Below are 72089 nucleotides of genomic sequence, written 5' to 3' on the forward strand. Positions count from 1 at the left end.
CGGCAGCTACACCAGGGTCCTCCTCTCCCGTCTCAGCACGCCAAACCTGGTAAGTCTGCCGTCCAGTGTAACCGGTCAAGGCACGGGAAAGTTTAGTTGAGAAAGATCTTTTTGGCGATGTAAGCTTTCTTCAAATCTCCTGCTCCTTCACTAGTAAGACAGAGCTTATCTGCTGTTCTTAGTGTAATAGCAGGGGGACCTTTTGCAGTTGAGGTGATGTTTGCTGCTTAATACACCTGTGCGATATAGGTGTGTATTGTATGTATCAGGCTCGGCATACAGGTTCTGCGTTATTGTCCCTTAATACTTTTTCCAAGGCAATCAGAGTTAGAATATCAACAAACTGGTAATAATTTATTCTTTCAAGCGCCCACCGCCTTTAAACAAGTGCTTTGTTGTGGCACTTATGGAAGTTCCAGCAGCGGTAGAAGTATGCTTTTCAAGCCTCCCTTGGTCCGGGGGTTTAGGCGCGAGTAGCTCGCCAACGGCTTGAAGGCAGGTAACACAGAGCAGGTGAGACACGTGACCATACACCTGAACTCCTCCTCCGGAACTCCCAGCTGTAGACTTTTAATGTCTTCAATAAAATGATTTCCAAAAAAAAAACATGTTGGAAACATGATAGATATATTTCACATACCATCAGACTCCAAGGCAGCCTCTTCCTCCTCCGTCCCACATGTGACAGCAATCTCTGTAAAACATAACATGTTGTGTACACGTTAAGATCAGATATTATAACATATGTTACTGTTGCTCAAATACGCACATCAATGTTGCATTAAAGATATACACACACAAAGTTATGATTTACATCATTTTGATGGAGCATACAAATGACAATAGATTTGTTATTGTCAATGAATATTAATTTTAATGTATTGTTTGTATTAATGTTAAATTCATAAAAGCATAGTACATAGAACATTTAAGATTTCTCATGTGTGTATCACTTGATGACTGTTGTCAAAAAATCTAATGGAAACAAACATATGTTATACATCTTATGAATAACAAATGTGTAGACTAATAAAGTAGAAATTATTAATCGTTCAATATGAAAAATAAATTAATATATAATCAGAAGATAAATATTTTGAATTTTTATAATGTTATGCTTCATCAGAATCATGATCATAATATTGATTAGCAATACACCTTCAATTACATATAAATGAGTCAATGGACTTACCAGGAGACCGCAAAGGCGTCTCTATGTCACTGCTGGATTCCTGTGGGCTCACCACACCAACTCTCTCTATGAATGATATAGATATATATTATTAAACACATTTGGGATATCACTAAATCACATCTGTCTAGAATTTTAACATTAATCAACTTTAAAATGTGAAGAATAGAGCAGTCATTACACCAGAAAATGCTTGATTGAATCAAGGGGATTCTGTAAAAATATCTGTATTGAACATATGTTTAATGTCAGACTACATTAGACATCAAATTCATCTCAGATGCTGCTATTGCATATCTAAATATACCCAATGATCAATGTTCTTAACCCTTTAAGGACACGCCTTTCACTTTGCTCAATTGTTTTATGACGGAATAATTCCGTCATATGTCCTTAAGAAGTTACAAGAATACACACAAACCACATATTGAGTAGCATCTGTTGACAAATCTAAACAAACACATGTGTCACATCGAGCCATTTTTGCAATGTACAGTAATCTTGTTTAGGACACAACACATATTTATCACAATACAAAACAAAATTGATTATTACAAATATGTAATCATGGTGCTGTTAGAGTATGCAGATATCTATAAAGTAACTCCAACAGAGAATGTGATTTATATATCAATAGTTTTTAATAAAAATAATGTAAAGATGAATGAATCTATTTTGTCTTAAAGGGACACTGACATGATTAATTTAAATAATTGATTTCTATGTTCAAACTGTAAAAAATGATTTAACATTGACTCCTATTATAATTAGAATGTTGCTCGATATTAATCTTAAAGGCAGATAAGGAATATTGGATTCACTAAATATTGTTTGTTGAAGGTATCCACCAATCATCAATAAAAACCCAGGTTGGTCAACCAAAATTTAGATGCACATAAACGTACTTTCTTTATTTTACAATACATTTAGCAATAGAATATGTCACATATGATGATAGTATTATATTTTTATGTTTATTAATATTGCATACTGTATCTGAATGACAATATTAATAATTGTAGCTCAGTATCCCTTTAATGTAAAATTAAATTGATTCCACAATGTTGTTGTTAATGAATTATCTACTCCATATGTTGATGTCATGAATGGTATTGAGCATGCAATTAAAATGTAATATGTTATTTAAGGATATCCGAATAATTATTTAATTTTCATCTATTAAATAGACATTACATCTAAATATTGAACAATGTGTATTTATTATGTAATGTTCAGTCCATGTTTCTAAGACAAATGTCAATTAAAAAGAGACATACCATACTGTGACAAGCCCTGGCTTGAGGATCCAGCAGCCACATCCATATCTGTAATATATTAAATGAGGATTGCATATCATTAATACTAATCATGCCATGTTTAAAAAATTTACATTAATAACAAATCAATTGAAAAATATTAATCCTTTGGTAGTCCCATGAGTTAATAGTTTCCTCAATTAAATTAATTAAAAATATATCCTGGACTCTTATTTTCAATCAGTTGTGTTGTTTACTGTATCTTTAAGAATATCTGCTTGTTATTACATAATCATCAATTGATGGCCATATGTTATAATTGTTTTGTATTATTGGTTTTTTATTAGCTATAATATTGAAAATAAGAATGCTGTATTCTTCACTAATCTAAGAATTCCCATTTAATTTTTAACAACATGTATAAAGCAATGCCACTTTCCGCAAACCCATGTTAACGTGGATGAGAAATGCCATTTTCGCGATCATTGCGCAATGATTCCAAGCGGAATTACGCATCCGTCATTTCACCAATATGTATAAAGCAATGCCACTTTCCGCAAACCCATGTTAACGTGGATGAGAAATGCCATTTTCGCGATCATTGCGCAATGATTCCAAGCGGAATTACGCATCCGTCATTTCCCCAATATGTATAAAGCAATGCCACTTTCCGCAAACCCATGTTAACGTGGATGAGAAATTACATTTCCGCTCTGTGACGCATATTCTGTAGAGCGCAAGAAACATCATTCCTATTTCATGTGTCAATAATCTAAAATCAGATATCTAAACATCATATGTAGTGTATGTTGTGAGATCTGTATAGGTTTAGTATCTGACTATATACACATTTTTTGATTATAAAATAAAAAAATATATATATTATATGAAGTTGGATAATTACCTGGTTCAGATTCTCTATCATCTCCTCCCAGGCCACCGGACGGAGAAGCATCTGCCCTGTCCCCCGCGTCAGGACTTTCAGATCCCGCAGCTGGGAGGGAAGAAGAGGAGGCCGAGGATGGCGAGGATCTAAATCTTTTGGGGACCCGGAGATTGAGGAGCTCGCATAAAGTCACCTCATAAGGGAGTAGGTACAGTTTCCGCGGGGCCTCTCTTTTGCCACCTCTTTTACGGGCTTGTACCCAGTCCCTTATGAGGTTTACTTTTTTCGATAAACGCAACCTCATATCTCCGAATCTCCTCATGATCTGATCCTGGGTCCTCTGGACGTCACACACCAATCTAACCGCATTGGTGATAGACTCCCAGAGGGCCTTCTTAACGTGCGCATCTGTCAACCTCCTCTTGTTCCCAAACAGCTGGGGATAAAAGTCCTTGACGGCGTGGACCAGTGCAGCGCTCTCCTCCTTGGTGAACCTGGGAACTGACATGCCTGCCGAGTTGCGTATATATAATATATATTTAATATATAAAAACAAATACACCAGCAGGCATTAGAGAACTGACAAAGATGGCAACGTGTAATGGACTTTTATATGGTGAAGTAAACATGAGATGCACCATGGGACAATTTATCTGTACATCTGATTGGATAAAAGTTTGAAATATTGTTAGAATGTGTGTGAGACCATCCTGACTCAAGTTGTGTTTGTGTGATGAACTCTGATTGGCCGTTCCTTAATGTTTCATATCTTAGTAACTTCCTTACACATACCTCATGGTGGTGCTGTAACTTCATTTTTCATGTATACTTATTTGTAACTCATGGGCCTGTCATGCGGATATGTGTGACGCAGATTTAATATCCGTGATCCGTTAAATATTAATGATTAAATACTCTTTAAAATCTAATACTGTCACATTATTAATGTTGTCGACATTTCTCGGTTTAATAACGGTCTGTTTCTTTAATACAAATACACATTTCATATTGTATGTCTTTATTGTTCTTTAAATACATTTATTGTGAAGTATTGACATTGCTCTATTAAATGTCTTTATAATGCACATTGATTGTGTGCTATTGCGTGACATTAGACTCTAATGTTTAAAGATGCTAATCTGGTGTTTCAAGATGCGTTTCCCACGCAATATTTATTAATGTTAAAATTCAGGTTAGAATGTCAGTAACTTGGATAATCTGTTTATAAATATTAAACTACAGCTTTGTTATTCGCAAATAAACCTCGAGCTTGTATTTGTCTGAAGTGCTCATATATGTTATTGTGCAATGGCGTCTTTAGTTTTAAAGAGACATTACAAACAATTGTATCAAATGATCTGTAGAGATAGAAGATTGTTTAGACTTTAAAATGTGAATCATTTTCCATTAGTATTTAGATATCCTCAACATAAGAAATTTAAATGCACATGGTTGAGACAATCACATAAGGCATCTCTGTGCATCCACCAATCTTCATCTACTGAGCCGATCTCGATATGCTTTTCAAGCAAAGTATGTCAAGATAAGAAGAGAAGTAAATACACTCTTTAAATCTCTTAAAGGGACACTGTCCAAACAAATTTAGCATTGGTGATTGAGCATGAAATGTTAATCAACTTTATTCAGATTATCAAATTTTAACAGTTATCTTGTTATGTTTCTTTGCAAATCAATAATGATATTTTATATTACGGACAATTGTTTTATAAAAACATGGGTTGTCCTTGACGATTGTTGCATCAATTATTCCAAACAATCAAGTTCTGTCCAGAGTACTGAAGCAAATAAATTAGCTATTTACTGCCTTATTTTTAAAGTAATGATAGCAACATCACAATGAGCATTCATAATATGAGACAAGTTTTAAAGTTGATTCCAATAGAATACTCATTCAGAATGTATAAATCATTAATTTTTTAACTGTCTACCTTTAAGTATATTTTGAGTTCATGTCCCTTTAAATAAACATTTCACAATAATGCTTAAAATATCATAAACCTAGGCACCTTCCTTTTGCTAAATGAGTCTAACATATGAGTAAAGCAAATTAAGATTAAATTCTAGATTGTTTTACACACTGACTGAAATATATTTATTAAATGATGTCTTTTTTAGCCTTCAGCGTAGAGGGACATTAAGCTATATGTTATGTATACATTTTGTATAATATTCTTATATTTGAACAACTTAATATGTTTTGTTATTCAATCATTATATTGTAATTATATATATTCTTGGATTAAATACATCTCTACATAGGCTATTTTGATGCTGATTGTTGTTTGCATATAGATGCCTTATATCATTGACTAAGATATGTGCATTTTTTTTTTAAAAACAAGTATATTTAAAGACTGAATGTAATTCTATAGTACTTTCTAAATATGTTTAAATTCTTGTATGATATTTTTAAAAATCTATACAAAATATACTTTGTGATTGTCCCTTTAAGGACCCAAACATTTGGTATTTTTAGTTAACATTGACAAAATAAACAAAAGGGGAATTTACATTCTATATAGATATTTGATGTCTAACCCAAGAGGTAAGATTGTAATAAATACATAATATTACTAAGTATAGTTAAATGACTCCACTAGAAAATTACATAGATTAACCTGGCATCCAATAACTAATTTTGAAAAATTATCAAGTTAAATGACCTACCATTTATAAATGTAATAATTTAAATAATTTCTATTAATTTTTTTAGATACCTAAGGAAGATACATGATCTTATACAATTATTTTTACATTCAACAACACTGTCACTTTCATGTAATTGAACCACTTCACCTTATTATATGTTAAAAAAATAAAAATTTTACTACATATCCTAAATAATTGTAATATATACATTTTCAATATAAAAGCATTGAAGAATCTGACTCCCCAATTAATGTTATAAAATATATATTTATATTCTCGGAAGCATTTTATTTTCTAATATTAAAGCATTATTTTATCTTATGCATGTGCTTGTCAAATAGCCAACTACCAGTCATGGGAGTCCAAGTTTGATTTATTTACAGATTATATTGATATTTAGTAGAATCTGTTCAAAATAATGTATTTAATAATAAAATGTTTAGTATTAACATGTCAAAATATAATTAATAGAAAAAAATTAAATATTCCTGGAAGTCATCAGATGCCAATCTGAAAAGAAAAATAATAAAAATGGAACAAAGTTAATACACACGTTGTCAAATATTCATAAAATACATTTAAAATCATATGGTGTCTATGCTCTAACTTTGATCAACATTTTTTAAAGATAATCATTAAATTGATTTAAAATTAATGAAATACATACACCATTATATTGTTGATTAAAAATTCTATTTAAATATCGAAAATTCAAATTATACATAATAATGTATATCACATTTCAACAATATATGTATGCTGAACATAAATCTAATATTTCATGTCCATTCAAATACCTCTATATCAACTATAATATGTATTCCTTTTTCTGATTGTGATCCCTAAATATCTAATGATGAAATAAGTATGACTAATGTATGTAAGCTAACAATAATCAACATTCTTCATGTGATTCTTAACTAGCATGCACCAACCTGGATAATGCATGGTCTTTGAAAGTCAATTCAGGGGTAAACAGTTGATCTTCAATAGGTGTCTTATTCATCAGTTCATTAAATAGAGGACTGGGAAATACCATCTACAAAATAGAAAATCATCTAAGTGTCTCCAATAGGATGTCTCCACAGCCTTATTCTATCAAATAGTTTGCACTTACCATGTGAACATGTCTTTGTATGGTTTTCAAGGTCAGCAGAATTGAAAGATAATGCCAGACATGATCCCATTGGTATACTTCAATTTCAATCTTGGCTTTTTCCCCACTGTCAGTCTGGGCAATCTTGACTGTCAGGCTTCAAATTGTTCCCTTTCAGTCTTTAGATTAAGTCATCTCCCTAATGTAATAAATTTAATTAAAAAAAATCATACAAGTGTGTGAATCAGTTCTGTACCCCTCTCCCACCCCCCATTTCATAATAAATATCTGTCACTAGCTTACTAAGCCTGTGTATGAACCTGTGTTATTTTCTAGCAAGTGTGAAGATGAGTTATATTGAGCATAAAAAACCTCTGTGTGACATTGAACCATAGTCATTCTAGAGTATCCCTTTCTGATTATGTACATTTTAAGTAATGTGTAAACAAAAATCTATTTCTTAAAATGTATGCCATATGATGTATTTGTGTACAAATCATGCCAGCAACAGTCCATACATTTCTACTTACCATCTGATGTCCTCTTTAAAAACCAGGTGGCAAAGACTCGCTATAGGACCCAATGCCCAGAGCATCACCTATATTATGAAAATTAAAAATTATTCTAACATTTGATCAATACTAACATGTTTGCACAATTCTCTACTTGTCATTTCCCTAGAGTTCACATCTATTGAAAATACTACACAGTCTAACTTCTATTCTTTACCGTCTAAAGTGGCGGTTGATGACGTCTGCTCTGACATCAAGTCCCTCGTCCTGGAATTCCCCCTCTAGAACAGGATCATCCTCCTCATCTCTGAGGAGGTCTCTGTCCACCGGGACGGCCTGCAGCATCCCAGCCCGCTGTGCAATATTATGCAGGACGCTACAGGCTACAACGATCTTCGCCACCTTCTTTGGGTTGTACTGGAGTGCTCCTCCAGAACGGTCCAGGCACCTGAATCTCATCTTCAGGAGCCCGAACATCCTTTCAACCACCGCCCTGGTTCTCTTATGAGCCCTATTGTAGCGCTCCTCAGACACATCAGTCGGGCTACGCAAGGGGGTAATGAGCCAAGGCCGGCTCATGTACCCAGAATCACCTATAAATTTTGAACAGAACATAATTCAAACAGAATACTTTAACTAGTATATTGTTGTATAATTTTTTTTTATTTAAAAACCATAATCCATATTAAAACTTGTCAGAAACATACCAATAAAAAAATTTCTATATTATTCTGTATCTTCCCATTTCAGCTAAGACATGCTACATATGCGTATTGTTCTGAAAACAAACCTTGTGTAAAATGCTAAATACATGGTTACATTGAATTCTCTATCTGAACACTTAAGGTAAGACATGCTACATATCTGCATTTAAAGAAAAATAGACATTAGCAGAAAGAGACAATGACAGGGTTAAATTGCATGAGATAATAGCTTCCCATTTCAGCTAAGACATGCTCCATATGCGTATTGTTCTGAAAACAAACCTTGTGTAAAATGCTAAATACATGGTTACATTGCATTCTCTATCTGAACACTTAAGGTAAGACATGCTACATATCTGCATTTAAATAAAAATAGACATTAGCAGAAAGAGACAATGACAGGGTTAAATTGCATGAGATAATAGCTTCCCATTTCAGCTAAGACATGCTCCATATGCGTATTGTTCAGAAAACAAACCTTGTGTAAAATGCTAAATACATGGTTACATTGCATTCTCTATCTGAACACTTAAGGTAAGACATGCTACATATCTGCATTTAAATAAAAATAGACATTAGCAGAAAGAGACAATGACAGGGTTAAATTGCATGAGATAATAGCTTCCCATTTCAGCTAAGACATGCTCCATATGCGTATTGTTCTGAAAACAAACCTTGTGTAAAATGCTAAATACATGGTTACATTGCATTCTCTATCTGAACACTTAAGGTAAGACATGCTACATATCTGCATTTAAATAAAACTAGACATTAGCAGAAAGAGACAATGACAGGGTTAAATTGCATGAGATAATAGCTTCCCATTTCAGCTAAGACATGCTCCATATGCGTATTGTTCTGAAAACAAACCTTGTGTAAAATGCTAAATACATGGTTACATTGCATTCTCTATCTGAACACTTAAGGTAAGACATGCTACATATCTGCATTTAAATAAAAATAGACATTAGCGTCGGTAAATAACAAATGGTTAAATTTAATCCTATAGCTGAACATGACGCTAACAGTTAAAAAATACAGGGCCAATTGTCAACATTATTAACCATGTTGAGCACAAATACTCACCAACGAGATAACCAGGGGGCATTTGTCTTTCCTCAAACTGGCTCCACAGGGACGACAGAGAGAGGATGCGGGCATCATGACAAGCCCCTCCAAAATTCGCATACACATGCATAATCCTCATCCGTGCGTCACAAACATACTGCACGTTGAGGCTATGAAAATGTTTGCGATTTCTGAAGGGCAAGTCATCAATTGGAGCACGCAGCGCAATGTGGGTACAATCTATGGCTCCCAAGACATTGGGCAATTGAGCAATATCAAAGAATTCCCGCTTCAGGCGCCTCCAATCACCATCATTCTGTGGGAATCCTATGTATTGCTTACTGATACGTACCATGGCGTCCAGAAAGTTATCAAACACCACAGAGAATGTACCTTGAGCCAGGCCATGCATGTACAGTTCTCCGGATTGAAAACTCCCGGAGGCCAGGACGTATAGACAGCTTAGCATCTTACTCATGGGGGGAACAGCAGTCCTTATTTGTATACGTGGCTCCAAATGAGGTTTAAGAAGCTCGTAAAGGCCAATGAGCTGTTCGCGATCGAGCCGATACTTATCAAAAACCTCAAAGTCACTCATGTTTTCCAAGGTGGGTCTCACCCTGTAGACACGAGGACCTCGAACCAGACGACCCCTTCGTCTCGGTCTGAGCCGCCGAGGCTGCCTGATTCGACCAACAGCTAGTTCGCCAATAGCAGCACCAGCAGTGTCTACCATGTCATCGTCATCCATCTTTCAAAACAGCGTAACAAGGTAAGCACTTGATCTGATGTGGATCACAAGTGATGCATTGGCCATGTTGTTTGGGGGATTTATAGTACAATTAGTCCAATGGTAGTGAGTTTGTAATGATTGCTGATTGTATTCACCTGTTTGTATGTGAGCGGCGCGAATGCTTTCACAGTGGGCGTTTATTTGTTGTTTGCTGAAATGTTAGTTTCAAACAATGATTCTCAATGTGAAAGTGTCAAATATCACACATACAGTGCATGTTTGTAATGTTTGATCATATGCGTAATCAATATTTCTTAAACGCGATCTTATAGTAACAAGCACACGTCCAGGCTAACATGAATGAAAGTGCATAGTTGTGTATAATGTGCATCGAATGTGATCGATCAATGTTGCTGCAACATTGTTTGTAAACGATAAAGTAACATCTGTAGTATTGTATATATAAGTGATTGCCGAGCTGTCAATATTGTATGCGTCCCTTTAAAATCGCAATAATAATTCAGAACTTCCCGTCTGCCATCTGTAGTATTGTATATATAAGTGATTTCCGAGCTGTCAATATTGTATGCGTCCCTTTCAAATCGCAATAATAATTCCGAACTTCCCGTCTGCCATCTGTAGTATTGTATATATAAGTGATTGCCGAGATGTCAATATTGTATGCGTCCCTTTCAAATCGCACTAATACTGAATAACTTCCCGTCTGCCATCTGTAGTATTGTATATATAAGTGATTGCCGAGCTGTCAATATTGTATGCGTCCCATTCAAATCGCCATAAAAAATCAGAACTTCCGGCTGTCATCTGTAGTATTGTATATATAAGTGATTTCCGAGCTGTCAATATTGTATGCGTCCCTTTCAAATCGCACTAATACTGAATAACTTCCGGCTGTCATCTGTAGTATTGTATATATAAGTGATTTCCGAGCTGTCAATATTGTATGCGTCCCTTTCAAATCGCACTAATACTGAATAACTTCCCGTCTGCCATCTGTAGTATTGTATATATAAGTGATTGCCGAGCTGTCAATATTGTATGCGTCCCTTTCAAATCGCACTAATACTGAATAACTTCCGGCTGTCATCTGTAGTATTGTATATATAAGTGATTTCCGAGCTGTCAATATTGTATGCGTCCCTTTCAAATCGCACTAATACTGAATAACTTCCCGTCTGCCATCTGTAGTATTGTATATATAAGTGATTGCCGAGCTGTCAATATTGTATGCGTCCCATTCAAATCGCACTAATACTGAATAACTTCCGGCTGTCATCTGTAGTATTGTATATATAAGTGATTGCCGAGCTGTCAATATTGTATGCGTCCCTTTCAAATCGCACTAATACTGAATAACTTCCCGTCTGCCATCTGTAGTATTGTATATATAAGTGATTGCCGAGCTGTCAATATTGTATGCGTCCCATTCAAATCGCAATAATAATTCAGAACTTCCGGCTGTCATCTGTAGTATTATATATATAAGTGATTTGCGATCTGACAATATTTATTAATTGTCCCATTGAAATCTCCATAATAATGCTGTTCCAAACTGTTGTTTACGTATATGTAGTATTGTAGTATTGAGTGTTAAAGTTCAGAAAGGGGCGGTACAGTCGTGAATCTGTAATGTGTATGGTTGAATCTTCTAATGACGTCATGATATTATTAACCTGCCTATGTAGTTGTGAAATCCTCATTGTGTTGTTGTATTGTGCTACATTGTTATTGTGTGCTGAATAAAATCTAAATGTGTGCTTTGTGGTTGCGTGATGGGTGATGCGTGTTATGTACATATACGTATATATTGTGATTGTGTCCCACATATGCTGACTTCTATATAGCGGTCTGGCATTGTTGTTCCTTCCCATAAAGTGACATCTGTAATCTGGTGTAATGATGTTCTTGTTGTACGTAATTCCTAATGGTTTCTGGTGATGGAATCATGATGTTAAAAGTACTGTAAAATCCATATGTTGTGTTTTGTGATTCCTAGAGAGAATGTAATGTGTTTTTCCCCCATCATTTGAATGCACATGTATGAGTGAATGTTAAAAGTAATGTATGTGCATCCATGAGTGATTATGTGTTAAGCCTATGTAAATATGCAGTTGCTGCAAGCATATGAGTTGAATAACTGAAATGCAATAATAAAGGTAAATGAGAGGTGTTTCCCATTGTGTAGTGTTTGTGAATCCAGAAATGTGTATTGAATTTTATTTTAATTTTAAATGTAATTTTATTTAAATAATAATGTGTTACTAGTGATGTGGATTTGTAGTTGATGTAATCTAAAAGTGTGAAACAAATTTATGGTGTTGTGAATATTTAATAATTAAAAACCATAAGTCCACCATAGGGAAATAGTCATTTCTTGATCTATTTATCATCGCTAGGTCTAACGCATAAAATCATGTTTTTTCTAGCGCTGGTATTTGGAGTTTTTCAGTCTACGCTATTTGCGTGCGTTAGGGAAATGAGGGTTTCGCGTGCACGAGCACGTCTTCCCAATAGAAGTCAATGGAGGCTCTAAAGATTTCTAATTTTTTTTTCTAAGACTGGTTTTCCTCGTAAAGTGAGTGACGTCATGAGCTTGTGTGAAAAAGTAACTAAATCGTGTTCTTTTTGTAATAAATAAAAATTTTGTGTATGTCATGTGGTGTATATTGTTTGTATGCATCGATGAGTGTATGTTTGTGATAATGTTATTAGTTAGATGTAGGTATATGAGGGTCTTTTCCCGTATGTCCATGTAAGTCAATGGGAAAATGGATTTTTGTGGATTTATTTCAAACACCCGAGATCTCGCAACTTTAATCCTTTGTATTTTAACGAAAACAAAATAAATATGAAAAATAAAGATAGTGTAGTGTTTGTATGAGTGTAAGTGTACTTTGTCTAATATTTGTTTTGTGATTCGTGGATGTTTTTTTTGTCGGTATATGTTTACTACTGGGTCTGAGGTGGTGGTAGAAAGTTGAGCGTTAGGTGTATTTTGAGTCGCGGTAAATAAACTCTAAATACCGGAGTGCGTAAGAAACCAGCGTTAGGAGCCTCTAACGTTGGTTTTCACGGCTAACGCCGAACTCTAAATCTAGGCCTATGACATTTAGAAGAAATTCCAGATCCTTTTGAGTCCAATAAAGATTCTTCTCTTGACATAATGGGCTAGATTACATATGATGTGTAGGCTTCAGAGTAACTGCTGAAACCCGCGTCGCCCATCGGAGAATCACATATACAGCGCCGGAAGTTCATAAAGTGCCGTAAGTCAGATAAACTAGCGATGTCCAGAAATGTACGTAAATACAAATTTCTGGAGTCGCCAGAGACTTACGGCACGTTACAAACTGCCGGCGCCTACGGAAAAAAAAGAAGTTAAATCTCCCGTAAAAGTCTAACACTCATCCCAAAAATAAACCTGACACGTCAAAACCCCTATATTCGCCATCACCCCCTTATCGGAGCTAATAATAAATGTATTAATCCCTAAACCGACAACCCCACACAATGCAATATACCTAATTAAACTATTAACCCCTAATCCGCCATTCACCCACATCACGATCTACCTAAAAAATGTATTAACCCCTAATCCACCATTCACCCACATCGCAATCTACCTAATAAAAGTATTAACCCCTAATCTGCCAACCCCTCACAATGCAAAGTACCTATTAAAACTATTAACCCCTAATCCGCCATTAACCCACATCACAACAAACCTAATGAATCTATTAACCCCTAATTAGCCAAACCCCTACAACGCAAACTAATTAAATTACTAAAAACCCTAACCTAACACCCCCTAAATTAACCGCATTACCTAAATAAAAAATACTAAATTACAATTAAAATAAAAAAGCTAACATTACTTAAAAATAAAAAAACTAAAATTAAATGAATCTAAGATTACAAAAAAATAGAAAAGTCTAACATTACATAAAATAATAAACCAAATTATTCAAAATAAAAAAATTCAACCTAATCCATATGAAAATAAAAACACCACCTAATCTAATACTAAACTACCAATAGCCCTTAAAAATCCTATTGGCTGATTTAAACCGCCAATAGGATTTCAGTAGCTCTCATCCTATTGGCTGATATGAATTTGAAGAATCAAATCAGCCAATAGGAATTCAAGGTACCCCATATTTAAACGCGTACCTTGAATTCAATCCTCAGTGTGCGGCGGTGATCGTACAAAGTGGATCTCTACGCTCGATGGCTCCACGGTCGCCGGTCCTCTGTTTCGTGCTCATCTCCGCTCCGCGTCGGCTTGGTCCTGGATGAAGTCGTCGCTGCGATGGAAGAAGACTTCACCGCTTGGAAGAGGACTGTCTCCGCCGGACTTCAGGAAAGGGGAGTACCTATTTGGGGGTTAGAGTTAGGATTTATTTAGAATATGGATTTTGGGCAGTGTAAAAAAACTGAATGCCCGTACAAATGCCCCTTTAGGAGCAATGGGTAGTTTAGGATTTTTTAGTGTTAGGTTTTTTATTTTGGGGGGTTTGGTGGGTGGGGGGTTTACTGTTAGAGGGGGGACTTAGTATTTTTTAAGGTTAAAGAGCTGGCTAATTTAGGGCAATGCCCTATAAAAGGCCCTTTTAAGGGCTATTGTTAGTTTAGTATTAGATTAGTGGGTGTTTTTATTTTGGGGGTCTTTTTTATTTTCATAGGGATTAGGTTTAATTTTTTTATTTTTGATAATTTGTTTTATTATTTTATGTAATGTTAGACTTTTTTATTTTTTGTAATCTTAGATTAATTTCATTTTAGGTTTTTTATTTTTAAGTAATGTTAGCTTTTTTATTTCAATTGTAACTTAGTATTTTTTAATTTAGGTAAATGAGGTTAATTTAGGTGGTGTTAGGTTAGGGGTTTAGTAATTTAATTAGTTATTTGCGTTGTGGTTTGGCGGATTAGAGGTTAATAGATTTATTAGGATTATTGCGTTGTGTGGGTTTGGCGGATTAGGGATTAATAGTTTTATTAGGTTTATTGCATTGTGGGTTTATAGCGGATTAGGGGTTAATACATTTTTTTTGGTTTATTGCAATGTGGGTTAATGGCGGATTAGGGGTTAATACATATATTAGGTTTATTGCGATGTGGGTTAATGGCAGATTAGGGGTTAAAATATTTTATTAGTTATTGTGGTGGGGGCTGGCGGTTGACAGGTAGATAGATATTGCGCATACGTTAGGTGTTAATATTTTCAGACAGTTACGGGAGTTACGGTGCTCACATATTCAGCGCAAGGCTTGCTGCATCTGCCTATCTGTGGCGAGGTGAAAATGGAGTAAAATTTCTCAATTTTTGGTGCATAAGTGCTTGCGCTGAATATGTGATATCAATTTGCGACACGTTTCTATTTTAGCTTATGGGAGTAAAAATTGCGGGCAATAGGTGAAATATGCGCGCCGCATTTATATGTGGCACCGTATATGTGATATCAAAACCACGTAAAAACCGGCAACGCCGGCTTTTACGGGCGACGCCCAATGTTGCCAAAACAGCCCAAAACTGATTTGAAGCCTTAGTTGTGAAAGGTTTACAGGGCGGCAGCAGGTTAATTGATTCAGTTACCATAAGGTTAAAAAAAATTGCAAATATTTTGATAATGAAACAACCTAGAGACAGAATAAATGGAGAAGTAACTTCTAATTAGGTCACACCAAAAGAATCAGATATGAAAACCAATCCCCTCTTTGCCAGACAAAAAAAATCTGGAGCTTTTAAAATACTTAAGAAAGCAGAACTTTTGGAGGAAAGTCATACAGAAATGTGCATTTGCAGTGATTTACCATCGCATCTGTTGTAAATGTCTGCAGAAGGTACAATATTTCACAATTTTTTAGTCATATCTTAAATCTGAGATCTGTTTATGGGAAAGAAAAGTACCTAGACATAGTGCCTTGCATGAGCATTCACCACTTTGGATGTTTCCACATGTTGTAGTGTTACAATCTGGACAATAACATATGGATTCCTAACCGATGGGGCCCAATGTTTAAAAGATTGTTGGGTCCACTGGGAAAAGCTCATTAGAGTTTCACCAATCTCGCAATGCTCTGCAAGGTGCAGAAAAAACGGGCTGTACAGATATGTGGCGATGTACCTGCTATAGGAAAGTATAGGGCTTTGAACACTCTACCAGTGAATATTAATATCCGCAGTGTAGAGGAGGCAAACTTTATAAACATGTTGACACAACATTTAGTGGCAAATTACCAGTGGAGCGGTATTTAACACTCACACGCTAACTCTGCTGATTGACGGCGAATGTGCAGGGGGTGGCATTCCACAAGCATTTCACGAGAAATGCTTGTGCAATGAAAAATGCAGACAGCGTATGCTTAATGATAAATGCAATGATAAATGCCGACAGCGTATTTATCGATGTACTGCAGACATGATCCGCTACAACGGATCATGTCCGCCCACACATTGATAAATCGGTCCCAATGGTTCAATTACATTTTTCAGTCTGCCCTGTGAATGATTACTCAATGTCTTCAATAAAAATGTAAAAAGTACAACTGTTTAGGTGCTATTAGTTTAGTCAGAAATCCAGGTGTTCCAGGTAATTCCAATGATGTTGCTGAAAACTCATCTCTGGAAAAAAATACAAACAAAAAATTGTTATTAAATATACAGATGACAGAAGCTCTGTTTATTCCAAGAAAAATGTTTGTGACAAGAGGTCACAATTTAAGGCTGCAACGTAAATGTTTTTCACTGTAAGAGCAATCAAATTGTGGAACTCATTACCTAAGGAGGTAGTAAATGCCAATACGTTAGATACATTTAAAAATTGCCTAGATACATTTCTGGCTAGAAACAGAATTCAGGGATATGGCTGCTTGTGTTAAATGGGTCACCTTTTTTAACTGGATTAATGTAAGATCAACTGGAGCTTTTTTGTAAATATATTAAGATCTGTATAGGCTTAACTCGATGGACTGTCTTTTTTCAACCTACTATGTATATATAAAAAATATTTTTTCATCTAGTTTTACATAAGTATAGCATTATATATGTTGTGACCGAATTAGACTGTGTATTGTTTATGTTTTCCCTTAAAAGAAAAATGTTTTATTTTCCAAAGGACCTAAATTATATAAACTGTATTTCTTTAAAGGAACATGAAAGCCAGATTTTTTTTATTTTATGGTTCAAATAAATCATGCAATTTTAAACAACTTAATTTACTTCCATTACCTAATTTGCTTCATGCTCTTGGTATTTTTTATAAAGGAATAGCAATGTGCTTCTGGGAGCTAGCTGAACGCATCAAGGAGTAGATTACGAGTGTTGCACTTGTGGTTCTAAATTAGTTGCAGCTGGGGTTGTTGGAGGTTCCAAGCATTTAAAGAAGTTATTTACAAATGGTATTGTGCTTGTCTGCTCCTTTCAGCTTTGTTTACTCTTTTTGGAGACATAATGCACATGGATTGTTGCTGACGTTGTGTTAAATGTGAGAAGAAGTACAAATATCCCTTCTACAATTTTTAGAAGGAAATAATAGGAAATATGGAAACAAATGCATTTTATAATCATAATTTTTTTACTGAACACAACTGAATATTTTGTGGGAGGTTACATTTTGAACTTAATGTCAAAAAAGTCATCTTGCCAAGTATCAAGGGACGTATTGATTGCTAGATGTATGGTAAGTCCAGTGAAACATTTAAAGACAATACAGTTCTATCATAAAGTTATGATACAATGAAAAGTCACGCTAGATTTTCAATTTATATTGGTCAGGACCTCTATAGACAGATCATCGTAGCTCCACTACAGTCTGTATAACAGTGATAAATGGAATTCGTGATGAGTTTTGGCTGTATATGTCTCTTGGAAATATACTTAAATTGACTTTTCATCCTAAACAAACATTTGATTCAAAATTCCCTCACTAGCCGAAATAATAATTGTATATTTTTTAAACCCATACAACAAAATAATTTTCTCTAGTGCAATTTATTTAGACAATACATTGGAGCAGATTTATTAAAGTGCAGACGTACATGATACGGTGTAGCGTATCAGGTCCGCCGCACATCGATAAATGCCGACAGCATACGCTTTTGGCATTTATCCTTGCACAAGCAGTCCAATCGGCTGCTAGCAGGGAGTGTCAATCAGCCCGATTGTACAGGATCGGGCGGATTGATGTCCGCAGCCTCAGAGCAGGCAGACAAGTTATGGAGCAGCGGTCTTTAGACCGCTGCTTCATAACTGCTGTTTCTGGCGAGCCTAAAGGCTAGCGCTGAAACAGGGGCATCAAGCTCCATTCGGACCATAGAACCAAGATAAAGGAATAAAATAAATTACTACTAAACTATTGATCACAAAATTTGCCCTCATGGGACACCATAACGGCTGTGTTATTTTCTAACAGTATAACTATTTTGAATTACCATATATAATGAATATTGCACAATGTGTGTCACTAAATAATGATTGACAGTTTATGTTTACAAATGCAATGTACAATCTGTGATTTAAAAAAATATATTTTTTTTTGTCTTACTATAAATCTCAGTAACATCCCTTGTTGAAGGTTGTGGGAACCCAGGGTGTATAATAATCATTAATCTAAATGTTCTGTGTTTTATTCTGTAGACTTTCCACTGCAAAATTCTTTAGAAAATCAGATAAATATTTAATGTTTATCTAAACACATTGTGCTGAAAATAAGCACTAATTTGGGTATTGAGTAATCTACAGTGTTATTCATATACAAGCAAGGCACAAATTAAAGTATACACATACAATATGAAACGATCAATCATTTTTCAACATGCAATTATTCAGGAGATACTAGGGTCCCATGGGCAATTTATAAGCATAAACAATTTAGTGCTGCATAAAAGGTTACAGTATTTAATGAGCATGTGTCAATTTTTACCTTCGGTAACCATGCATAGCCTTATGGACTATGCAATAATATTTTCTTTACTTCAAATTACCATCTCCCATGATAAAATGTAAGTAAAGGAAAATAATTAATATTGAGCTGCACATACTAATGATCAACTAGTTTCTGCTAGTTATTTCGTAGTCAAGAAGACTATGTACAGTATGTGTACCATGTAGAGCAGGTGTCTCAATAGTATTGCTTCAGTAATTCAATTGTAAGGAAATGTAGTTGTATAAATAATAAGGCATGGATTTATTAGGAAAAAAATAACATTAGAATGAATTGATGAACTTTGTATCTCCATTACCACTTTATATTTACAGAAAATAAGTCATTGAAGGGACATCGTAGAAGGAGTTATAATGAACAGCATTTCATATATTTTTAGAATAATTTTTGCATTAAGCTGTTTTTAGTAAAAATAATTTTAGTAAACGTTAACAATACATTAGTTTACTAATGTGCATACAACATGTGCAGCATACTTCCATAGGTTATGTACACTCACGTTCCCTGACCTCTCACGGTCTAAATACGGGTGACATCACAGTGTATATTACCGTTGCCGGTACTTTGAGCATTGCAGATGGGAAGTGCACAAGACCTATGCCCACATTCTGCAATAGCCAAGTGCACAGTAAATTATCAAATGTTTACTAGATACAATTGTGAAAATACAAGTATATTGTAAAAATGCTTCTAATAAAAATAATTTGGAAAACTCTGCTGTGCATTTCAGAGACACAATACCCCTTGATGAAAGCAATATAGGGACAAGAAAACATGAGAAATTAATGGATAAATTACATTTACTGCCAAAACATTACCAACATTTAATTGTCCTTATTAATTATACTCCATAATAATGGAATGGGGCATGGCATTTGAAGCCCAGAACTTTAGCCTTTCCTTTGCCACATATATATATATATATATATATATATATATATATATATATATATATATATATATATATATATATATATATATATATATATATATATATATATATATATACATATACTGTATATATTTATATATACATATGTCTGTGTGTGTGTATAAACACATATATATCCAGCGCTAGCACAAAGATAGGTGAAGAGCATAAAACAGTTGCAGCATTTGGCCAACTTGTGCCATACCAAGGTCTCTTGTTTTCTGGCAATGGTAGATCCAGTGCAGAGCCAGAAATTAAGCTTCACTGAACCTTTGAGATAGCTTTACATTGAAGTTTACCAGTGAATATGGATTTTTACAGCATGTTTACTCAACATATATTCAGTAAATTTAAAAATATTTTCCGTATAGTAACAGTTCAAACAATAGATACGTTAACTAAGTTTCACTGTAAATATAATAGACTTCTTACAAATGCTAATCTCGCCAATGAAATGCGAGACAGTTATATGTGAAAAGGTTCACCAAAGCTGGGGGATATTTTTTAGAATATTATAAATTCTCTGCGATTATTTCCCATTATAATGCAGGTTACTCCCATGGAAAAAAAATAGATTTTTTTGCTTTTGCAAGCGAAGGAAATATGAGTTTTGCACATCGGGTTTTGTGATTGGTTTAGCGCACATGAAAATTTTGTAATCTAGAGGGGCGGCAATTAAATATTAAATATAATGCTTTTTATTAAACATACTGTCAACTATTCTAATTAACCCATAGAATATATATATATATATATATATATTACAGTATGTTTAATAATTTTTAATACATTTTTGTTGTGACGAATTCCCCGGCTACCCTGACTGGGTAGCTCCGCCAAACGGGTCCTGCTTCCTCCCTGCTGACTGCAGCTATGTAGCTGGCAAGTGACCACAGCCTGTAGCCACCCCTGATGCCCAACAGCACCAGTACTCAGGGTCCCACCCTGAGGAAGACTCCAGCTACTCCAACTGAGTAGCTCTGCCAGAGGGTCCTTCCTTTGCCTGCAACAGGCTGCTATGTAGCCCAGGAAAGTGATTTTAGCTGGAGCGAACCCAAATAACTAGACAGACTAGCATTCAGGTTAAACAAGAACTGACTTTATTGTAAAACATACACTCCTTTTATACACACAGCTCATCTTGATAACACAAAGGACAATCCCACAATTTTCCCGCCATTCCCGTCCCTCCAGACAGCCCGGCACCTCCATAGGAGCCACAGTCTCACATAATTCCAATACCTAGGGGTGGCGGTTTCGGGTGATCCCGGTAGAGTGGCAGCACTTCCAAAGCTCTCGGTCCCCAGATGCCACAGTCCAAAAATCAGCATGATTCGTTTCTGGGGACCGGAGTTACAGTCCGTTGAAGTTATGGGGATAGGGGTGTCCAAAACCCCCAGTTCCCAAAGGAGATTTACTCCGGTAATTCCTCCACCTCTTGTCCTCCCTAGGGGCTACTAATCCCAAAAAGAGCGGAGCTCTGGGGCACATGGTTGCTGGAGCGATGAGGGGTAAAGTTAGTGGGTGTCCTGCTGTCCTGAGGCCGACCGGGAGTTCCAGGAGCCTGGCCAGCCTGAGAGGGGTTAGGCGGGTGTCCGTTGTGAGGCGGCCGACCGGGAGTTCAAGGAGCCCGGCCAGCCTAGGAGGGTTTTCCTGGTCATAAACCAACTCTGGTCATAAACCAACAAAAACAAGCCAACACAAAGCAAACAAACAGTCTCCAGAGATGGTGGTTGCTCTGAGGAGCCAAAAACCACTGAGAAACAACAGGGGTGAGGTTGTAGGGGGGGTGGGGGGCCTTAGCTGTCTGGTATTTGTGACAGGGGGCAAGGGTTCAGCCCCTGCAGCCCAGTATCTGTGACATTTGTAATATTTAATATTTCATTTTTCAATAACACGCCTTAAGATTACTAAGTTTTCATGTGCACTAAACCTGACAACGTTAAATCTAAATCGTAAAACGATGCGCACATATTTTACATTCTTATGTTCTTCACATAGAATTTTTTTTGCTTTTTATTCTAAAAAATATATATTTCTATACATATCTGATATGTTCATGTAAATCACATATCTTACCTATTTATCTATAGGCATAGATATACAGGTATAAGTATATATATATATATATATATATATATATAAAACATTATCCTGTAAGTGAAGAACATTGGAATGTGATATATGTACAATAAATATACAGTAAAACACTCTACTATAACAAACGTGTTATTAATATATAACATGTTTGGCACAGTCGGATCTTGATATTACAACTAAAACTGCAGTACAGTGAAACCTTGTTAAAAAGCAGTTTATTTAAAAAAAATTTTTTTTACATAATGCAATGTTTAACAAATATTCTATTGTCTTCTATTAGGTGATGTGCATCTCTGTAATGTGAAGGGGTGTGGTCTAATGACATCAACACCCTATATCAGGTGTGCATAATTATTAGGCAACTTCCTTTCCTTTGGCAAAATGGGTCAAAAGAAGGACTTGACAGGCTCAGAAAAGTCAAAAATAGTGAGATATCTTGCAGAGGGATGCAGCACTCTTAAAATTGCAAAGCTTCTGAAGCGTGATCATCGAACAATCAAGCGTTTCATTCAAAATAGTCAACAGGGTCGCAAGAAGCGTGTGGAAAAACCAAGGCGCAAAATAACTGCCCATGAACTGAGAAAAGTCAAGCGTGCAGCTGCCAAGATGCCCCTTGCCACCAGTTTGGCCATATTTCAGAGCTGCAACACCACTGGAGTGCCCAAAAGCACAAGGTGTGCAATACTCAGAGACATGGCCAAGGTAAGAAAGGCTGAAAGACGACCACCACTGAACAAGACACACAAGATGAAACGATCAAGACTGGGCCAAGAAATATCTCAAGACTGATTTTTCTAAGGTTTTATGGACTGATGAAATGAGAGTGAGTCTTGATGGGCCAGATGGATGGGCCCGTGGCTGGATTGGTAAAGGGCAGAGAGCTCCAGTCCGACTCAGATGCCAGCAAGGTGGAGGTGGAGTACTGGTTTGGGCTGGTATCATCAAAGATGAGCTTGTGGGGCCTTTTCGGGTTGAGGATGGAGTCAAGCTCAACTCCCAGTCCTACTGCCAGTTTCTGGAAGACACCTTCTTCAAGCAGTGGTACAGGAAGAAGTCTGCATCCTTCAAGAAAAACATGATTTTCATGCAGGACAATGCTCCATCACACGCGTCCAAGTACTCCACAGCGTGGCTGGCAAGAAAGGGTATAAAAGAAGAAAATCTAATGACATGGCCTCCTTGTTCACCTGATCTGAACCCCATTGAGAACCTGTGGTCCATCATCAAATGTGAGATTTACAAGGAGGGAAAACAGTACACCTCTCTGAACAGTGTCTGGAAGGCTGTGGTTGCTGCTGCACGCAACGTTGATGGTGAACAGATCAAAACACTGACAGAATCCATGGATGGCAGGCTTTTGAGTGTCCTTGCAAAGAAAGGTGGCTATATTGGTCACTGATTTGTTTTTGTTTTGTTTTTGAATGTCAGAAATGTATATTTGTGAATGTTGAGATGTTATATTGGTTTCACTGGTAAAAATAAATAATTGAAATGGGTATATATTTGTTTTTTGTTAAGTTGCCTAATAATTATGCACAGTAATAGTCACCTGCACACACAGATATCCCCCTAAAATAGCTATAACTAAAAACAAACTAAAAACTACTTCCAAAACTATTCAGCTTTGATATTAATGAGTTTTTTGGGTTCATTGAGAACATGGTTGTTGTTCAATAATAAAATTAATCCTCAAAAATACAACTTGCCTAATAATTCTGCACTCCCTGTACAGTGTGATATATATATATATATATATATATATATATATATATATATATATATATATATATATATATATATATATATATATATATACAGTATGTACTATACTGTAAACTACTATATTATGTATATTATGTATTCAAAGTAAGTTCATTATTTAAAATAAAAAGCAACAACGTGGTTTGTTTTGTTTTACTTTTAGAGTGTTCTTTTCTTTTTAGGAACAATATTTTGTGTACAGGATATTATTAAAATAAAACACAATTGTTATAGTGTGATTGCAATATTAGAAATATATCAATGTAAGTTCACATGGAACAGTGTGATCTCGATATTAGAACTAAACACGTACAGTACAGTGAAACCATGTTGAAAAGCAGTTTAATTTAAAAAACACATTTTACATAATGCAATGTTTAACAAATGTTCCATTGTCTTCTACGGGATGTTAATATCCTGTACTTAATATCTTGTTCTTAAAAAGAAAAGAACATGCCAAAAGCTAAAAACCCATTTATTTAAATAACAAACTTACTTTAAGTACATTATTTAGTATTTTACAGTATAATAAATATATATAACTGTAAGGGGGGCAGTAAAAGTGGAACTCAGAATGCAGGAACAGATACACTGAACAAAATTATTTTGATAAGTAAAAGCACAGTTGGTAGTTTAAACTGAAAATCACAGAAATAGCAAGTTAGAGCATAAACTAAACTAAAGTCTAATTCAAGTTTCAGAATACTTTAGTAGGTTGCAGTAACAAAGTCCAGTGGATACTTGAATTGTGCAATACACCCAGTGGTATAGAAGGTGAGACTGTAGCGGGGACCAGAAAGGTACAGCGGGCACACATGGTTTGAGAAAGGCTGTCACTGGTATAGTAGACACAGAATACTTAGCAAGCAAAGGATACCCACAGGGTACTGTTGGTGAGACTGTCATGGGATACCAGGTAGGTACAGCAGGTTTAAGGAAAGCTGTCATGGGTATAGTAGACACTATCTACCCCCAAAGTTTCAGGTCCATTTGAAACTTAAGTTAAGAAGCAGCGGTCGTAAGACCGCTGCTTCTTAACTCATCCGCCACCTCTGAGGTGGCGGACAGCAATCATCCCGAATGGATAGTATCGGGATGATTGACAAGCCCTGCTTGTGCAATGATAAAAGCTGACACCGTATGCTGTCAGCATTTATCAATGTCAGGCGGACATAATCCGCTACAGCGGATTATGTCCGCCCGACATTTCATAAATCTACCCCTATGTGTATACAGTTATGGACAAAAATATTGGCACCCCTGCATTTCTGTCAGATAATGCACCACTTCGCCCATTTCTGTCAGATAATGCACCACTTCACCCAGAAAACTGTTGCAATTACAAATGTTTAGGCATTCTCATGTTTATTTCTTTTGTTTGTATTGGTATGATACAAAAAAGTGGGGGGGGGGGAGCCAAATCTGACACATTCCATGTAAAACTTCAAAAATGGACTGGACAAAATTATTGGCACCCTCAATTTAATATTTGGTAGCACACCCCTTGGAAAAAATAACTGAAATCTATCTCTTCCTGTAACCATCAATGAGTTTCTTACACCTCTCTACTGGAATTTTGGACCACTCTTCTTTCGCCAAATGCTTCAGGTCTCTCAGATTGGAAGGGATCTTTTACCCAACTGCTGTTTTGAGATCTCTTCACAGATGCTCTATGGGATTGAGATCTGGACTCATTGCTGGCCAGTTCTGTACTCTCCAGTGCTTTGTCTTAATCCATTTCTGTGTGCTTTTTGACGTGTGCTTTGGTCATGTTTGACTGTAGGGACTGTATTCTTTTCTTTAAAAGCCTCATTTCTTTTTCTGAAAACAGTAGAATGATGGGCTTTAACAAAAAGCTGTAATTTTGTTTTGTCTGTCCACAGCACATTCTCCCAAAAGGATTTTGGCTTCTTCAGGTATGTTTTTGCAAACTCTTATCTGGCTTTTGTATGTTTCTGTGTCAGCAGTGGGGTTCTCCTGGGTCTCCTACCATAGCATCCATTTTCATTCAGATGGCGACGTATAGTGCAAGCTGACACATTTGTACCCTGTGCCTGAAGGTTAGCTTGAATTTGTCTGGAAGTTTATCAAGGTTTTTTATCCACCATTCAAACAATCCTTTGTTGCAATCTTTGATCAATTTTTCTCTTTCGTCCACGTCCAGAGAGATTAGCTACAGTGCCATGGGCTGTAAACTTCTTGACAATGTTACGCACAGTGGACACAGGAACATTAAGATGGACTTGTAACCTTGAGATTGTCCATGCTTTTCCACAATTTTTGTTCTCAAATCCTTAGACAATTCTTTGCTACTCTTTCTCTTCTCCCTGCTCAGTGTGGCACACAGAGACACACAACAGAATGATTGAGTACATTTTTCACCATTTTAACTGATTGCCGGTGTGATTTCTATATGGTCAGCACCTGTTAATTGATACAGGTGAGTTTAATTACAAATTGCAGGAGCATCACAAATTTGGAATGCAATTATTTCTTACAATTTTGAGAAGGTGCCAATAATTTTATCCAGTCCATTTTTGCACAGTGAAGTCTATTATTCAGAAGTGGAAGGTATTTGGTACAACACAGACCCTCTCTAAATCAGGACGTCGCTCCAAACTGGATGAAATAGCCAGGAGGAAACTGGTCAGAGAGGCTACCAATAGCCCACAGCAACTCTGAAGCAGTTGTAGAAATTTATGACAAAGAGTAGTCATTTTGTGCATTTGACAACAATATCATGAATTCTCTACAAATGTGGCTTGTATGGGAGGGTTGCAAAAAAAAGCCACCCCTCAAGAAAGGCCACATGCAGTCATGACTGAGCTTTCTGAGGCCTCAGGGAAAAAGGTGTTATGGTCAGATGAGACTAAAACTGAATTATTTGGCCTCAACACCAAACAATATGTCTCGAGGAAATCCAATACAGCTCACCATCCAAATAACACCATACCTACAGTAAAGCAAAGAGGTGGTAGTATCCTGTTATGGGGGTGTTTCTCTGCAGCAGGCACTGGAGCACTTGTCAGGATAGAAGGAATAATAGATGGGGCAAAATACCGTCAAATTCTTGAGGAAAATCTGCTGCCCTCTGCCAGGAAGTTGTCAATTGGAAGGTTTACCTTCTAACATGACAATGACCCAAAGCAGACAGCAAAAATGATCACACAGTGGTTGAAGGAGAAAAAGGTGAATATCCTTGCATGGTCTAGTCAGAGGCAAGACTTAAACCCCATTGAATATCTGTGGCATGACTTGAAGACTGCAGTTCACCAATGGTCACCATCAAATGTAACAGCACTGGAGCAGTTCTGCAAAGAAGAGTGGGCAAATATTGCACAGTCTAGACAGACTAAAGGCTATAATTAAAGCAAAAGGCGACTCAACAAAATACTGACACAAGGAAGTGATCCTTTTTGCAACTCATTAGTCCTTTTTTTTAATTGTCTTTATGTTTGCCTGACATGTTGGTGTTATATCTTTCACTTGGATGTTATAAGTTGCACTGAGTAATGAGAACTGGATAAACAAAAACTGTGTCTGTCTTTATTTCAGGCTGCAAAGCAACAAAATGTGATTATTTTCAAGGGGGTGATCCTTTTCAATACCCACTGAATGTGTATATATGTGTGTGTGTAGGGGTGTATGTGTGTTTGTGTATATGAGTGTGTATGTATGTGTGTATATATTTCAATGTATTTGTGTTGTACATATTTGTATGCATGTGAGTAACTGTATGTATGCGTGTGCGTATATACAGCTCTGGAAAAAACTTAAAAGACCACTGCAAAATTATCAGTTTCTCTGGTTTTACTATTTATAGGTATGTGTATGAGTAAAATGAGCATTTTTCTTTAGTCCTTAAACTACTGACATGTCTCCCAAATTCCAAATAAAAATATTGTCATTTAGAGCATTTATTTGCAGAAAATGTCAACTGGTGACAATAACAAAAACAAAAAAACAAAAAAAAAGATGCAGTGTTTTCAGACCTCCAATAATGCAAAGAAAACAAGTTCATATTCCGTTTTAAACAACACAATACTTATGTTTTCAATGAGCAATAAACAAAATGTATGCTTATCTGGTAAATTATGTTCTTTCCTGGCATGGAGAGTCCACTAATCCATTCTAATTACTAGTGGGAATTCAATTCCTGGCATTCAGAGTATAGAAGAGGTGCCTAAAGTTTATACAAAATAAACAGTCTTAAATCACATTGAGGGTGGGTCATGGACTCTCCATGCCAGGAAAGAAAATAATTTATCAGGTAAGCATAAATTGTGTTTTCTTTCAAATGGCATGGAGAGTCCATTCTAATTACTAGTGGGAACCACTACCCAAGCTAGAGGACACAGAATGGAAGGGCAGGAAAACAAGACAGATGGACCTAAACAGAAGGCACCACCGCTTGAAGAACTTTTCTCCCCAAAAAAGCCCCAGCCGAGGCAAAAGTATCGAATTTGTAGAATTTGGAAAAAAGTATGCAACGAGGACCAAGTGACCGCCTTACAGATTTGTGGAATGAGCCGTAATTCTCAGGAGGCTGATGTTCAGCTGTCTCATAAGCCAAACGGATAACAGTTCTCAAACAGAGAGAAAGAGTAGAAAAAGTGGACTTCTGGCCCTTACGCTTACCAGAGAAAACAACGAACAGGGCAGTAGATTGATGAAAATCTTTAGTTGCCTGTAGATAAAATTTTAGAGCACACACACAACATCCAGATTGTGCAACAAGCGTTTCTTCTGAGAAGAAGGATTAGGATAAAACGAAGGAACAACAATTTCCTGGTTAATGTTGTGGTCAAAAACAACCTTGGGAAGAAATCCCAAATTAGTATGAAGGAAGAAATAGTGAGGAGAAACAAAACTTTCCAAGATAACAAATTAATATCAAGAGAGTACATAGGCCCAAACAGAGCCTGCTGCAGAATTAAGATTAAGGCTCCATGGAGAAGCAACAGGTTTAAACACATGCCTGATTCTGACCAAGGCCTGAACAAAATATTGAAAATCTGTCAGGTCTGCCAGACGTTTATGCAAAAGAATAGTCAGTGCAGAGATCTGACCCTTCAGAGTACTGACTGACAAACCTTTCTCCAGGCCATCCTGAAGAAAGGACAAGATGTGGGGAACCCTCACCCGACTCCAGGAGAAACCCCTTGATTCGCACCAATAAAGGTATTTATGCCACACCTTATGGTAAATTTTGCGAGTTACCGGCTTACAAGCCTGAAGCATGGTATCAATGACCTTCTCAGAATAACCGTGTCTAGACAAAAATAGACATTCAATCTCCAAGCAGTCAGCTTTAGAGAACCTAGATTTGGGTAGAGGAAGGGACCCTGAAGTAGAAGGTACTTCCTCAAAGGCAACCTCCGACGTGGAAGAGATGACATCTTCACCAGATCCGCGAACCAGATCCTGCGAGGCCAGGCAGGGGTGATTAAAATCACCAACACCCTCTCCTGTTTGATACAAGCTATTACTCGAGGAAGGAGGGCAAACGCAGGAAACAGGTACACAAGACCGAAGTCCCAAAGAACCGCTAGAGCGTCAATCAGAGCTGTTTGTGGATCTCTTGATCTTGACCCGTACCTTGGAAGCTTGACATTTAGACGAGAAGCCATCAAATCCAACTCCAGAAGTCCTAAGTTGAGGGTTATCACTGAGAATACTTCTGGATGAAGGGACCACTCCCATGGATGAAAAGTTTGCCTGCTCAGATAATCTGCTTCCCAGTTGTCCACCCCTGGGATGTAGATGGCAGAAAGGTGACAATTGTGAGACTCCGCCCACTGAAGAATGTGAGTCATTTCTTTCATGACTAAGGAACTCTGAGTTCCTCCCTGGTGGTTGATATATGCCACCGAGGTAATGTTGTCCGACTGGAATCTGATAAACCGGACCATACACAGTTGAGGCCAAGCTGTTAGAGCATTGAAGATTGCTCTCAACTCTAGGATGTTTATTGAGAGAGAAGACTCCTCTTGAGTCCAACGAACCCCAAACAGCTCGCCAGTCCGATAGGCTGGCATCTGTGGTCACAATCTCCCAATATGGTCTCAGGAAACATGTGCCCAGAGACAGATGATCCTGGGAGATCCACCTGGGCAGAGAGTCTCTTATCTGGGTGTCCAAAACTATCCTCTGAGAGAGGACCGAGTGGTCTCTGTTCCATTGTTTGAGCATGCATAACTGTAGAGGTCTCAGATGGAAACGAGCAAAAGGAATAATGTCCATGGAAGCTACCATCAGACAAACTACTTCCATACACTGAGCCACTAAAGGACTGATAGAGGACTGAAGAGAAATACAAGAAGCAAGAATTGTAGTTTTTTTTACCGAAGTGCAAAAAGGAATAATAATTCTAGATGGAACCATAACATTTGAATAACACAGGCGCTATAAAGCTTAAAATAGTGTGGTGAAAAAATAGTAAAAATGAGAATTATAAATTGTGTACAAATACGTGTAAATATATATTAAATTCTGTGCAAACACAAAATAGCCAATAAATGTGAGTAAACAAAATACTGATGTGCAAGATTCTGCATATATGTAATAACAAAATAAAATAAAATGTGAACAAGTTTAAAAACGAAATACAAAGTGGCAAATGCGCTGATCAGACGCAGTTACATGTGCAGTATACAAATGGCAACAGTTGCTGAATAAATCAATTATTAAAAACAACAGGGGATGAAATAAGAGATCTCTTGAATCCAAATGGTCATCCGAAGAAGCGGTCTTAGTTGAGCCAAGGTTGAGGATATTTCAGTCAGGCTGGAACGAGACGAGAGACCGATGAAACGGCAAAAGAGGCACCAATATAAGGTTAACACTTATACTTACACCGGAATCGGTGATGCGAACATGTGAACTCCTCTCAGTGGCTTAATCTCCGGACAGCAGGAACAGCAGCTTGAACACACCGTACAAGAGTGGCGATAAAATAAAGCCAGGTATTGTTTCACAAACACCTTTGCACGCAGGTAACTGATATCCGTACCTACGGAAGCATAAGAGGGACAAAAAACAAGCCAACACTCTCATCTCATTCCAGCCTGACTGAAATATCCTCAACCTGGGCTCAACTAAGACCGCTTCTTCGGATGACCATTTGGATTCAAGAGATCTCTTATTTCATCCCCTGTTGTTTTTAATAATTTCTTTATTCAGCAACTGTTGCCATTTGTATACTGCACATGTAACTGCGTCTGATCAGCGCATTTGCCACTTTGTATTTCGTTTTTAAACTTGTTCACATTTTATTTTATTTTGTTATTAAATATATGCAGAATCTTGCACATCATTCTTTTGTTTACTCACATTTATTGGCTATTTTGTGTTTGCACAGAATTTAATATATATTTACACGTGTTTGTACACAATTTATAATACTCATTTTTACATCACACTATTTTAAGCTTTACAGCGCCTGTGTTATTCGAATTTTATGGTTTAATCTAGAATCCATATTATTCCTTTTTTCACTTCAGTATTTGTTTAGAGGTTGAGAGATTCCTCTTGTTTTTACAGGCTTAATAGGGTTTCACAGCGCAGTTAACCCATATTTTTTTCCTTTTTCACAGATTTTTTTACCTCCGTCAGGAAAATCTTCATGGACAGAGAGTCTATGAGTGTTACAAAAAGCATACCCTTTTCCGATTTACTTTCCACCTGTGGGAACAAAGAATAGACAACAGCGAGTCTGTATGGGATCTAGCTAAATGAAAAGATGGCAGCTGAACCAAGATATCTTCCAGGTACAAAGCCACCGCAATCCCCTGAGATCTGACCACTGCCAAAAGAGCCCCTAGAACCTTTCTAAAGATCTGAGGAGCCATAGCAAGGCCAAAGGGAAGGGCAATAAATTGTAAGTGTTTGTCTAGAAAGGCAAACCGTAGGAATTGGTGATGTTCCCTCCCTGTGAATAGGAACATGAAGATACGCGTCCTTCAGGTCTATGGTAGTCATAAATTGATGCTCCTGAAACAAAAGGGAGAATGGAATGTATAGTCTCAATTTTGAGAAATTTGTTGAGACACTTGAGGTCCAATATGGGTCAAAAAGTTCCCTCTTTCTTGGGAACCACAAAGAGGTTGGAATAGAATCCTTGACACTGTTCCACCAGAGGAACTGGGACAATTACTCCTAGAGAAGCTATTTCTTTTACACAGTTTAAGAAAGCCTCTCTCTTCACCTGGTTTACAGATAACCTTTACAGGAGAAATCTGCCCCTGGGGGGACAAGATTTGAATCCTACCCTGTATTTCTGGGAGACTACTTCCACTGCCCAGGGATCTTGGACATCGCAGATCCAAGCCTGCCGAAAGAATGAAAGCCTATCCCCTACTTGATCCAAGACTGGATCGGGGGCGGCCCCTTCATGCTGACTTAGGCTCAGAGGAAGATTTCTTGGATTATTTTCCCTTATTCCAAGGTTGACTAGACCTCCATGAAGTCCTGGATTGCTCCATCTTTGAAGAAGATGAGGAGGGCTTTTGTTCTTTGAAGTTGCGAAAGGAACGAAAATTAGAATTCTGGCGACCCTTAGGTCTACCCTTCTTGTCCTGAGGAAGGAAGACTCCCTTTCCACCAGTAACTTCGGAAATGATCGAACCAGACCAGGACCAAATAAAGTCTTTCCCTTGAAAGGTAAAGAGAGTAGTTTAGCCTTGGAAGTCACATCCGCAGACCAAGATTTTAGCCACAGAGCTCTGCAAGCTGGAACTGCAAAGCTAGAAATTTTGGCTCCCAGCCTAACAACTTGCATGCTGTCATCACAGATAAAATTATAAGCCAGCTTTAGAGCTTTGATCCTATCCTGGATTTCCTCTATGGTAGTATCCTCCGAAATTAGGTCGGAGAAGGAGTCACACCAATAAGAGGCTGCACCAGCAACTGTCGCGATACTAGCAACTGGTTACCATTGCAAACCCTGATGAAGAAACATTTTTTTTAAATAAGCTTCCAGCTTCTTATCCATAGGGTCCTTAAAAGAGGAACTATCCTCACGGGATCAGCAACAGGAAACATCTTTTTAAAAACAGGGGATGGGGAAAAGGAATCCCTGGCTTCACCCATTCCTGAGCTATGTCAGACATGCAATCTAGAATACGGAATACCCCCATAGATGTAGGTTTGACATAAAAAACTCTGTTAAGTTTATTAGACCTCTTAGGAGTCTCAGCGACAGTAGAGTCAGAGTCTTCCAATGTAGCTAGGACCTCTTTCAAGAGTAAACAGAGGTGCTCAAGCTTAAATCTAAAATTAAACTCCCCTGAATCTGCTGTACTAGCAACAACCATTTCAGAATCGGAGATCTTGCCCTCAGAAGCCACTGAGGAATGATCCTCCTCAGATAACTGAGACAGACTGACTAACCCAGTCTTGGCGGAGTCAGAACTCTTAGTATTAGATATGTTTTAGATTTCTTCTTTCTCTTACCAGTAATAGGTAAGGCTGATAAGGCTGCAGAAGCCGCAGAAGTTAGTTGTGCAGCAAAATCTCCTGGTAAATATACACCGCCGGGAACTGGTTGAGAGGAACCGCAGGGCACTGCTTGTGAAACTGCTAAAGCTTGGGACATTTGAGGTGAAAGATGAGGCATAATATGGACAACATTTTCCGGAGAGATAGAAGGCTCTTTATCTGTAGACAATAATGTTTGATTTAAACATGTTGAGCAAAACTGTACAGGAGGAATAATCTGAGCCTCCAAGCAATATAAACACTTGTCAAAGGACAAGGCTAAGTTAGTATCAGGATCCATAACTTGATCTTGGTTCCCAAAAGCAATAACTTAACAAGAAAATATATATCTCAAAGTATTGTGTATGATTTTCAGTTCAGTAAATAAAACTTTTAATAATTTATAAACAGAAAAATTCTAGAACTAACTCCTAGTGGCACCACTATACCTCCGCCTTGATGAGGATTTACCACTCCGGTGGCTGGATAGAAAAGCCACTAGTACAGTATTAGCAGCAGACTCTGCTAAGGATCCGTTCAAGAGCTGACTTTATAGACTCTGGATCGGATGAAACCACACTCACATCCACTCCGCTCTTCAAGCCAGCTGAAAATGGAGGGTGGTCACATGAGTGCAGAGGGTGGTCACATGAGTGCAACAGAAAAAATATTTTAATCTGCGCCACAGGGAAAAGCGCACAAATTACGCTGCACTGTGGCTAACAGGATAATAAGTGAAACACTTTTATAAGATAAACGGCCAAATAACCTTACTAAAGGAAATAAAAACATACCCCAAAGATTGTGTATGATTTCCCCTAAGAATTATAAGAGGGCAATAACTAATAACCCTAGGAATTATACCACTCCAAAGCTGCCCGTATATATATATATATACAGGGAGTGCAGAATTATTAGGCAAATGAGTATTTTGACCACATCATCCTCTTTATGCATGTTGTCTTACTCCAAGCTGTATAGGCTCGAAAGCCTACTACCAATTAAGCATATTAGGTGATGTGCATCTCTGTAATGAGAAGGGGTGTGGTCTAATGACATCAACACCCTATATCAGGTGTGCATAATTATTAGGCACCTTCCTTTCCTTTGGCAAAATGGGTCAAAAGAAGGACTTGACAGGCTCAGAAAAGTAAAAAATAGTGAGATATCTTGCAGAGGGATGCAGCACTCTTAAAATTGCAAAGCTTCTGAGGCGGGATCATCGAACAATCAAGCGTTTCATTCAAAATAGTCAACAGGGTCGCAAGAAGCGTGTGGAAAAACCAAGGCGCAAAATAACTGCCCATGAACTGAGAAAAGTCAAGTGTGCAGCTGCCAAGATGCCACTTGCCACCAGTTTGGCCATATTTCAGAGCTGTAACATCACTGGAGTGCCCAAAAGCACAAGGTGTGCAATACTCAGAGACATGGCCAAGGTAAGAAAGGCTGAAAGACGACCACCACGGAACAAGACACACAAGCTGAAACGTCAAGACTGGGCCAAGAAATATCTCAAGACTGATTTTTCTAAGGTTTTATGGACTGATGAAATGAGAGTGAGTCTTGATGGGCCAGATGGATGGGCCCGTGGCTGGATTGGTAAAGGGCAGAGAGCTCCAGTCCGACTCAGACGCCAGCAAGGTGGAGGTGGAGTACTGGTTTGGGCTGGTATCATCAAAGATGAGCTTGTGGGGCCTTTTCGGGTTGAGGATGGAGTCAAGCTCAACTCCCAGTCCTACTGCCAGTTTCTGGAAGACACCTTCTTCAAGCATTGGTACAGGAAGAAGTCTGCATCCTTCAAGAAAAACATGATTTTCATGCAGGACAATGCCCCATCACACGCGTCCAAGTACTCCACAGCGTGGCTGGCAAGAAAGGGTATAAAAGAAGAAAATCTAATGACATGGCCTCCTTGTTCACCTGATCTGAACCCCATTGAGAACCTGTGGTCCATCATCAAATGTGAGATTTACAAGGAGGGAAAACAGTACACCTCTCTGAACAGTGTCTGGGAGGCTGTGGTTGCTGCTGCACGCAATGTTGATGGTGAACAGATCAAAACACTGACAGAATCCATGGATGGCAGGCTTTTGAGTGTCCTTGCAAAGAGAGGTGGCTATATTGGTCACTGATTTGTTTTTGTTTTGTTTTTGAATGTCAGAAATGTATATTTGTGAATGTTGAGATGTTATATTGGTTTCACTGGTAAAAATAAATAATTGAAATGGGTATATATTTGTTTTTTGTTAAGTTGCCTAATAATTATGCACAGTAATAGTCACCTGCACACACAGATATCCCCCTAAAATAGCTATAACTAAAAACAAACTAAAAACTACTTCCAAAACTATTCAGCTTTGATATTAATGAGTTTTTTGGGTTCATTGAGAACATGGTTGTTGTTCAATAATAAAATTAATCCTCAAAAATACAACTTGCCTAATAATTCTGCACTCCCTGTATATCTCCAACATATATCCAACATAAGATATATGTCTGTCCCATAAGTATTCCACCGAGGATTAGCCCCCTAGGTGCTGAAACCTTCTCACCTAGAAGGGAAAGCACTTACCTGTGGATGCAGCTGCAGGGAAGGAAACAGCTTCTTAGGTGTGAGAGTCAACTAATCTGACAGGGACCTGTAGAAAAAGAATATGTGTGTCTGTGTATATATGTGTGTGTATGTGTCTGTGTATATATGTGTGTGTGTTTATGTATGTATGCCTCTGTGTATATATGCGTGTGTTTGTGTATGTATTCACTTCCCTGGGTTACCATCTTCATTATTTGATGCTCATTTGTGATATTGTTTCCTGGATGCACTCTGATTTTCTGCATTTTTTAGTCCAGGTTCTGGCTTATTTTTGTTTCATGTGGACTGATCTTTGGCTTTGCTCACTCTTATTCTGGACTTTTATTTTGGTTCCATGTTGCCCAGAAGTGTTTGACCTTTGGTTTGTTTTTGAATATTCTATGTCAGTGGTTCTCAACCTAAGTGACCTCAAGGCCCGGTAAGTTTTAACCGGACCTGTCCAGGGCCCGGTAAGCATCGGGAGTGGGTATATATATATATATATATATATATATATATATATATAATATATATATATATCTATATAATATATATATATATATATATATATATATAGTAGCTATATATATATATCTATATAATATCTATATATATAAATATATATATATATATCTATATATCTATATATATATATATATATATATATATATATATATATATATATACATATACATACACACACAGTATATGTATGGTTTACAGTTGTTTAATTATGTAATAATTAATGGGTGTCAGTGGGATCTATAAATATCCCACTGACACCAATGAATTATCATAAAATTAACCCACTGTAAACTATATATATATATATATATATATATATATATATATATACAGTTTACACATACACATTGGTGCCAATGGGATCTATATATATATATATATATATATATATATATATATATATATATACACACAAACAGTACACATACACATTGGTGTCAGTGGGTTATATATATATATATATATAGTGTACACATACACATTGGTGTCCAGTGGCCGCCCTAAATATACATGTTAGTGTCAGTGGCCATAATTATTTGACATTGGTGACAGTGGAGTTCCCTACCTGTGAGCCGATCCGCTCTGCACGCCGCCCGCCACTCCTCACAGTGCGCCGCTAGCCATTCACACTGCGCATACAGACATGCGCAGTGGCGCATACAAACATGCGCAGTGGCACTCTAACAGGCCCGTCCGAAATTTTGGACATGTGTAAAGACGAGCCTGTCAGAGTGAGTGTCTGGAGGCTATGTCGGGTCGCGGCCCACCAGCAGGGCCGTCGCGGCCCGGTAGTGGGCCGCGGCCCGGCTGTTGAGAAACACTGTTCTATGTAATCTAATTCTGCCTCTTGGGGGTCTTGCTGTTCTGGTCTTTGAGGCATCATGCAATACCCTTTGTGGCCCTCTCTGCATCGGTCAGCGATGGTGCCGATCGTTGGTGGCGTGGGAAGGCTTTGAGGGAGGTAGTTGGGCAGCCTATCGCTGGAGGAGGCGGGCAGGAAGGGGGCGTGAAGGGGGGCGGGAGCGAGTGGGACCGCTACATCACGACAGTGAGTGGGAAGGAGGGGGAAGGAGGAGGGGGAAGGAGGAGAGGGGGATCCTATGTGGGATCCATGTCTAGAAAGGGATCTGGGAGGGGGTATGCTAATGAGGGGGCAACTACACTACGGAATTTTTTTTTTTTTTTTTAAATACAATAATTTAGAGCAAACCGGGTACTAACAGACAGCTGCCAGTACCTAAGATGGCGGCAAATAGGCAGAGGGGGAAGGGTTAGAGAGCTGTTTGGGGGGGCTCAGGGAGTTTCGGTGGTAAGGGGAGATCCTACACTGCAGAAAAAACTAAATTTAGGTTTACCTGATAAATGTATTTCTTTCCGGGCTTGAGTAATTACTGTTAGGAATATCACTTCTGGCCAACAGAAGGAGGCAAAGAGCACCACCATTAAATTGCTAAGTATCACTCCCTTACCCACAACCCCCAGTCATTCAACTGAAGGAAAATGGAGAAAAAGGAGTAACACAAGGTGTAGAGGTGCTGGAGGTTAAAGCAAAAGAACAACTGTCTTAAAATAAAGGGTGGGGCCGTGGACTCACCATATCCGTAAATAAATACATTTATCAGGTAAGCCTAAATTTAGTTTTTCTTTCCTAAGATATCTACGGTTTGAGTAATTACTGTTGGGAACCAATACCCAAGCTAGAGGACACGGATAAATAGGGAGGGACAAAACAGGCAGTCCTAAACAGAAGGCACAATGAAAGAGCAGCACTCCATGAGATAGAACAGAAGCTGGAAAAAACCTTCCATGCATGTCCATTTTTATAATAACTCCTCAGGGTGCACAGTCTTTTAGCACACTATACCCCTTTCACAAAGAAAAAATATCCTGAAGCATATCAGTCTGACCCTGCCCAATGACAGTCCAGCGCCGAAATACCAGGCAATTCTTCTCTGAACAAGGGAAGCAACAACCCCAGACGATTGTTTCGGCCTTCTATGGGCCTCGTCAATGAGGTGCAGTTGTATCTCTCTAAGGGCAAGTGTGCATGGAGTCCACGTCTGGTTTCCCCATTACTCTTAGGGTGACCTAAGAGCATTTACATAAAACACAATGAAAGAACAGCACTCCATGAGATTGAACAGAAGCTGGAAAAAACCTTCCATGCATGTCCATTTTTATAATAACTCCTCAGGGTGCACAGTCTTTTAGCAAACTATACCCCTTTCACAAAGAAAAAATATCCTGAAGCATATCAGTCTGACCCTGCCCAATGACAGTCCAGTGCCGAAATACCAGGCAATTCTTCTCTGAACAAGGGAAGCAACAACCCCAGACGATCGTTTCGGCCTTCTATGGGCCTTGTCAGTGAGGTGCAGTTGTATCTATCTAAACAGAAGGCACCACCGCTTGAAGAACCTTTCTCCCAAAAGAAGTCTCAGCCGAGGTAAAAATATCAAATTTAGAAAATTTGGAAAAAGTATGTAGAGAAGACCAAGTTGCAGCCTTGCAAATTTGATCCACAGAAGCTTCATTTGAAAGCACAAGAAGAGGAAACAGCTCTTGTAGAATGAGCCGTAAATATTTCAGGAGGCTGATATCCAGCAGTCTCATAAGCCAAACGAATTATACTTCGTAACCAAAAAGAAAGAGTAGTAGCAGTAGCTTTCTGACCTTTACGTTTCCCAGAAAAACAGACAAAGAGGACAGAAGACTGGCGAAAATTCTTAGAAACGAAATTTGGATGAAGGAAGGGACCCTGAATCAGGAGGTCCTTCCTCAGAGGTAGTCTCCAAAGTGGGAGAGATGACATCTCCACTAGGTCTGCAAACCAGATCCTGCGAGGCCACGCAGGGGCTATTAGAATCACCAACGCCCTCTCCTGTTTGATACGAGCAATGACACGTGGAAGGAGAGCAAACGGAGGAAACAGGTATACCAACCTGAAAAACCAAGGAACCGCCAGAACATCTATCAGAATGGCCTGCGGATCTCTTGACCTTGAACCGTACCTTGGAAGCTTGGTGTTCTGATGGGATGCCATCAGATCTAACTCCATCACCCCCCATTTGAGGACCAAGCTGGAAAACACCTCTGGATGGAGTTCCCACTCCCCGGGATGAAAAGTCTGTCTACTCAGAAAATCTGCTTCCCAGTTGTCTACTCCTGGAATGTGGAAGGCAGATAAACAGAAATTGTGGGTCTCTGCCCACTGAAGAATCCGAGTAACCTCCTTCATGGCTAAGGAACTCTGAGTTCCTCCCTGGTGATTGATATAAGCCACAGAGATTATGTTGTCGGAATGGAATCTGAAAACTGGGCTGAGGACAACTGAGGCCAAGCCAATAGAGCATTGTAAATCGCCCTTAACGCCAAGATGTTGATGGGAAGAGCACACTCTTCCAGAGTCCAAATGTCCTGAGCTTTTAACAAGTTTCAGACTGCTCCCCTGACCAGCAGGCTGGTGTCCATGGTCATGATCACCCAGGAAGGTCTCAGAAAGCATGTGCCCTGAGACAGATGTTCCTGAGAAATCCACCATGGGACAGAGTGCCTTTGATGACTGATCTAACTCTATTCTCTGAGATAGATCAACATGGTTGCCATTCCATTGTCTGAACAGGCACAACTGGAAAGCTCTCAAATGTAATCAAGCAAAAGGAATGATGTCCATGGAAGCCACCATCAGACCGATTTCCTCCATACATTGAGCCACTGAAGGATAAGCAGTAGCCTGATTAGAGAGGCAAAGGGAAATAATTTTGTTTATCCTGACTTCTGTCAGAAAAATCTTCATCAATAGAGAATCTATTATGGTCCCTAAGAACACTACTATTCTAACAGGGGAAAGGGAGTTTTTTTCCAGATTCACATTCCATCCGTGGAAGCAAAGAAAAGACAACAATATCTCTGTGTGAGATTTTGCTTGTTGAAAAGATGGCGCCTGAACCAATATGTCGTCCAGGTAGGGTGCCACAGCAATTTGACGAGAACGGATCACTGTCAAAAGAGCCCCCAGAACCTTTAAAAAAATTCTGGGAGCTGTGGCTAGACCAAATGGAAGAGCCACAAACTGGAAATGTTTGTCCAGAAAGGCAAATCTCAGGAATCTGTGATGGTCCCTGTGAATAGGAACATGAAGATATGCATTTTTAAAGTCTATTGTTGTCATCAACTGACCCTCTTGTACTAAAGGAAGAATGGATTGTATAGTCTCCATCTTGAAGGATGGAACTTTGAGAAACTTGTTTAGACACTTCAAGTCTAGAATGGGACGGAAAGTTCCCTCTTTTTTGGGAACCACAAATAGGTTGGAGTAGAACCCGATACCCTGTTCCTGCACTGGAACTGGAACTGGAACTATCACTCCCAGGGAGAAAAGATGTTGTATACATTTCAAGAATGCCTCTCTCTTTATCTGGTCTGCAGATAATCTTGAGAGATGGAATCTGCCTCTGGGAAGAAAAGTCTTGAATTCCAATTTGTAACCCTGGGATACTATGTCCACAGTCCAGGGATCTGGGACATCTCATATCCAGGCTTGAGAGAACTGAGAAAGTCTGCCCCCCACCTGATCCGATCCCGGATCAGGGGCAAACCATTCATGCTGATTTGGAATGAGCTGCAGGTTTATTTGATTGTTTCCCCTTGTTCCAATACTGATTGGGTTTCCAAGAAGACTTGGATTGTTCCTGCTTGGAAGAAGAAGGGGAAGGCTTTCCTCTGAAGTTAGGAACGAAAATTACTCTGATGTCCTTTAGGCCTATTCTTCTTATCTTCAGGTAGAAAAGACCCTTTTCCACCGGTAATATCAGAGACAATTTCTGCCAAACCGGGTCCAAACAAGGTTTTGCCCTTGTAAGGAATCACCAGAAGCTTGACTTTAGAGGAAACGTCCACAGACCAGGATTTCAACCATAACGCAAGGAAGAAAATGACAGGCATTGCAGTCCAGGTTAGTTTGCATATAAAAAGTCCCGATTTTATTCAAAGATAAATAAGGTAAATACCAATCCAAGAAACAGGAGACCAGGGTAAAGGTGACTCACAACAGGTAAGGGTGACACACAGGTAACTGTCTGACGCGTTTCGCGCCCCCTACAGGCGCTTACTCATAGACACAATACAGGTAAGACTGAGATGCTATAAATACACATTTAAACAATCAATTAAGAGTGGGAATTAACCCAATGTAACCCAGTCTAAAATAAACATAGCCTGGAACAGTGTATGTTAATACTATAGCAAGCAAAAACATATTTGTACAAACAGAAAGCAAAAAGGGAAATAATACAGACTACGTATGTATATTTAAATACTCTGATCTATAAATCTTATTGTTAAATTTTAAACATATTTTCTCAAAAATATGATCTTAAGAGCATTAGACAAAATCTGACTTCTATATCAGTAAGAAACAAAAAAACAGAAAAACAAGAGAACAAAAAATAAAAAGCATAATAAACCTAAGTATATGTTGTATTAAGGATAACCTAAAGGATGAACTTAGATGAAATATACACATCCTTATATGTAAGAATACTAATTGTGAATAAAAAAACATATATAGAAATAATTTACACAATCTAATTCCCTACATTTGCAATTATATATACAAACATAACATGGTTAATATCTTAGAAAATGATAAAAAAAAAATAAAAAAAAAATAATAATAACAATGGAATGAAATATACATTTACATTGGGGGTAATTAACTATCAATTATACTATGTGTTTCAACCATAATGCCCTGCAGGCTAGGACAGCAAAACTAGAAGTTTTAATTACTAGTCTAACAACCTGTAAAATGGCATCTGTAATAAATGAATTGGTCAATTTAGGAGCTTTAATCCTATCTTGAAATTCATCCAAGGAAGTCTCTACTTGAAGAGAATCAGACAAGGTGTCGAACCAATAAGATGCCGCACTAGTCACGGTGGCAATACACACCGCAGGTTGTCATTGGAGACCTTGATGAACATAAATCTTTTTCAAATAAGCCTCCAGCTTCTTGTCCATCGGATCCTTAAAAGAGCAGCTATCCTCAATAGGAATAGTGGTTCTCTTAGCTAGAGTGGAAATGGCCCCTTCAACTTTGGGTACAGTATACCCAGGGGCTTTTATGGAGTCCTCCATAGGAAACATTTTCTTAAAAATGGGAGACAGGGAAAAAGACACCCCTGATTTCTCCCATTCCTGTGAGAATCTGCCTAGCACAGTCCGGCACAGGAAAAACCTCAGAAGTGGAAGGTTCATCAAAAAAAAAATTAAGTTTACTAGATTTCCTAGGAGTGACATAGCTATCCATCACCTCTCGGAGGAAGAACACGTGTGCTCACATGTGAAACTACAGGAAAAAGGGTTTAACTGGGCCCATAACTGGTTTAACTTCAGAAGAGTTCACCACTATATTACAACCCATAAACACAATAATAACCTGTTAAGGCCTTTGAGCACTCTAGAAAAGTTATTCACATCTAAAAACCAGATGAAACATACACTATCCAAATTATATAAGATTTTAACTCAACCTCCCTCGGGCAATCTACCCCACTCCATGGAGTCATGGGAGAGGGAATTGGGGGTCATTATTCTTCCCCAGGCAGCTTCCACCATATTTAATAACACCAAATCGTCATCCTCCTCAGCATCCATTTTGGAACTAAATTATAAAATACTCCATAACTGGTATCTCACCCCTAGGAGTCTACACAAAATTTTCCCCTCAACTAGAAACCGCTGTTGGTGTTGTGGCCATGTCGGAAATGGGATGGAACACATGTGGTGGTGGTGCACCAGCGTTAAACAATTCTGGAGAGACATAATAGGAGAGATAGAAGAGGCCCTTCAGGTGCTTATCCCTTTGGACCCTTTAATATTTTTACTAAACAAACACCTAAAACTCCCATCTAAGGCACATAGCATATTATTTAGAATATTAACAAATAGTGCTAAGACGCTTATCGCTAAAAACTGGAAATCTGTGGCTCCCCCCACCATGTTCATGTGGAGAAAGAAAACCACTGACCTCGTAGAACTCGAGGAGTACAGGTCATATAGGATTGACACTAGGGACTCTTACATCCTAGCACAAGCCATTTGGGAACAATACATGAGGAACAGATTTGAAATTAGAAAGCCACCATCCAGTCACCAAACCTAGACCACCCTAGGATTGATTAAGACTGACTTGGACTTTAACTACTGCAATTGAAAACAACCTTTATGTACACTTAAACGATGTGAAGCTGAAACAGTAATATGTTAACCTTAACAAATTTAAGTTTAATTACTCATTTGAGTTTCAAAAATTGAGAACAATTGTTAGTCAATATGTAAGTTATATGTACTACTTCTCGCTTTGGTTATGTAAGTGTTTACTTGTTTCTAAATACTGTGATTTATAAAATCTCTCGATAAAAAAGAATTTGGAATAAAAAAACATCTAATAAACTTCTAAAATACCCCTCAGGCAACCCCACACCTCAATTACTGAGGAGCCTTACCGCTACCAATTAAGATCGGATCACCCAGAAATGGAGAAAAACAACTTTTTCCTCAGAAATGTTATGAAGTAAAGCCGGTCATGTGACCGCAACTGACGAGCTCAAATTACTGCTGCGACACAGAGAGGCACTACTTCCTGGTACATTGAGTACCAGAAATAACCAGTTTTTCAAACCTGAGAGTTTAAAATGTTGCATCGTTTTATTTTAAAGCAAAGGGGGAATGAATAAGCTGCTGAAATAGAAAATTCAGCCTTACTTTCAGTTTCAACTTGTATTGTTTTATCAAGTAAATATGTGTCAGAAAATAAAGTCTAATAAAAACATTTTACCCTTTCTTTTTCAAATAGTTTAAATGTCAGTCTCACACATGCTACAGTGCCTGCTTCATGCCCCAGTGTAACCCATGCAACAGGATTATCTATGTCCCAATAAAAAAGCAGTGTTTTTAATTTGCTAAGTGCATGGTCTCCGCAACTGGAAGAAAAAGCACTTACCTGCTCCGCTGTCCGGCCAGTAGACAGTTACAAGGTATGAGAAGTGTCACAGTCCTTAGTCTGGAATCTAAAATTACAGACATGTACCAGTGAGGATTAGGACCACAATTGGCTGAGATCAACATATAAATGTTAAGTGTAGCAAAAAGATACTGAATACTGCACAGTGCTACTGGGGAAATGCAGCAGTAAACGTGTATCACCAGGCTGTAATTTATGTAAAGGGATTTTAGGCTACTTAACCCAATGCCTGCCACCTGTGCTCCAAATGAGCACTAAAATATTTGCAGGAGGGAGAAATATTCCTGGGTAATCCCTATGTGCATAGTATGCATGGTAAAAGTATTTAAATAACAGAGAAAAATGCTTAGGGATCCAAAATATAATATATACTAATACAGGCCTGAATAAGCAAAGATCAGAATTGTTAAGCTAACTGCTAAGTAAAGCATTGGAAATGCCTGTTGGTAACTGAGATATTGAAAGTGTATGTTACGATACTTAAAGCGTAGCGCAGGTAAGCGTGGTAGTATAACAGGATTACGATATGCTCAGTAAAGTCATGCAGGACAAGATCGTCTAATAGTAAGCACTTACATTCGGCCTGTTGCAGCGCTGGTATCTGGAGGAGAAAGCAGCAGGCAGATGACGTCATCGCGGAGAGAAATAGAGCGCCTGGCTGGTGTGTAACTCAGCTGTTAGAGCGGACAAAATGCAGCTTCTGCTGATAGGAGGAGGCTGTGCAGTGGATACACAGGTGAGGACACTGTGAGGTCTCCGAGTTAGTAGACTGCAGGAATTTGGAAGGAACACAAATAGATTAGTGGTCTTGAGGAGGAATTCAGATGCGGTAAGCAACAGTACAGCAGTCGGATGTGAACAGCGTTCACACAGAGAATGGGGCTAGGATATCAAAGGTAGAAACGCTTCAATACTAAGCGAAGTAGGTAGGGCCTAGGTCAGCTATAAATAGGGTGGAGTTGAGGATGCATAGATAATCCTTAAAGAGACAGTAGAAGACGTGGTTAATGTAGAGTAGGATAATAGTCCTGACAGGATCCCCCCTTCAAGGAGCACCCCCGGTGCTCAAGGACCAGGAGAATCCGGATTCCTCTGGTGGAAACGTGTCAGCAGCCTAGGGGCAGATATGTTGGCAGCTGGCTCCCAGGAGTCATCATCTTGTGAGTAGCCCTTCCAGCTCACAAGGTACTGCAAAGCACCACGAAAGATATACGAGAATCAAGAATAGCTCGAACCTCATATTCCAGATTGGGATCGATAGTGACAGGGGGGAGATAATGAAGTGATGAGGAATCTCTAACTGCTCAGTACGGCTTGAGTAGGGAGACGTGAAATGTTGGATGGACTTTTAGGGTGTCAGGTAATTTGAGTCGAACAGCGTTAACGTTAATAACATGTTCAATCAGGAATGGTCCGATGTACAAGGGAGAGAATTTCTTCGAAGGGGTGTTCATCCTGAGATTCTTGGTGGAGAGCCAGACCAGATCGCCTACAGCGTATTGCGGAGGAGGGGTCCTGTGTCTATCGTAATACCTTTTATACGTCTTTTTCAGTTTCAGTTTCAATAGAGGATTCAATATTCCTGAAGTTGGAAGAGATTGTGTCCGATAATTCAGAGATGGTAGGGGATAAGGAGTCCTGAGTAGGAAGTAGCTGAAAACTGGGATGAAATCCGTAGTTGGAGTAGAACGGAGTTTGGTTTGTAGTAGAATGTAAGGTGTTATTATAGCAGAATTCTGCAAACAGTAGGTGGTCTTTTTGGAGTTGGTAGAGGCAGTTACAGGCCATATGGAGGTTGTTTCTTCCTTTTGGAAGTGGTACATGTAGCACAAGACAATACATGTTGTACAATATCAGAAGTCATATTTGACCACCAATAATTTCTCTTTGCTAATTCTTGCGTTTTGGCGATACCAGGGTGACCAGCAAGCAGAGAATCATGAACAGAATGTAGTAAGGATGGTCGGAGAGTTGGAGGGATATATAATCGGGTGTCGTGATAATAGCAACCATCTGGATTGAGTTGTAGGAGTTGTAGAGGTTTTGTTTGGTCCTTTTGTTGTTCCTCACGTAAAATAGGTATAGAATCATAGGTGAAACAGATAAAATTTTGTGATGGAAGCACGGATTGATGATGAAGTTGGGATGGAGTGTCCAGTGGTAGCCGCGAGAGAGCATCTGCTTTCTGTTTTTTTCCGGAGGGACGGTAGGTTATTAGAAAATTAAAACGGGAAAAGAATAGATTCCATCTGACCTGTCTTGCAGAAAGAGTTCTAGTGGACTTCAAGTATTGAAGATTCCGATGATCAGTATAAATTAACGTTGGGATGGTAGTGCCTTCTAGAAGATGACGCCAATGTTCCAATGAGTGTTTTATGGTCGAGCAGTTCCTTATCTCCAATGGGATAATTTTGTTCAGCAGAATTAAGGGTCCGTGAAAAGAAAGCGACTGGGTGTAATGGTTTTTTAATGTCCTGTCTCTGGGATAATACTGCTCCAATTGCATAGTTGGAAGCGTCGACTTCTAGGACATATTGGAGTTTTGGGTCTGGAAAATGCAGTATGGGTGCACTAGTGAATTTCTGTTTGAACAGATCAAATGCTTTCTGTGACTCTTCTGTCCATTTAAAAGGTATATTGGCTTTTGTGAGTCTGGTCAGTGGAATTGCTAACTTAGAGAAGTTTTTAATAAATTTTCGGTAGAAGTTAGCAAATCCCATAAAGGACTGTACCTGACGTCTGGTTTTTGGAGTAGGCCAGTTTAGGACGGCATTTATTTTGTTATTCTCCATGCATATACCTGAGGGGGATATTTCATAACCTAGAAATGAAATTGACTGGGAATTGAATATGCACTTCTCAGCTTTGGCATACAAAAAGTTAGTTCTGAGCCTAGATAGAACTTGTCTAACATGGGACACATGCTGTTCAAAGGTTTTGGAATAGATCAAAATGTCATCCAGGTATACCGGAGTACGGCTTCCTGTGAGGGCGGAGCTAGCAGAGGGAGCGCTAGCATGACGCTCTGTGGGAAAGAGCTAACCTCCATCAGACCCAGGCAAATATTTTCCTTGACCCAGAGCTAAAGGGGTTTGGAAGCGCTACATGTCGCCAGGAAGCCAATGATACCTAATGGCCCTGTCGGTGAGGGCACGGCAGGATAGGCTTGCCTAGATACACACTCCAGCCTATGGAGAAGAACTCTATCTCTATTGGGAACTCGAGTGACACTGAACAAGTGGAAGTGTCTACGCACCAAGCGGGGAGTGCCGAGATACGCTAAGGAAACCGTGCAGTATCAGTGGAAGCGAGCCAGCGTGAATACACAGGTGCCCAACAACAATACCCTCTGGGAGTCTTACCTGCGGGTCGCCGACGATATAGAGAGGCGTAGAGTGGCCAGCATAGGCTTATGGACTGACCGGGACGGCTGAAGTTGCATTCCTGCTGCGGAGGTCGATGCGGACCACACGTGATCCCGGAAGAAGAACAGTGCAGTTGGACGCGCCGCAGCAGAGGTAAGCCGGGTCACTCAGAGAAGCCGCAGGAGGGAGGTATAACGCTGAAGATAGATGGCACGAAGGTGCATAGCCAGTTAGAAGGGCCCCCTGAGCTGATGCAAAGAGATTTGCCGTGAATCGTAACAAATGACACTCTATGTTCCCTACTACTATGAGACTTATCTCTGACACTGATTAGAGGGAGACAAAACTGACGGCTCAGAATAGGCTCTCTGAACAGCACCAATACATATAACATGCCGGCTTGCAATAATCACTGTCTGTCTATGCTTAAATTACCGTGAGCAAGATTGTATCCTGAGCAAGTGAAAGAGGGCTCCACGTTTGGTTCGAACGGAGTTTGGCCCAGAATTATACACCGCCTCAATCCGATATTCCAAGTTACTTCTTATCTTGTATGCAATACGATAGTTAAAAACCAAGATAACTTATCAAAGACATATTTAAGTCTGAAATATACTTGGGACTGACTACTGTTAATAACCACACTGAGGTTCATATCTTGTCTATATCTGCCAAGGTTAGGGCAATAAGCTGGCGCTGTAATTGAAGCCCCTGTGATATATTCAAGAAATAGTGTCTGGGCTGTCAATATTACATACAGACTTTAATTTCAACACATGGATCTGGAGAAAGGCAGGCTTTCTCTAATCTCAGGCTGAAGATTAAGGAGGTCTTTAGACAATTAAGACTTTAGCACCAACAACTTATATCTCTGCGTGGTTTGGCTAAACCACGATCAGAAAACTGATTATCACCTGGAGAAGTATTTTTTGCTTTAATCGATCTGTTCGGTTGCCTCTTATAGGAAATCAAAACAGCCCAGGCTGATACAAACGGAGGAAGGAAAAATCTGTGTAGAACGGAAAAGTGGGGAGTTGCAGGTGCCACTATAAACTTGTCAGAAAGAGGGACAGTGGTACATTTTAACATACCTAGCCTCTGGGAGAAACTATCTTGGACTCAGAGACAGACAGTCCCCCTCCAGTGGGCTAGCAGCTGGTCAGGATCAGGGCGCGAGCCCAAGTGCTATAGTCCACTGGTCCAGGTCCATTAGATAGAGCTGAGTGGACGTCACCCTCATTTAAACTGATTTTTATCCTCTCTGTATAGAGTATATTGTTAGTTAACATTGTTTAGTATAGAAGATACCACAGGTAGTGGATGGAATTAAAAGATAACCTCTTTCAGGCTTTGCAGGGGATGGATTTCTACTGCTGGTGATTTTCATTTTGCATGTATTTGGCCCGCGAATGTCTCATGTGAGTCCAAGTTTGTAAAGAGAAAAATCTGTATACTAGTCTGAGGATCCTATTGGGGAAAAAAAATAAAGTTGCTTAAATTTAACTTTAGCAGGTTGTACAGAGAATGGCTAAAGGACCACAGATCTAGAGTTTAAACAACCTAATTTAGATAGGGAATTCTGATACTTAAATAAGTCAGTTATTTGTGGCTTTTCTCAGATAAATAGTCTAGTAAGACTGGGATTTGCCTAGTTGGGGATTAACCCCTTTTTGGTTGTTATAAATCTAGGAGGTGCCAGTCTAGTAAGAGCAAATCCAAACTTATGTAAGTTTGAAGCCCACTATATCCAGGATATGGTATACTCCTATATCTAGGAGCACATTGTTGAGGTTTCATTGCTAGAACCAAAAAGTAAGTTAGAGGCGGCAGATAAAGTCGCTGAAGCACTCAGACCAATTGTTTCAGGTGGTCCTGGAATATAGGTCCTGATTTTGGGTGGTGACGCGTTAAATCACACTCATTTAAGGTCACTTGGGTTGGTTTTGGGGGTCCTTTTGTACTCCACCCCCCCTCTTGGGTTTCCCCACCCCTCTTGGGCTGCCTCACCCCCTCTTACTTTCACTCTCCCATTTCTCACTTTTTTTTATTTTTTTGTGTTGTTCACTCCCTCGACTCCTTCCACTTCACGAATCCACTTTAGCTCGTAAGATTTTTATTGATCACAATTAACTGGAACAATACTCTTTTGCTCCCTTACTCATGGACAAATTTATGTCCCACTCTAAACCTAATTCACCCGCATTGCCACCTAAACATAAGGACAAAAGGACCAAACCTAGCGAGCCGGAGGCCTGCAGCGACTTAAGTCTGAGTAGTATCGATACCACAACATTATTGAATCAAATATCTGAATTGTTAATGCCTCAATTTGATGTTTTAAAACAAGAGATAAGTAACCTATCAGCAGAAGTCAAGCAATTTTCCCCTAGACTCATAGAATTGGAAACAAGAGTTTCCGATATGGAGGATAAGCTTTCTACTCAAGAACAGATAAATGAGACACAAGATAAGACCATACATATGTTACAAGCTAAGCTAGAGGACTTAGAGGATAGGTCGCGGCGCAATAACCTTAGGGTTATTGGGCTACCTGAAACAGCTGAATATGCCGATCTTCTAAAATTTGCCTCTACCACTCTTCCGCAAGTAGTTGGTAGTCATATAGAAAATCTAGTTATTCCTGTGGAGAGAGCGCACAGAATAGGGCCAATACGTGATAACTCTACTTTTCTACAGAAACCTAGACCAGTCATAATCAAATTTTTAAATTTTCAAGATAAGTTTCACATTTTAAGACTCTATCGTAAGAACAATGGAATAAAGATAGGCCAGACAAAGCTGCTACTGTTTCAAGACTTTTCGATGGAAACGCAAACAAAGCGGAGGGAAATGGCGCCATACTGCTCCAGGCTAATTAATGCCAACCTGAAGGCTAGACTATTGTATCCGGCAAAAATTGTACTGGAGAAGGATGGCGCCATATTCACATTCTCGAAAGTTGAAGAGGTCAAGGCCTATTGTCAAAAGAACGGGGTTCAGTGATGTTAGTGAGCGCCCTAGGCGAAATATGTATAAGTGGGAATGATGTTGGTTCCAATATTGAAAATATTATTTTCCATAGGTCCAGACTGTTTTGATGTTTGCCTCATTCTCTTCCTTTTATTTTTATGGTTTATGGTTCTAATTGTACTGAAAAATGGGAATGTGGGGGGAGCACAGGCTCCCCAACAATTATTGAGACTGGTTAAAAACATTAGATATTTGGATGTTAAGTTTAGATATTGCACTATTAGTATTTGGTATGCGGGGACTCGGGACCCTTTTTTTTTTTTTTTTTTGTTTCCCCTCTCTCGCCGAGATCTAGCAAGGTCCTGATAAATAGAGATGAACAAACTTAATATACTATCCTGGAATATAGGGGGAATTTCCTCACCTATTAAGCGGAAATTAATGATAAAGCTTCTGGGCTCCCATAAACCGGACTTAGCCTTTATCCAAGAAACCCACCTATCACCGGTAGAAGCTGCTAAACTATAAACCAAATGGGTAGGGGAGGTCATATTCACACCTTACAGCCAAAGGAAAAGAGGGCTAGCTATTTTGCTCAACAAGCATCTAGATTACCAAATCTTAACAACACATAACGACCTAGATGGAAGATATCAAATCCTTGAAATGACAATAAATAAAAAATCATATGTTTTTTGTAATCTTTATGGTCCAAACAAAACAGATAGAGAGTTCTGGGAAATGTTAGGGCTGAAACTTTTCCAGTTTGTTGGGAAAAATATAATAGTAGCTGGGGATTATAATATGACTTTCTCTTATACCCTAGATAGATTTAACAGTAGATCAGCTGACAGAAAAACTAGGGAAACCAAGATTCTCCACAATTTCTGCCAGAGACTGGCACTAAAGGATGTTTGGCGGATTCAACACCCAGATCAGAGGGGTACACGTGCGAGTCCAGGTCATTCAGATCCTTTTCAAGGATAGATTTTTTTCTAGTGTCCAGCCAATTGATGAAGTCTGACATAAAATCGGATATTAAAGATATTAAGGTATCTGATCATGCTATTATTTCATTGGAGATCCAACATGGGGCCCCCACTTGGAGTAGTAATGCGCGCTTTTTTTCCCCACAATATTTGGTTCAGAATATCAAATTTAGGTCATGGCTGCAAGAGAGATGGAGAGAGTTTTTTAAACACAACAAAGATTATTTGAGCAAACCCGAAATCCTCTGGGAAACTGCAAAGGCGGTCCTCAGAGGGGAAATAAAAGCGTATTTAATTAGGATTAAGCGACGAAGGGTTCAGAGGGAGGAACAACTAGCTAATACACTTAAAAATGCATATGTACACTATATTCAGGATAAAACTATATTCAATTGGGATAAATATAGAAAGATTAGAGGGGAACGTGATCTTTTCCTCAAACAAAAGATGGTAGAAGAGGATCAGAAGCAAAAAGCTTTTTTTGCAGGGAACCAAGGCATCTCGGCTAAAATATTAGCTAAAATAGTAAAAAATAGACAACAGAAAAACTTTATCTCAGCTATCGATTATCAGAATACGAGATTTAATAAGAGCTCAGAAATAAGACAAGTCTTCCTCGAATATTATCAAAAGGTATACGCTCCCAGTACAATAGACCAAGATAACAAAGAGAAATTTTGGCAGAAGATCAGAATACCCCAGATTTCAGATCAGGACTTACAAATGTTGAATGAATTTATTACAAGAGAAGAGATATCAGATGCCATAAATAAGCTAAAAGGAGGTAAATCCCCTGGGCCGGACGCCTTGCCAGCCGAGTTTTACAAACTTTTACAAGACCAAATTCTCCCCCTTTTACATGTATTATTTAATGATTATTATATCGAAAATAAACCTCAATCCTCTTTGTTTACAGTTTCAAACGTGGTCCTGATCTTAAAGAAGGGAAAAGATCCTAGCTCTCCTTCATCTTACAGACCTATTTCCCTTCTTAATCAGGACTACAAGTTGTTGACGGCCATTATTTCCAATCGCCTCAAAAAATGTTTACATTATATAGTACATCCAGACCAGTCAGGATTTATGACAGGACGTAATCCAGTCAAAAATATAAGAAGAGTACAGCTGGTCCTGGACTACTTTGCAAATAAAGTCTACAAGACGGCTCATTCTATACCCGATCTTGCAATCCTTACAGTCGACGCCGAAAAGGCGTTCGACTCGATCGGGTGGGACCACCTCTTTGAGTCATTAGGGAGATTTGGACTGACAGGGGCATTCCACCAATTTATACAGAGAATTTATAAAAATCCACTGTCAGCAATTATAGTAAACGGGGAAGCTTCAGATAGATTTCCCTTGAGACGAGGGACAAGACAGGGTTGCCCATTATCCCCGCTACTCTTTAATATATCCCTAGAACCCCTGGCAATCTATTTGAGACAGGAATTGAAGGGGATTAGAATAGGGTCTCAGGAGATGGTGCTTTCTCTCTTTGCGGACGATCTCTTGTTATTCTTAAGTAGTACAACTCAGTCCATACCACAAGTCTTATCGATATTTAGGCTGTTTGGATCTTTCTCGGGCTACAAGACTAATAACGAAAAATCAGAATTGTTATGGATTCATAAACCGCCTCAGGCAATAACCCACCCGTTCCATGAAACTACGTGTATACAATATTTGGGTCTAAGCTTGAGTAGGAATCCCAGGGATTGGTATAAACTGAATTTCCCTAAATGTATTAAGGAAATACAAGACAAAACTCAAATCTGGGTTAATTTACCACTTAGTATCTCGGCTAGAATCATGCTCATAAAAACTATTATTTTTCCTAAATTGCTATACTTCCTCCAAAATTTTCCATTACTATTATATAAGAAAGACATTCTTAAGTTACAGAGGTTGTTTAATAATTTCATTTGGCGGGGGAAAAAGCCACGGATAGCTTTCGAAACTTTAACACTCGCAAAGCAGTGTGGTGGCCTTGCATGTTCAAATATTAGAATCTATAACTATGCAGCTGTATGTAAATTTGCGTTAGATTGGATTACTGAGAAAGGCAATGTTACACTGTATGATCTGGAGTCGCATTTGATTGCCCCTTTTGACCTAAAAGCAATTTTGCACATTCCAACAATAAAATTGCCGGCTAATATATTACAATATGTTACCATTAAAGATGTTGTCAGGACGTGGCAGAAAGTGTGTATAGCAACCAAGATTAATTTTCGCAAATCGGTTTTTCTCCCACTTACAGGAAACCCAAGCTTTTCGCCAGGGTTGAATATGTCGGTCTTCTCTAGATGGGCACAAGTTGGTCTTCACTCACTAGGCCAATTATGCCAGGAGAATAGCCTGGTAGTTAGATCCTTTGAGGAGTTGAAAGGTAAATATAATTTAGAAAGGTCAGCCTTCTATGCCTATCTACAAGTATGCCATTGCATTGGAGATTTAAGAACCGAAACAGGGATGGAAATTGATAAGGGGGAAATTGGCAGAGTGATTCAAGCTTATACGGATGGGGCTAATAGAATCTCACTAGTATATAAACTTTTAATTAATACTCAAGGGGAAACTCATATGAATGGATTATTTGCGAAATGGGATAAAGTGCTATCATCAGTAGAAGAAGAGCGGATCGCCGCCAGTGTTAGGTTAGCAATGAAAGCAACGACTTTAGTTACCTGGTGGGAATCTCATATTAAATTATTGAATATGGCATATCTCTCGCCTGCTCGAATAGCTCAATGGAGGGGCAATACAGTATTAGGAGAATGTTCCAAATGTAGACAAGAAAGGGCAGATTTACTTCATTGCTTCTGGAAATGTCCGAAGGTGAGGCAATTTTGGAATAAAGTTAATTACTGGTGCAATAAGGTTTTGGGAGTCCAGACGGAGTTCTCACAGCTTGAGATATTTTTTCTATTTCAATATAACAATAGTAAACCTGAAATTAATCATAAATTTCTGAACGTCATGATATTAGTAGGGAGAAATGTGATTCTTTCTAATTGGAAGAGTGGAGGTGACCTCAAGTTATCTGAATTTCTCAGGAAAGCCCAGTATCAGATATTACTCGACCAGTATAATATAAAAATTACTAATAACAAACAATTACGGCAATTCTTTACTAAATGGAAATTGATGATTCTATCCCTACCTGTAACGATCCAGAGGCAAATACTGGTAGCCTTTAAGAAGTCTGAGTGGTTTCAGCAACAGATACAGGTAGGACAGCTCCCAAGAACATGGTCGTTTGACTAGGTGGTTGACGAGAGAGGGAATTATTATTATTATTTCCCTTTCCCTTTTTTTTTTTTTTTTTTTTGTGTTGTTTTGTTTTGGTCCAAGAGTCGCCAGCATTTGGCAATACTGTTAATAGGGAATGAGTTCCAGTGGAGCAAGGCTATACTTCACTGGATTATATTGTGACCTTACATTTTGGAGGTATGTTTTTTGTGTGTTGGGGTAGGTAAATTACCTATTGAACATGGAATTTGTAATTTCTCAGTTTTTTCTTTCATTGAATAAAAAATACATTTAAAAAAAAAAAAAAAAAAAAAAAAAAAAAAAGGTATACCACGATAAATATATCTAGGATGTCTCTAAATAAATCATTGATCAGGTGCTGGAAAGTAGCAGGGGCATTACACAACCCGAATGGCATGACGACGTATTCGAACAAACCGTAGCGAGTCCGAAACGCCGTCAGCCATTCGTCCCCAACTCTAATTCGGACAAGGTTGTAAGCACCCCTGAGGTCAAGTTTTGTAAAGTATTTAGCTCCCTCTAGTCTCTCTATAAATTCAGGGATTAGAGGCAATGGGTAGCTATTCTTGACCGTGATCTTGTTTAATTGACGGTAATCAACTATAGGTCTAAGGGACCCGTCTTTATTTTTTTTTAATTTTTTTTTTAAAAACAAGCTTTATTGGTGAACATTTATCGGTCCTTTACATAAGTGCAACATATTAACATGACAGGGTTACATTTCACATAGCATTATATATAGCTTACATTTAGATTATAATGACAAAGGCCCAACTTAAGGCTAACAGTATGTTGCTAAACCATACAACATTTGCTAAGTTCTACATAGGTTGTACCTCATTTAGAATGCTGCCTAGCCAATATTTTCTAAGACCCAGCTCAATAAGCGAATAAACTGAAATGTTCACATGCGTTACGGAAGGGGAAGAGAAGCTAGAGGGTATGCAACAAGAGGGTATAGAGAGAAAAGAGGGGAAGAGGAGGAGAAAAAAAAAAAAAAAGAGAAAACAGATCGGTACACCTTCCGAATCACCTCCAGATCAAATCCTCAGTTAAAATCAGTATTTTATATCTCTTTACCTTCCCATAATAATACCATGTATTCATGTGTTTCGGTTTTACCTGACCTTATGTAGTGGTATCTTTCCAGACTCAGCAGATCCCCAACCCCAGCCCTCCATTCACCCAAAGTTGGCACCTGCTGGGATTTCCAATGCCTTGGAACAAGGCTCTTTGCGCAATTTAGAAACAAGAGGAACAAATTTCGTTTATGCTCATCAATAATTCTGGGAATTTCATGATAGATAAGGTATTTGGGGTCTGGGGGCACAATCATTTTCAAGATCCTGCCTGCCTCCCCGAACACCGCTTCCCAAAAGGGTCTTATGAGGGGGCACCTCCACCATAGGTGCAGCAGCGTGCCCTCCTCTCCACAGCCTCTCCAGCACTCCCCACTCAGATGGTGATATATCTTCCACAGCCGTTGTGGTGTCAAATACCACCTACTTAGGAATTTGAAATGCATTTCCTGCAGTCGTATCGACACCGACGCTTTTCTCGCTTTGTTGAAAATAGACCGCCAGGCCTGCGTATCAATCTCCAGTCTCAGCTCTCTATGCCACGCATCTACGTAAGTAGGTCTAGTCTCCCCATCTCCCTCCATTAGCAGTGTGTATAATAAGGAGACCAGGTGGCGCGGGATAGTGGATGAGGTACAAAGTTCCTCAAATGAGGTTTTCTGCCTGGTCAATTGATCTCTATTACGCGCTTTAATGAAGAAATGTGTTAATTGTGATATTCTAAACCATGAAGAGAACAGCGCTGGGTTCCAAGCAGCTAGTTCCTCATGTGGTTTAAGTTTGGCATGCTCGATCACATTGGAGATGGCAACCTCTGAAAGAGAGTATGGAGCCCCCGAAGAGTATCGTTTATTTGCTATTCCATTATCTGGATTTTCCAATATAGGGGTAACCGGAGCTGTGGCTGAGGAAATGAAATTTGTGGTTTTAATGAGCTTATCCCAGACATGGAATACGTCTTGTAAGAGAGGATAGTGCGAGATGCATTTTGGACGATGCCCAGCACTTATCCACGCCAGCGAAACAACGTTACCCCTTTGGAGGATCTCCCTGTCTAACCCAATCCAGGCCTTATCTAAGGAACCGTGACACCATTCAACGATTCGTTGTAGGATCATTGCTCTATGGTATTCAATAAGCAATGGCACTCCCGCCCCCCCTCTGTCTCTAGGAAGATACATTGTCTTTTTGCTAATCCTTGGCCTCAGGTCATTCCATATATAAGATTCTATTAGCATTTGTACTTGATGTATCAAATGTTCAGCCGCTGCCAATGGGATCGTCTGCATTATATACAGCATTCTAGGTAGCACATTCATTTTGGCTACATTTATCCTCCCCATCCAAAAGATGGTTTTATTTTTCCAAGATTTCAAGTCTCCTGCGATAGTATCTATGATGTTTTTATAGTTGACGTTCACTATCTCCCCCAATGAAGGAGCAAGCAGAATGCCAAGATATTTCAAATGCTTTGTGGCGATTTTTAGAGGACACTCCCGGTTCTGAGCGTCATATTCTTCGCAAAGCATAGAAATGTTCAGTATTTCTGATTTTGAAAGATTGAGCAGGAAGTCTGAGACCCGTCCGTATTCATTAAACTCCGCAAGTGCCGCCTGCAAGGAGGCACCATTGTCCGCAAGAGTCAGCAGAACGTCGTCCGCGTACATTATCAATTTATGCTCTATTTCGCCGACTCGAAATCCACGAACAGCAGTGTTAGCTCTTATTTTACAGGCCAAAGCATCCATAACCAGGGCGAACAGCAGGGGAGAGAGCGGGCACCCCTGCCTCGTTCCATTAGAAATCGAAAAAGGCGCAGAGAGCATACCATTCACCCTGACGCGTGCCGGAATACAAAGAGAACACCCCATTGATAAAGCGTGGGCCAAGACCCACCTTCACCAAAGTGTGGCGCATAAACGACCAGTTAACCCGGTCGAAGGCCTTTTCCGCGTCCGTCGATACAAGGACTAACGGCGTGGAGTTGGCCTGAGCTGCAGAAATCAGTTGGAGGACCCGAAGAGTGTTATCTCGTGCCTCTCTTGCCGGAATAAAGCCTGCCTGGTCCATTGAAATTAATTTAGGAAGGTGTTTCTTAAGTCGATTCGCTATAACTTTCGCCAGTATCTTAACATCTGCGTTAAGAAGAGAAATTGGTCTGTAACTACCTGTTTGTGTTACTGGTTTGTCTGGCTTAGGAATAACTGCGATAAAGGCCTCTAGCATCGGTCTAGGCAATACTGGGTCACAAGTTAACTGATTAAATAGTTGGAGTAATCGAGGCACCAGGATATTTGCAAAGGTTTTGTAATATCGAGCCCCGATCCCATCAGGGCCCGGGCTTTTACCAACCTGAAGACTTTTAATGGCCTCTGTGATTTCCTCCGCAACAAACGGAGCTTCCAATTGTTCTGTTTCATCTTCCGATAATCGCGGTAGGTCAATCCCTTCTAAGTAATCTGTGACCTCCTGCTCAGGAATCTGGTCAACACACTGCTCTCCCCATGCTGTGTCGCCCAGGTGAATGTTATAGAGAGATTCATAGAATTTCCCAAAGGTGTTAGCGATTGCTTGCCCATCTTTGTGTGCTTTTCCTTGATCGTCTACTAGTTCAAAGACATAGGAGTTTAGTCTTTTTCGTGCCAAGGCACGAGCCAGGAGCCTCCCTGCTTTATTCCCCTGCTCAAAGAACTTCTGCCTCAAGATGAGTGCTTTTTTGTGTTGCTCCTCTTGCAAGTGCCGCAGCAGGGCTGACCTAGCCACAACCAGTTCCTCTCGTATTACCTGATCAGTAGGGCTAAGTTTATGCGCTGCTTCTTTCTGAGTCACCTGTGTTAACAGGGCTGAATATAATTCTCTTTTTGCTCGGCGCATCTTAGCACTGTGCCTCATTAAAATGTCCACACATTTGTGAGCCTCCCAGACAGTGAAACTGTCTATTTGATCATTTGCGTTTAGACGAAAGTATTCCTCTAAGCGAATGTGCAGTTCTTGAGTCAGTAGTTGGTCATTTAAGAGAAACTCGTCCAATCTCCAAATATAAGGCGTTATTGGCGAGTCGGGCCAGTCTATGGTGCATCTAACCGGAGCATGATCCGACCACGTGATCGTACTGATATTACTGCCGGTTGTGACTGCTAAACCCGCGGAGTCCGCAAATACATAATCTATCCTCGTATATTTCCTATGAGGATGCAAATAAAATGTAAAGTTTTTAGTTAAAGGATGAAAAGTACGCCACACGTCGTGTACCACTAGATCTGTGAGAGATTTAGTAAGATGTTTAACTACCTTGTGAGGAGCGTTGGAGAGACCATCAGAAGTATCCAGAACCGGGTCCAATGACACATTAACGTCACCGCCCAAAAAAAGAGTGCCTTTCTGTGTCTCCAAAATCCTGAGCATAAGTTTTTTAAAGAATATGTCTTGGGCTTTGTTCGGGAGATAGAGGTTGGCCAGGGTCAAAGGTCTGCCGTATAGTGAGCCGGTCAAAATTAGATACCTACCATCTGGGTCTCTAATTATTTGGTCTACCTGAAAAGGGACTGCGGGGTGAAAAACATAATTTATGGTTACCTGATAAATTTATTTCTCTTGTAGTGTATCCAGTCCACGGATCATCCATTACTTATGGGATATTAACTCCTCCCCAACAGGAAGTGCAAGAGGATTCACCCAGCAGAGCTGCTATATAGCTCCTCCCCTAACTGCCATTACCAGTCATTCGACCGAAAACATGCAGAGAAAGGAAAACCATAGGGTGCAGTGGTGACTGTAGTTTAATGGAAAAATTACCTGCCTTAAAGTGACAGGGCGGGCCGTGGACTGGATACACTACAAGAGAAATAAATTTATCAGGTAAGCATAAATTATGTTTTCTCTTGTTAAGTGTATCCAGTCCACGGATCATCCATTACTTATGGGATACCAATACCAAAGCTAAAGTACACGGATGACGGGAGGGACAGACAGGCTCTTTATACGGAAGGAACCACTGACTGAAGAACCTTTCTCCCAAAAGCAGCCTCCGAAGAAGCAAAAGTGTCAAATTTGTAAAATTTGGAAAAAGTATGAAGAGAAGACCAAGTTGCAGCCTTGCAAATCTGTTCAACAGAAGCCTCATTCTTAAAGGCCCAAGTGGAAGCCACAGCTCTAGTAGAATGTGCTGTAATTCTTTCAGGAGGCTGCTGTCCAGCAGTCTCATAGGCTAACCGTATTATGCTACGAAGCAAAAAGGAGAGAGAGGTAGCCGAAGCTTTTTGACCTCTCCTCTGACCAGAATAAACGACAAACAGGGAAGACGTTTGTCGAAAATCCTTAGTTGCCTGTAGATAAAATTTCAGGGCACGGACTACATCTAGATTGTGTAGCAGACGTTCCTTTTTCGAAGAAGGATTAGGACACAAAGATGGAACCACAATCTCTTGATTGATATTCCTGTTAGTGACCACCTTAGGTAGGAACCCAGGTTTAGTACGCAGAACTACCTTGTCTGAATGAAAAATCAGATAAGGAGAATCACAATGTAAGGCAGATAACTCAGAGACTCTTCGAGCCGAGGAAATCGCCATTAAAAACAGAACTTTCCAAGATAACAACTTGATATCAATGGAATGAAGGGGTTCAAACGGAACCCCCTGTAAAACATTAAGAACTAAGTTCAAACTCCATGGTGGAGCAACAGTTTTAAACACAGGCTTGATCCTAGCTAAAGCCTGACAAAAAGCTTGAACGTCCGGAACTTCTGACAGACGTTTGTGTAAAAGAATGGACAGAGCTGAAATCTGTCCCTTTAAGGAACTAGCGGATAAACCCTTTTCTAAACCTTCTTGTAGAAAAGACAATATCCTCGGAATCCTAACCTTACTCCATGAGTAACTCTTGGATTCGCACCAATATAAGTATTTGCGCCATATCTTATGGTAAATCTTTCTGGTAACAGGCTTCCTAGCCTGTATTAAGGTATCAATAACTGACTCAGAAAAACCACGTTTTGATAAAATCAAGCGTTCAATTTCCAAGCAGTCAGCTTCAGAGAAATTAGATTTTGATGTTTGAAGGGACCCTGGATCAGAAGGTCCTGTTTCAGAGGTAGCGACCAAGGTGGACAGGATGACATGTCCACTAGATCTGCATACCAAGTCCTGCGTGGCCATGCAGGCGCTATTAGAATCACTGATGCTCTCTCCTGTTTGATTCTGGCAATCAATCGAGGAAGCATCGGGAAGGGTGGAAACACATAAGCCATCCCGAAGGTCCAAGGTGCTGTCAAAGCATCTATCAGAACCGCTCCCGGATCCCTGGATCTGGACCCGTAACGAGGAAGCTTGGCGTTCTGTCGAGACGCCATGAGATCTATCTCTGGTTTGCCCCAACGTCGAAGTATTTGGGCAAAGACCTCCGGATGAAGTTCCCACTCCCCCGGATGAAAAGTCTGACGACTTAAGAAATCCGCCTCCCAGTTCTCCACTCCCGGGATGTGGATTGCTGACAGGTGGCAAGAGTGAGACTCTGCCCAGCGAATTATCTTTGATACTTCCATCATTGCTAGGGAGCTTCTTGTCCCTCCCTGATGGTTGATGTAAGCTACAGTCGTGATGTTGTCCGACTGAAACCTGATGAACCCCCGAGTTGTTAACTGGGGCCAAGCCAGAAGGGCATTGAGAACTGCTCTCAATTCCAGAATGTTTATTGGTAGGAGACTCTCCTCCTGATTCCATTGTCCCTGAGCCTTCAGAGAATTCCAGACAGCGCCCCAACCTAGTAGGCTGGCGTCTGTTGTTACAATTGTCCAGTCCAGCCTGCTGAATGGCATCACCCTGGACAGATGTGGCCGAGAAAGCCACCATAGAAGAGAATTTCTGGTCTCTTGATCCAGATTCAGAGTAGGGGACAAGTCTGAGTAATCCCCATTCCACTGACTTAGCATGCACAATTGCAGCGGTCTGAGATGTAGGCGTGCAAAGGGTACTATGTCCATTGCTGCTACCATTAAGCCGATCACCTCCATGCATTGAGCTACTGACGGGTGTTGAATGGAATGAAGGACACGGCATGCATTTTGAAGCTTTGTTAACCTGTCTTCTGTCAGGTAAATCTTCATTTCTACAGAATCTATAAGAGTCCCCAAGAAGGGAACTCTTGTGAGTGGAAAGAGAGAACTCTTCTTTTCGTTCACCTTCCATCCATGCGACCTTAGAAATGCCAGTACTAACTCTGTATGAGACTTGGCAGTTTGAAAGCTTGAAGCTTGTATCAGAATGTCGTCTAGGTACGGAGCTACCGCAATTCCTCGCGGTCTTAGTACCGCCAGAAGAGCACCCAGAACCTTTGTGAAGATTCTCGGAGTCGTAGCCAATCCGAATGGAAGAGCTACAAACTGGTAATGCCTGTCTAGAAAGGCAAACCTTAGATACCGGTAATGATCTTTGTGAATCGGTATGTGAAGGTAAGCATCCTTTAAATCCACTGTGGTCATGTACTGACCCTTTTGGATCATGGGTAAAATTGTCCGAATAGTTTCCATTTTGAACGATGGAACTCTTAGGAATTTGTTTAGGATCTTTAAATCCAAGATTGGCCTGAAAGTTCCCTCTTTTTTGGGAACCACAAACAGATTTGAGTAAAACCCTTGTCCTTGTTCCGACCGCGGAAGCGGATGGATCACTCCCATTAATAAAAGATCTTGTACGCAGCGTAGAAACGCCTCTTTCTTTATTTGGTTTGTTGACAACCTTGACAGATGAAATCTCCCTCTTGGGGGAGAGAATTTGAAGTCTAGAAGGTATCCCTGAGATATGATCTCTAACGCCCAGGGATCCTGGACATCTCTTGCCCAAGCCTGGGCGAAGAGAGAAAGTCTGCCCCCCACTAGATCCGTTCCCGGATCGGGGGCCCTCGATTCATGCTGTCTTAGGGGCAGCAGCAGGTTTCCTGGCCTGCTTGCCCTTGTTCCAGGACTGGTTAGGTCTCCAGCCTTGTCAGTAGCGAGCAACAGCTCCTTCCTGTTTTGCTGCAGAGGAAGTTGATGCTGCTCCTGCTTTGAAATTACGAAAGGAACGAAAATTAGACTGTCTAGCCTTAGGTTTGGCTCTGTCTTGAGGCAGGGCATGGCCTTTACCTCCTGTAATGTCAGCGATAATTTCTTTCAACCTGGGCCCGAATAAGGTCTGCCCTTTGAAAGGTATATTAAGCAATTTAGATTTAGAAGTAACGTCAGCTGACCAGGATTTTAGCCACAGTGCTCTGCGTGCCTGAATGGCGAATCCGGAATTCTTAGCCGTAAGTTTAGTTAAATGTACTACGGCATCTGAAATAAATGAGTTAGCTAACTTAAGGGCTTTAAGCTTGTGTGTAATCTCATCTAATGGAGCTGATTCAAGTGTCTCTTCCAGAGACTCAAACCAAAATGCTGCTGCAGCCGTGACAGGCGCAATGCATGCAAGAGGTTGCAATATAAAACCTTGTTGAACAAACATTTTCTTAAGGTAACCCTCTAACTTTTTATCCATTGGATCTGAAAAGGCACAGCTATCCTCCACCGGGATAGTGGTACGCTTAGCTAAAGTAGAAACTGCTCCCTCCACCTTAGGGACCGTTTGCCATAAGTCCTGTGTGGTGGCGTCTATTGGAAACATCTTTCTAAATATCGGAGGGGGTGAGAACGGCACACCGGGTCAATCCCACTCCTTAGTAACAATTTCAGTAAGTCTCTTAGGTATAGGAAAAACGTCAGTACTCGCCGGTACCGCAAAATATTTATCCAACCTACACATTTTCTCTGGTATTGCAACTGTGTTACAATCATTCAGAGCCGCTAACACCTCCCCTAGTAATACACGGAGGTTTTCCAGCTTAAATTTAAAATTTGAAATATCTGAATCCAGTTTGTTTGGATCAGAACCGTCACCCGCAGAATGAAGCTCTCCGTCCTCATGTTCTGCAAATTGTGACGCAGTGTCTGACATGGCCCTAATATTATCAGCGCACTCTGTTCTCACCCCAGAGTGATCACGCTTACCTCTTAGTTCTGGTAATTTAGCCAAAACTTCAGTCATAACAGTAGCCATATCCTGTAATGTGATTTGTAATGGCCGCCCAGATGTACTCGGCGCTACAATATCACGCACCTCCCGAGCGGGAGATGCAGGTACTGACACGTGAGGTGAGTTAGTCGGCATAACTCTCCCCTCGTTGTTTGGTGAAATATGTTCAATTTGTACAGATTGACTTTTATTTAAAGTAGCATCAATACAGTTAGTACATAAATTTCTATTGGGCTCCACTTTGGCTTTAGCACATATAGCACAGATATCTTCCTCTGAATCAGACATGTTTAACACACTAGCAAATAAACTAGCAACTTGGAAATACTTTTCAAGTAATTTACTATAATATGAAAACGTACTGTGCCTATAAGAAGCACAGAAAAAGTTATGACAGTTGAAAATTAATAAACTGAAAAGTTATAGCATCAAATCTTTGTAAAAAACACAATTTTAGCAAAGGATTGCTCCCATTAGCAAAGGATAACTAACCCTGTTAGCAGAAAAAAAAAAAAAAAAAAAAAAAATACAGAAATAAACGTTTTTTTATCACAGTCAACTACAATCTCACAGCTCTGCTGTGAGTGATTACCTCCCTCAAAACAAGTTTTGAAGACCCCTGAGTTCTGTAGAGATGAACCGGATCATGCAGGGAAGACAATAAACTTCTGACTGAATTTTTTGATGCGTAGCAAAAGCGCCAAAAAAGGCCCCTCCCCCTCACACATAACAGTGAAAGAGATCAGTAAACTGTCATAAATTAAATAAAACGACTGCCAAGTGGAAAAAAATAGTGCCCAAAACATTTTTTCACCCAGTACCTCAGAAAATTAAACGATTTTACATGCCAGCAAAAAACGTTTAACATTAATAAATTGAGTGTTATTAAAAAGCCTGTTGCTAGTCCCTGCAAATTAGGCTAAAGTTTTATGCATACAGTATAATTCCAGTGAAGTGCCATTCCCCAGAATACTGAAGTGTAAAATATACATACATGACAGCCTGATACCAGTTGCTGCTACTGCATTTAAGGCTGAGTTTACATTATATCGGTATGGCAGAATTTTCTCATCAATTCCATTGTCAGAAAATAATAAGCTGCTACATACCTCTTTGCAAATTAATCTGCCCGCTGTCCCCTGATCTGAAGTTTACCTCTCCTCAGATGGCCGAGAAACAGCAATATGATCTTAACTACTCCGGCTAAAATCATAGAAAAACTCAGGTAGATTCTTCTTCAAATTCTACCAGAGAAGGAATAACACACTCCGGTGCTATTATAAAATAACAAACTTTTGATTGAAGGTATGAAACTAAGTATAATCACCACAGTCCTCTCACACATCCTATCTATTCGTTGGGTGCAAGAGAATGACTGGTAATGGCAGTTAGGGGAGGAGCTATATAGCAGCTCTGCTGGGTGAATCCTCTTGCACTTCCTGTTGGGGAGGAGTTAATATCCCATAAGTAATGGATGATCCGTGGACTGGATACACTTAACAAGAGAAAAGTATTCCCACTCCATTCTTTTTTGATGCACCCGAGGCAAAGTATGCCACTGGGTACTGTCTATCAAACCATTTTGGCTCTCTGAGCCTAGAGAAGTGAGTCTCCTGGATAAACACTATGTCACTCCCCATCCGATGTAAGTCCCGGGTGATTATAGATCTTTTCCCTGGGCTATTAAAGCCCTTGACGTTTATGGTAACTAGTTCAATAGTGTGTCGCCTGACCTGTGACTGTGATTTGGCCATCTGGAAAAAAAAAAAAGGGAGAGAAGAGAAGGAAGAGTAAGTAAAAGATTAATTAAATAGAATATCCAGTGACAATGGTAGAACCTATAGTCTAAAAAAAAAGCTGGTTAGGGGCAGGGTAGTTAGCAATTAAAGGGAAGGAGAGAAAGAGAAGTAAGAGGGGGTCAGAGGCCTGGTACAGACCAAGACTACAAAAGGGAAGAATGCCTTTCCCAGAGAGAATAGAAAGGCAAGATTTTAAGATGAAAAGTGTAGTTTCCAAACCAGAAGGAAACTATAGATATTACTCAACGGGAGGTAGTAACCTCATTACTCTTACAAATACATTATCAACAGAAAAATTAACTTTGTAGGTAAGAAAGACCCAGAAAAAAAAAATAAACAAAACATTAGAATGTAAGTATTAGAACCAAATATTTATACAATAACACCACAAAAACTCAAAGCAGTCCCCCCGCCCTCCCAAGAAACCACTAACTTATGGGGAACTCATTTCCCAAATACGTCTTAAGTTGCATGTATTGCAAGATAGACAGGGAACCTAAAGGGCTAATGTGTAAATTGTTCTCTGTCCTCCTAGACCGAGAAAACTCCTTCTATTCCATCATCTTATTCCCATTTGTGGTAAGCTGGGCTAGCCTCTCTTATATACATATATATACGAGTCATGTTGTTTCGATAACTTCCATATGACCCCCACCCCTCAACCATCCCCTCCCTGCGCCCTCTGAAGGGAGCCTCAAGCACATATATCTGCTTACATAAAACTAACTATTATGCATTTGCTATGGTCTTATAATACGTTTAGAAATTAGCTGTTACCATATTTTTAAGAACATCCTGTTGAGAAAGTAGTTTATGCATACATCTAACAAACTTGCAATTGATATATGAATTAGTTGCTATATAAACAAGTTAGTCTAAGTGTTTACCAATCTGCATAAGAGTCTACCTCCACTCTGATGAACTGCAAGACATCCTTTATAAATTATTTCTTCAAAGGTCTGGTTGATGACACTAATAAGAGGAGACAAATCAAAAGGCAGGGGACATCTTTCTCATAAGGAATAAACATTAGATACTAAGTACTCTAAACTAAGACATTACATAGATAAATATAACAACATCTGAAAGTTTGAGTAAGAGAATTATGTTTCTCGGGCCCAGCAGGGGGACCCCAATAGTGACATATAAACCATTTCCGCAAATCAATGAATTAAAGATCAGTCCCTGTCCCTCTCCACCTCAGGCCTTTGCTGGCCAGCGGCTGCCACCATGTTTGGAGGGTTGATCTGGATGCCAAGGGCCTGATTGAAAGCGGGGAGGTCAGCTGGTGTTCTGAAGATGGCAGATGCTCCTTTTTAGATGCTATTAGGCCTGTGGGGAACCCCCACCTGTATGGGATCTGCTGCTCCTTTAACCTTAAAGTTATATAACGAAGGTCTCTCCGCTTTTGAAGAGTAGCCGGACACAAATCATTGAAGACCTGTATTTCCGCCCCCTCAAATTGCAGTGGGTGTTTGTTCCTTGCGTGTCTCAAAATTTCTTCTTTGTCCCTGTACGATAGGAGTTTTATGATAATGTCTCTGGGGGGTGCTCTGGCTGGAGGCCTAGGGCGGAGCGCCCGGTGTGCCCTTTCAACCTGAATTTCTTCTGCTTCTGGTGCGTTTTAGAGAAATTTAAAAAATTCTTGTATATATTGGTTAATGTCAGGCGGGCTTACTGCTTCAGGCACACCACGGAGTCGCAGGTTATTCCGCCTGCTCCTGTTCTCCAGGTCTTCGATTCTGTCAGTTAGTGATTGTACTGTAGCTTCTTGGGATTGTATGCAGCTAGCCTGTTGCTGCAGATCTGAGCGCATAATTTCCTGAGCTTCTTCTACCTGCGCTACTTTGCGGTCCACCATCATGATGTCTTTTTTAAGCTCACCAAACATCAGCTTAACATCTACCATTGCCTCCTTGATGTCGTTCTTAGATGACAAATGTCTGATATCTTCCTTAGTAACATAGTTAGATTGTTCAGAATCTGCGCACCATGTTTGCACGGCAGCTGTTTGTTTGCTGCCTGTTGGCACTTCCCTGTTTGCACCTGGGGCTGTCTCTGAAGAAATCAAATAGTGTTCCATGTTAGAGGATTGGGAACTTTTGGGAGGTTTTGGGCCTTTCCTAGCAGCCATTTCCAGTTGTGGAGTGATAAGAGGTCAGTGACCACTTCTATTCTAGCTCCCTTGTTGTTTATACAGCAAACTTAATATGCTATATGCAGTAGGTTCTGTCTCAGTATTTAAAACTTTTGCAGTTGCACATACAGATCTGAGCAATATCACAAACTTGTGAGCCCCACACCAATCAGTTTGTTACAGTCAGTAGTAAAAGAAAAAAGTATTTCCCCCTTAACACTTATAGTGCCATTCTGTAAGCACCACAAGTTTACAAGTGCCACCCGGTTATATTAGCACATGTGGCTCAGGTCTCTCCTTTCCGTGTAGGGACCAGCAGTCACTAAGGGCAGGCTGTGTACTCCTCAATCTTCAGCCCCTCACACACACAAACAAGAAATATATAATGCAATTCACTCACCAGGACTGTGAGTCAGAAACAAGAAATATATAATGCAATTCACTCACCAGGACTGTGAGTCAGAAAGCCCCTTCAAATCTTGCAGTGTTCGTTAGAGCCATTTCGCGCCACTTGTCCAAATCAGCAGCTGCATCCCAAGTTGTGTAAGGCCCTAAGTTAAGGCCCGCTCCAGTGCCGCTGTTCCGGTTAGTGCCTTTCGTGTGTGCAAGGCTTCAGACAGGACAGACAAGCGGCAGCAACCCAGCCCAGTCTCTCAGGCCAGTCCGGTGTCTCCGGCTCCCTCCACCAGTGCGGTCTCACTCCCCAGGATCCAGTGCAGCAAGAAGGTACTTCTGACTTCTCCGGTCCCCTCCGGTTCACAATTGAGGGTCTGAGGGATCAATTAACTTAGCCACCACCTTCAGAGATATGTAGTATGATTTTTAAGTGTTTCTTATAGGCTATGGGTCATTCTATTCCTTATGTAAGAGCTTTGAGGCTTCAGAGCTCAACTAGTGTGCGGCAAGCAAGCGTGGCCAGGCTCCGCCCCCCGACCGGTCTTTATTTTTAACAAAAAATATACCAGCCGCTGCTGGGGAGGTTGAGGGTCGGATGAAGCCCTTCTTTAGGTTTTCGTCTAGGTATGTTTTTAGGTGTGTGAGTTCAGGATTAGATAGGGGAAATATGTGCCCACAAGGGATCTCAGAACCTGGGTAGATTTTTATGGGGCAATCATACTTCCTATGAGGAGGTAGACTTTCTGCCTCTTTTTTACTAAAAACGTCTGCAAAGTCTTGATAAACTTTGGGTATGGAGAAGTCATGGGGAAGTTCAGAGGTGTGTAGAATAGAAGTTGGGAAACAGGTGTTAACACAATAAGCAGAATTAAATAGGAGTGAAGAAGTAAACCAGTTAATGTGTGGGTTATGTGTGCGTAACCATTGAACACCAAGAATAATGGGAGAAAGAGATAACGTTAAATGTGATGTATTCTCTGCGATGATCATTTGTTGTTACAAGTAAAGGGATAGTATGGTATTTTACTGGGCCTGTAGTTATAGTTTTGCCATCTATACCTCTCAAAAAGACATTAAGGGTATTTTATTTACATCAGTGAAATCTTTGTCGATATAGGATGCTGTAGCACCGGAGTCAATTATTGCGGATGCGGGGAGACGTAACTGATCCCACTGTAAAAGAAGGGGTAATTTTAGGTACAAAGCATTGGTATCCTGTGTGGTACAGCAGTAGGAATGATGAAAGTTCTTACCCTTGTTTTGTCTGAGAAGGGATGGACAATCTCTCACTGTGTGGTCATCAGATGCACAATAGAGACACAGGTTGTTAGAGCGCCTTCTGAGCTTTTCCTGTGGGGTTAGAGGACCTTTTACAAAACCGATATCCATGGGTTCTGTAGTAGCTTTTTGTGTTGATGTGATATGTGAAGCAGTTACAGGCTTTTTTGGGTATGGGTCATGTGAGGACCTCTCCTGATGCCTTTCTCTAAGGCGTCTATCTATGGTAATGGTCAGGGTCATAAGCTCCTCTAGAGTAGGGGGCAGTTCTGAACGTGACAGCTCATCCTTAATCCCATCAGAGAGCCCTAACCTGAATTGATTCCTGAGCGACAGGTTGTTCCATTGGGAATCCTTTGCCCATTTTTTGAACTCTGTAATGTAGTCCTCTACAACTCTTTTTTTTTGTCTGAGACTGCGCATTGCATTTTCAGCTGTAAGCTGTTTATATGGATCTTCATATAGTTGACCCATAGCTGCAAAGAAGTTATCTAAAGAATTCAAAACATCTTCATTATTTTCAAAAAATGAGTTAGCCCAGTTACGGGGTTCTCCCCTTAAATAGGATATAGTGGTGAGTACTCTGACCCTATCATTGGGGTAGGTATGTGGCTTGAGTGCAAACATCAATAAGCATGCATTTTTGAATTCTCTATAAAAAGACCTATCTCCATAGAATTTCTCGGGGGAACTAACCTGAGGTTCAGATATGGGAACTCTTTTATCCACTACATCCCTAATATAAGCTTTGAGGGTGTCATTCTCTAATTTTAGTGTATTAAGGCCATCTGTTAACAAATCAACCCTTTGTTTTAAGGCTTGCATATTTGCGTTGATCTCTGCTGGGTCCATCTTTCAGAGGGCTTAGTATTCTGTCACAGTCCTTAGTCTGGAATCTAAAATCACAGACATGTACCAGTGAGGATTAGGACCACAATTGGCTGAGATCAACATATAAATGTTAAGTTTAGCAAAAAGATACTGAATACTGCACAGTGCTACTGGGGAAATGCAGCAGTAAACGTGTATCACCAGGCTGTAATTTATGTAAAGGGATTTTAGGCTACTTAACCCTATGCCTGCCACCTGTGCTCCATATGAGCACTAAAATATTTGCAGGAGGGAGAAATATTGCCGGGTAATCCCTATGTGCATAGTATGCATGGTAAAAGTATTTAAATAACAGAGAAAAATGCTTAGGGATCCAAAATATAATATATACTAATACAGGCCTGAATAAGCAAATATCAGAATTGTTAAGCTAACTGCTAAGTAAAGCATTGGAAATGCCTGTTGGTAACTGAGATATTGAAAGTGTATGTTACGATACTTAAAGTGTAGCGCAGGTAAGCGTGGTAGTATAACAGGATTACGATATGCTCAGTAAAGTCATGCAGGACAAGATCGTCTAATAGTAAGCACTTACATTCGGCCTGGGAGAGCAGAGCTGAGTCTGGTTGCAGCGCTGGTATCCGGAGGAGAAAGCAGCAGGCGGATGACGTCACCGCAGAGAGAGAGATCGCCTGGCTGGTGTGTAACTCAGCTGTTAGAGCGGACAAAATGCAGCTTCTGCTGATAGGAGGAGGCTGTGCAGTGGATACACAGTTGAGGACACTGTGAGGTCTCCGAGTTAGTAGACTGCAGGAATTTGGAAGGAACACAAATAGATTAGTGGTCTTGAGGAGGAACTCAGATGCGGTAAGCAACAGTACAGCAGTCGGATGTGAACAGCGTTCACACAGAGAATGGGGCTAGGATATCAAAGGCAGAAACACTTCAATACTAAGCGAAGTAGGTAGGGCCTAGGTCAGCTATAAATAGGGTGGAGTTGAGGATGCATAGATAATCATTAAAGAGACAGTAGAAGACGTGATTAATGTAGAGTAGGATAATAGTCCTGACAAAAAGACAGTTCCTCACAGAGACCTTTGAAAAAAAAAGAAAGAACAGAGTAGCCAACTCTGGCTTCCTAAACTAGGGAAGCAATTTTTAGGAAAACGCAGTAAGTACCTCTTTGCAAGTTCCTAACTGCTTTAAAGCCACCACTACCCAACTGCAAAGAATAACGTGGAATACGGCTATACCCCAAAACTTGCTTGTAGATGAAACACCTAAACCTCACCTCCTCCATACACTGAAGGCAAAGAGAATGACTGGGGGTTGTGGGTAAGGGAATGATACTTAGCAGTTTAACTGTAGTGCTCTTTGCCTCCTCCTGCTGGCCAGGAGTGATATTCCCAACAGCAATTACTCAAGTCGTGGACTCACCATATCTTAGGAAAGAAAT

The sequence above is a fragment of the Bombina bombina genome, chromosome 5 (genome assembly GCF_027579735.1).
Source record: "Bombina bombina isolate aBomBom1 chromosome 5, aBomBom1.pri, whole genome shotgun sequence".
NCBI lineage: Eukaryota > Metazoa > Chordata > Amphibia > Anura > Bombinatoridae > Bombina > Bombina bombina.